The 72,089-nt window shown below is 36.3% G+C and overlaps 1 long non-coding RNA gene and 1 other non-coding gene across 2 annotated transcripts; both read right to left on the bottom strand.

Moving 5' to 3' along the window:
• Positions 1-29,172: 29,172 nt before the first annotated feature.
• LOC126940988 (uncharacterized) lies at positions 29,173-61,809 on the bottom strand. Its single transcript, XR_007721029.1, has 3 exons — positions 55,552-61,809; positions 54,625-54,853; positions 29,173-30,695 (listed from the first exon to the last, which is right to left on the bottom strand). It is a non-coding gene; the product is annotated as an uncharacterized LOC126940988 (long non-coding RNA).
• LOC126941647 (U6 spliceosomal RNA) lies at positions 38,862-38,964 on the bottom strand. The gene has a single exon (XR_007721414.1). It is a non-coding gene; the product is annotated as a U6 spliceosomal RNA (small nuclear RNA).
• Positions 61,810-72,089: the final 10,280 nt, after the last annotated feature.

Here is a 72,089-nt window from a genome sequence, read left to right as displayed (position 1 = left end):
TTGATGAAATCCTGATGATATACAAATAAAACTGCATGAAGGGAAATGTAAAGCCTGCAATGCATATATTTGAAACGAAGAAAACTTCAAAATCAAGTGTCTAAGTATCTACCTCAAATAACACACAGAAATGCATGAAAAGCGCAAAGTATTGACGCTCAAGTTTATTAAAAGGTTTAGTTTACCTTGTAAAATCAATTAATATAATTCACATATTATCAGAAAATTAAGAGAAAACATACAATCATATTAATAGATGCATAGAAAGCATTAGAAAATATTCTACATCCATTTATAATCAAATACTCTTAGCAAAGTAGGAATATAGGGGACTCTTAATGCAATAAGTACTATTTATAAAAACCTATGCAAATAACAATTAGTGGTAAAATTTTTGGAAATGTTTAACTTGAGAATCAGAATAAGGCAAGGAAGACAATACTGATTAATACTGACAAAGCAGTACACAATATATATGTGCCTTAAAGAAAAAACTGATAAAGTGAGCAACATTCTCATTTAAAGCTTTTATTTATCAAAATACATCACTAAAAGAATGAAAATGAAAGTGTATGACACATAATGGGGTAAAACATTTGCTGTATGTGTGTATTTGCTATTTATTATAATTATATAGATATATTTATATATTTTCAAGTATAAAAATATATATTTATATTTGCTGTTATATATGAGTAAATTATTACATATAAGTAACTATATAATAGAAAATATATGTGTCTTTTTATATTTAGAAAAATTATATATATAACTATATATACACAATGTATACACACACACATAATTGACATCCAGAACATAATGACTTAAAAAGTATTTAAAAACAGATAATTCAATTGAAAAGTAAACAAAAGCGTTAAATTTACACTTCATTATCCAAAGGCTAATAACATATGCAAAATGTTTGATATCATGAGTAATGCAACTTAAAACCTCAATGACATACCACCACATATCTACCAAAATGACTAAAATAAAAAATGGATATCATATCAACAACACAATTCATGGTGGCCCAAAACTAAATCATCAACATTTATCAGCAGTAGAATGGAAGAATCATTTGTGTTAGAATTAGCAAAAACTATTACACACATAAGCATAGAAGAGTCTCAAGAATCTAACACTGCCAAAGAGCCAAATGCAAAAGACTACTTACTGAATGAGCCAGTCTACATAAAGGTAAAACTACTCTATACTATTACATGGCTATAAAGAACACTACCTGTGCCAGACCTGTAATCTCAGCACTTTGGGAGGCCAAGGCGGGCAGATCACGAGGTCAAGAGATTGCAACCATCCTGGCCAACATGGTGAAACCACGTCTCTACTGAAAAAATACAAAAATTAGCTGGTCATGGTGGGGCGAACCTGTAATCTCAGCTACTCAGGAGGCTGAGGCAGGAGAATCACTTGAACCAGGCAGTTGGAGGTTGCAGTGAGCCGAGATCATGCCGCTGCACTCCAGCCTGGTGACAGAGCAAGACTCCATCTAAAAAAAAAAAAAAAAAAAAAAAAAAAAAAAAAAGAAATGGGAAAGTTTAGTTAATCTTTCAGGAAGTACAGGTGACTAGCAGGACTCTAGTCTCGGAAATTAATTTTCAAGAGTGGAGCAGTTTAAACTGTAAAAGCACCAACTAAATGGGAGTGGGAATTACTGATGGAGTAAGGTACCAGAAAATATGTAAGAGTCTGATTTAAGAGCAAAGGTGAAAGTTGGCCATGAATAAGAGAAGTTGCACCTAAATTTCTAATACTGGAGGAAATGATCTGTGTGAGTGTGTGTGTGTGTGTGTGTGTGTGTGTGTAGAGAAAGGGAGAGAGTTTTTTGTAGATTTATGAGTGGTAGTTACTGAAAAGTTGAGGCAGAGTTTTTTGTAGATTTATGAGTGGTAGTTACTGAAAAGTTGAGGCAGATCACACGTAACAACTTCAGTTTTCTGGAATAAATAAAAGAAAACTTCTAATTACACAGAAAATAAGAAAATTGATTTGGGGCTAATTGAGTTATCAAAGATGCTATACTACACTTCTGCTGAAGTTCTCTTGATTAAATGAACTGGAATTTATTGTCTCTGCTTCTAATCTGCTGCCCCCAGGAGTCTAATTCTCATCTGGACTGCATCTACCCTTAATTCCAACTGGGTCTTCCTGCTAATATTATGTTACCTTCTGAATACCATCTCTACAAGGTGCTTTTGCTAACCTGTGTCCCCCTCAACTTTAATTTGCTCGTAAGATTCTTCCTCCTACAAACTTTACTAGCTTGCTTTTGATTAATTGTCTATTATTTACCTTTTAGGCAAATCATGTCCATGTGGATTTTAGATTACTTTTAGCATTATTATATCGTGTATCTGTAGACTAGATAATTAATTTAGTCTAGTTTTTTACTTGCTAGAAGTAGAAGCTGTATGTAGGTGAGGTGGTCTCATGTAACAACTTCAAATAAAAAAAAAACTTGAAGAGAATTTATAAGAACAATTATGTTCTTTAATTAAATACAAATAATGCAAACATTTCATTTAATTCAAAGAATGACAATCAGGTTCATTCATATCTCACTGTATATGAACCAGGTAATCATCCCTATGAACACTCCCTTGGGCTTCTAATGCACACAAAGAAGGTGGAAATTGCAAGAAATTAGCAAGAGTTTTGCTAGATTTGCAAGCATTTAGAAATTAAACTGACCTTAGGTACAATCAGAAAAAGTGCTTTGGGCTTTAAGCTAAAAAATGAAAGGAGCAGGGGTCACAAAAAGTTATTCTAGTTAATTTTAATAAATAAAACTTGCACGGGTCTAATTTAAAGTAGGTTAACTTTACTAAGAAAGTTAACAAGTTGCCACTGTATTATAATTCACAAAGAGAAACCTGTGCTCTTGTGAGCCAATTATCAAACTAAATAAATCCTGGCCCAGATTTAAACACCTATTATGAAGCCCTGCTTGGTTAGAATAATTCTTACTGTATACAAAATACTCATTTCACATCTAGTCATACTGTTCAAGAATTTGCAAAAGGTGATTTTTATTCATTATGCCAATCCATTTTTTTTTTTACTAGTTTTTGAGTTCATGAAAATCTGGCTTCAATTTTCCTATTGATTAATACACAAATAAGATAATCTTTCTCTCATATGCTATACCCATTTCTATGTCTGTAAATATATCTTTGGTTGTGTTTTTCCCACTCTCTAAACACTATGTTCATCTAAATCTTCCCAACCTGAAAAGGTAAAGTGAAAATTCATAACCTCATTGACAATTTTCTAAACTATCTCAAAAATCAATCTGCAAATTCTCTGAAGTGAACTACATTTGGAGATTGCACATCACAAATTTGTACTTACCAAATGCTTGATTTACAAATTATTTATTTAGCATTTTACATGTATTAAGGGGAGGACTAATCTCTTGGGAGATCAAAAATCTATTAGGTGTTCCTAATTTTATATTCTATATATTTCACTATTTTCTATCTCTATTGACCTTTTTCCAAATTTGATTTTTTAAAAAGTTAGAATTATTATGGTGCCCAGAAATTTAGAGTACCCCAGAACAATGTCGTACATTAAGTAAATGCTCTGCAGATGCTTCTTGGTTGGCTGATTGATTGCTTCATTAAGTTCAATGTCAGAGTTTGAATAAAAGAGCCATTTTTGTTTGCGTTTTTAGTGACAACAGGCAGCAAGTTAACCTAAATATCTATAGGAGCTTTTTGTGGCTACAGAGGTTTTGTTCACCTGAAACATAAGTACTGTCAGTGTTCACACTCATGCTTTTCACTTTATTGAGTGTTCTAAGATGAAATTATATCAATTAGAAGTGATATTATATGCAGCAACTTTTCTGAAATATAGAATATTTCTAGAAACATTTTAAAAATATTTTATCTGTCTTCTTTTATAGTCTTATGAGAATGTTCTCAACAGCAAGTTATTCATTTTAATTTCATGAGTATCAAAAAAAGTTTCTCACAAAGTATTAGACTTTAAAAGCATTATGTTGAAGATTGACTCATTTACTAGTTAGAATAGAAGAGAGAAGCACAAAGTGAACAAAGCAGGAAGTATAGGCCAGCAAAATCCAATTTCCTCCAGTAAATTACTGTGTGCAGATAACAGCAAACAGGTCATTTAAACAGACTAGATGTGTCATTTATCCATTGTTCAGAGTTAGCAAAATTCATTGCCCTGTAGGAACATCCTGGTTATTGACACAATTAGTGTGTATGTCATTTATCAAGAACTTACCAGTTTAAATGAACCAGTTTAGGAACTTCTTCCTAAATCAGAAATGAGAAGACATGTTAGCTTAGAGAATATAAAACTGAGGAAGTCACCTAAAAATCTTTTTAGATGGCCTCAATCAGACAATCTCCTTCAATGAGATATTTTCTAGGAATTGTGGGAAGGGTGCAGCATCATATATATATATAAGACTTTCAAAAAGATGCCTCACCTAAACTAAGTGCTCAATTTTATATTCCCATATTATTTTGTCTGTGCTGGTATTTTATTTTCCTAACTTTAACATACTTGTTTTATGAATAATCATGTATAATACATCTCAATTAAAAAATAGATTATGGGGTACATGTGCTAATTACATGAGAATTATGTGTATAATGGTGGGGAGTTGGCTTCTACTATACCCATCACTCAAATATTGGACACTGCATCCATTAGATAATTTTTCATCCCTCACTTTTCTCCTTCCCACTTCTGGAGTGCCAGAGTCTTTCTTCTCCATCTTTATGTCTACTATATATTGATTTTATCCCCAAGAACTCTGAAATCAGAATAGGGGCTCAATAAGCGCATGTTTAGTAACTGATGAAGATCACAAATTACCTGATTTTACTTTTCAACAGTTTTTGTAGGAATGATTAAGTTATCAACCTAGACAAGGGGTAATTTTTTCTGTGTAGACCAGATAGTAAATATATTAAGCTTTTTGGGCAAAAGTCTATGTGGCAACTAATCAACTCTGCCATGGTGCTTTAAAAGCAGTAGCAGACAGTAAGTAAACTACAATATTAACTTCTTTTAAGAAATGTCTATTCAAATCTTTTGACCATTCTTTTGTGGGGTTATTCGACTTTTTCCCAGTAGAGTTGTTTGAGCTCCTTGTATGTTCAAGTTATTAATTCCTTGACAGATGGGTAGTTTGTACATATTTTCTTCCATTCTCTGTGTTGTATCTTCACTTTGTTAATTGTTTTTTTTTTTTTTTTTTTTTTTTTTTTTTTTTTTTTTTTTTTTTTTTTTTCTGTGCAGAAGCTTTTTAACTTGATGTGGGGCCAATTTATACATTTGGCTTTGGTTGCCTGTGCTTGTGGTGTATTACTCAAGAAATTTGTGCTCACTCCAGTGACCTGGAGAGTTTCACCAATGTTTTCTTTTAGTAATTTCATAGTGTGAGGTCTTGGATTTGAGTCGTAAGTCATTTTGATTTGATTTTTGCATGTGGCAAGAGAAAGGAGTCTGGTTTCATTCTTTTGCATACGTATATCCAGTTTTCCCAGCATAATTTATTGAAGAGACTATCCTTCCTCCGGCGTGTATTCTTGGCAACTTTGTCAAAAATAAGTTCACTGCAGATGTATGGATTTATTTCTGGGTTCCTTATTATGTTCCACTGACCTATGTGTCTGTTTTTGTGCCAGTACCATGCCATTTTGGATTAAGGAAGTATTCCTTCCTCCTTTATTTTTGGAATAATTTCAGTAGAATTGGTATTAGTTCTTTACATGTTTGGGAAAATTCAGCAGAGAAGCCATAGGTTCCCAGGCTTTTCTTTCCTGGGAGAGGTTTTATTATGGCTTTAATCTCATTACTTTTTTTTTTTTTGGTCTGTTCAGATTTTTTTTTTTTTCCCCATAGGTAAATCTTGGTAGGTTGTGTGTGTCTAGGAATTTATCTATTTCTTCTAGATTTTTCTACTTATTTGCATATAGTTGCTCATAGCAGCCACTAATGATCCTTTGAATTCATGCAGTATCAGTTGCAATGTCTCCTTTTCCATCTCTGATTTTATTCATTTTGGTCTCTTTTTTCTTTCTCTTAGTCTGGCTAAAGGTTTGTCAATTTTGTTTATCTTTTCAAAAAACCACCTTTTTGTTTCATTAATTTTTGTATTATTTTCTTCATTTTAATTTCATTTAAATCTGCTCTGATCTTTGTTACTTTTTCTTCTTCTTCTTTTTTTGAGATGGAGTCTCGCTCTGTCCCCCAGGCTGGAGTGCAGTGGCGCGATCTTGACTCACTGCAAGCTCTGCCTCACGGGTTCACGCCATTTTCCTGCCTCAGCCTCCTGAGTATCTGGGACTACAGGCGCCCGCCACCACGCTCAGCTGATTTTTAATATTTTTAGTAGAGATGGGGTTTCACCGTGTTAGCATGGATGGTCTGGATTTCCTGACCTCGTGATCCACCCCCTGACCTCGTGATCCACCCGCCTGGGCCTCCCAAAGTGCTGGGATTACTGGCGTGAGTCACCATGTCTGGCCTACTTATTTTCTTTTAGTAATTTTAGGCTTGGTTTACTCTTGCTTTTCTAGTTATTTAAGATGCATCATTAGGTTGTTTATTTGAAATTTTTTCTTTCTTTTTTTGATGTGGGTACTTACAGCAATAAACTTCCCATTTATTACTGCTTTTGCTATATCCCCTAGGTTTTGGTATGTTGTGTTTCCATTATCACTTGTTTTAAGAAAATTTTAAATTTCCTTCTTAATTTCTTCATTGACCAACCAGTCATTCAGAAACAATTAATTTCCATGTATTTGTATAGTTTGCAAAATTTCTCTTACTTATTTCTAGTTTTATTCCACTGTGGTCAGAAAAAATGCTTGATATTATTTCAATATTTTGTATGTTGTCACACAACATATAAGAGACTTGTTTTGTGACCTAACATAGCTTATCTTTGAGAATGATCTCTGTGCTGGGGAAAAGAATGTGTATTCTGTAGCTGTTGGATGAAATGTTTGGTAAATATCTCTTAGATTCATTTGCTCTATAGTGCAGATAAAGTTCAATATTTCTTTGATTTCCTGTCTAAAAGATCTGTCCAATGCTGAAAATGGGGTGAAGTCTCCAGCTATTATTCTATTGAGGTATCTCTCTCTCTTTGACTCTGATAGTATTTGTTACATATATATCTGGGTACTCCAGTGTTGGGAGCAAATATGTTTACAATTGCTATATCTTCCTGCTGAATTGACTCCTTTATCATTGCATAATGACCTTCTTTGTTTCTTTTTTATAGTTTTATCTGATAGCTACTCTTGCTTTTTTTTGTTGTTTTTCTTTGTTTGTTTGTTTGTTTGTTTTGATTTCCATTGGCATGAAAGGTCTATTTTTGTCCTCTTATTTTTAATCTATATGTGTCTTTGTAAGTGAAGTGTATTTATTGTGGGCAACAGATCATTGTGTCTTTTTTTTTTTTTTTCCCCAGCCATTCTGTAATTTTATTGATGAATTCATTTCATTTGCATTCAGTATTATTATTCATACTTAAGGACTTACTCTTGTCATTGTTATTTGTTTTCTGGTAGTTTTGTACTCTTCTCTTTCTTCTTTCCTTTCTTCCTGTCTTCCTTTTAGTGAAAATGATTTTCTGATGGTATGATTTAATTTCTTGCTTTTTATTTTTTTGGTGTATCTATTGTATGTTTTTTGATTTGAGGTTATTATGAGGCTGCAAATACTGTCTTATAACCCACTATTTTAAGCTATAACAACTTAGCACTGCTTGCATAAATAAACTAACAAGCAAAAAGAAAATTAGTAAAAACTCTACACTTTAATTTTGTCACCCTGATTTTTAACTTTGTGTTGCTTCCATTTATATCTTATTTTACTGTTTATATCTTGAAAAGCTATTGTAGTTATTTTTGATTGGTTCATCTTTTAGTTTTTGTACTTAAGACTACACGACTATTATAGTAATATTCTGTGCTTTTTCTGTGTACTTACTATTACCAGTGAATTTTGTGTCTTCAGATGATTTCTCATTGCTCATTAACATCCTTTTCTTTCTGATTATGTACTCTATCTATAGCATTTTTTTTAAGACAGGTCTGATATTGACAAAAATCCCTCAGCTTTTGTTTGTTTGGTAAAGTCTTTATTTTTCCTTCATGTTTGAATGACATTTCCACTGGATATGATATTCTAGGGCACAAGGGTTTTGTTTGTTTGTTTGTTTTTTCTTCTGAACTTTAAACATGAGATACCACTCTCTCCTGTTCTTTAAAGTTTCTATTGAAAAGTCTGCTATCAGACATATTGGAGTTCCATTGTATGTCATTCTTTTGTTTTCTTTTCTCTGCTTTTCTTATCTTCTTTTCTTTTCTCTTGGGTTTTTAGAATCCTGTCTTTATCATTGACTTTGAAAGTTTGATTATTAAATGCCTTGAGGTAGTTTTCTTTAGGTTAAATTTGCTTGGTGTTTTATAACTTTCTTGTACATGGGTATTGATATCTTTCTCTAGATTTGGAGAGTTCGTGGTTATTATATCTTTGAATAAATTTACTACTTCTATCACTTCCTCCATCTCCTCTTTAAGGCCAATAACTCTTAGATTTGCCCTTTTAAGGCTATTTTCTATAACCTGAACACATGGCTCACTGTGTTTTATTCTTTTTACTTTAGTCTTTTCTGGCTGTATATTTTCAAATAGGCTGCCTTCAAGCTCATTCATTCCTTCTTCCACTTAATTAATTCTGCAATTAAGAGACTCTGGTGCATTGTTCAGTATGTCAGTTGCATTTTTCAACTCCAGAATTCCTGCTTTTTAATTATTTCCATCTCTCTGTTAAATTTATCTGATATTATTTTGAATTTTTTCTGTGTGTTATCTTGAATTTCTTTGAGTTTCCTCAAAACAGCTATTTTAAATTCTCTGTCTGAAAGGTCACATCTCTCTGCTTCTCCAGGATTGGTCCTTGAAGCTTTATTTAGTTTGTTTGATGAGATCGTATTTTCCTGGATGGTACTGATGCTTGTGAATGTTTGTTGGTGTTTGGGCATCAAAGAGTTAAGTATTTATTTAGTCTTCACATTCTGGGAGTCAAAAACTTTAGAAATCTACCTGGTTTTCAATTCTATTGTGGCTGAGTTACACTCACACCATGAGACACAGTACTTTCTACTCTTTCCTCCACTTTCAACAGGCAAAGGAGCCTCACCCATGACCACCACCACAACAGACACCTGGGAAGCACTGCTAGGCTACCACTGATTTTTATTTAAAGCCCAAGTGTTCTTTGGTTAGCTTGTGGTGAATGCTGCCAAGCCTGGGACTCATCATTCATGGCAGTTGGATATTTTCTGATCCAGGGCAAAAACGGAAATTCTATCCAAGATTCAAAGCCTAAAATTGGGTAACCCATGAACCCATTTGGTGCTGTACCCAAATAAAGTAGTACTTAGGGTACAAGACAAAGTCCCTCTTTTTTTCCCTCTGTTTTTCTCAAGCAGATGGAGTCTCTCACTGTAGCCACCACAACTTGGGATATTCTGGGACTCACCTGAAACCAGCACATCTCAGAGTCTCATCCGAGGCTTATGGTGTACCTGGGTATCACTAGAGATTATTCAGGGACCAAGGGCTCTTTAGTCAGCAGGTAATGGGTCCTTCCAGGACTGTGTCCTTCCCTTCAAGGTAGTGGGTTCCCTTCTGATACAACATGTGTCTAGAAATGTTTTCCGAGAGCTAGGATCTAGAACGTGGGACTCACAACTCTAACAGTGCCCTATCCAACTATTGTTTAACTGGTATCCAAATAGCAAGACAAAGTTCTCCTTACTCTTTACTCTCCTCATCTCAAGTGGATGGAAGGGGTCTCTTTTTGAGCCTTGAACTGTGCAAACTAGGGTTGGGGGAGGGGTGGCATAAGCACTCCTTTAGCAGCCTTAGCTGGTGTCAAATTCACTGGCTCTGAGCCCAGCTCAGCACTAGTACTTGCTAATAGTTGCAGTTCTTGTGGCCTAGACATCATTTTAAGTTTATTTATGACTCCAGAGCTCTTTGGCCTGCAGTGGCAAGGCTTGCTGGAACTCAAGTTCTGACTCCTGGGATGGGTGATTCCTCTCTGACTGGGGCTGATCTAAATGCTCCCTCTGTGGGTGGGCATCAGCTGAGTTCAACTAGGTTTTGCTTTCTGCTGTGCCAGGGCAGCACTGAATTCAATGCAATGTCTTTCAATAACTGTGCTGTCCTCCTCCCAAGTGCCCAGATTCTCTCTCTGTACTATGTAGCCTACTACTGGGCAATGGAGGAGAAGTGGCATTGGTAATTCAAGTCTGTCTTTTTGACTGTCTTCAGTGCCTTATTCAGTGATGTAAAGTTAAAAGCAGGTACTGTGAGTGCTCACCTGATTTTTAGTTCTTATGAGGGTGCTTTTTTGTGTAGATAGTTGCTAAATTTGGTGTTCCTGTTGGGGGGACAATTACTGCAGCCTTTTATTTGGCCATCTCACTCCACCTTTTCTCCCTGATGCCACTTTATATGAGAGATTTGAGCATCCATGGATTTTGGTATCTGCATGGGCCTTGAAATCATTTCCCCATGGACAACAAGGGATTTCTGCCTATATATCTGTGTATATTTTTAAAATTGTTCTTTATATTTTCTTAAAATCAAAATCTAGATAAAGAGTTATTTAAGAAATACATTTAAAATAATTATTTAAATAATTTATGCAATTCAAATATTGAGAGATTAAGCGGACAGGAACATGATATTGTAAGTCATATTTATTAATGATATTATTTTATGAGACAGTGAGTTAAAAAAGTTACTTAGCCTAAACATTTTATGTATTTAACACTGTATATTATTTATGCTTGAAATGTTTTGTCAGTGTATTTATTTACCCAAATGTCAATAAAAATTATCTCTGGGCCGGGTGCGGTGGCTCACGCCTGTAATCCCAGCACTTTGGGAGGCCGAGGTGGGCGGATCACGAGGTCAGGAGATCGAGACCACGGTGAAACCCCGTCTCTACTAAAAATACAAAAAATTAGCCAGGCGCGGTGCCGGGCGCCTGTAGTCCCAGTTACTCAGGAGGCTGAGGCAGGAGAATGGCGTGAACCCGAGAGGGGGAGCTTGCAGTGAGCTGGGATCGCGCCACTGCACTCCAGACTGGGTGACAGAGCGAGACTCCGTCTCAAAAAAAAAAAAAAAAGAAAAAAATTATCTCTGAATTATGGTGTTGTGGTAGTTTTTCTTTTTTTTTTTTTTCTTTCTTACTCTGTTTTCTTCTCTGAGTTTGTAAATTACGTCACTTCAGACACTTTTTTAGAAAATTAACATAAATGTTGCCTGTAGCTGTCTTTATTTAGTAGGGTCTATAGGAACAAAACACAGGGAACCAAGGAAGAGCCCGTTACATCCTATACTGTCCCTCAGCACCTTCCACTGGCAAAGCTTGCCTTTTTACCAGCTGGCAAGGGAGATAATGGAAAAGATAATACTATCTGGAGTCATCAGAGGAGAGAATGGAAAGTGAATGAGGGGAGCCTGATATTGTATCCAGTACCTTGATAGTTTTTTTATAACTGAGGTGTAGATTAAGGAAGATATAAGATCAAGAGAATTTTTTAAATAATGAAAGTAATTCACTATAGAAGGACAAATTAGCAATGCAGAAGAAAGAATAAATGTGAAAGCAAGTCATTAAGTAAGAGAAGGCATAGGAGCAAGTGCCCTAGTTGAATGACAGGCTAGCTTAGGAAGGTAGACATCACAGTAACCAGAGAATCGGTAAAGTACCTGAGTTTAGATGCAGGTTGGTTGTCCACTTGTGGGATAAAGAAAGGGAAAAGTAATGTATACCTCTAGTAATTGCTTCTAAGATTCCTGTTAACCCACCTGAAATCCGCACTAGAGATGATCTCAAAGAAAGCCAGGGAATTCTCCAAATAGATTTTTCAAAAGATCAGTTAAGATTGACCGTAAAATGCAGAATGTACAGTTGTATTTGAATATGACATAAACAATAAATTTTTAGTAATGTCCCAAATATTGCATGAACAAATTTGATATAAGTAAATTTGATATGATGCAATATAAAATTCAAATTTGACTGGGCATCTTGTATTTTTATTTTCTAAACCTGGTAATGTCTCTACAGTTTAAGTAGAAAGCATATAAGCAAACCCTGGTAAGCAGAAATATGTGCTTTTTAGAAGATTCTCAATTATTTTTATGATGCATATGATCTTTTTGTGAAAGTGGAAAAATGTTAAGAGTTTAAACCCACTCATGTAAGAAAGGTGATATGCAAAGGTAGAATAAGAGGTTGCCTATGAAATGTTATTTTATGTTTAATATCTCTGTGGTGTACTTTCTGGAGCAAGCAAGTATATAATATTAATTTAGTAATGGTAATATCATCATTTAGTACCTTAGGGTAAAAATATTTGCCATGCTTTTTTATGAGTAACATGAAGGAACTTAAATCAATTCAGTACATTTTATAGGTGCTTTACATTTTCCAGATGAGGAAACTGAGTCTCCACATCACACATAACTTTCCCAGAAAGTGAATGTGGTCTGCCCAACCAGTTCTCCATCAGAGTTTGGAGAAATCCTTCCCCTCAGCAGACAGCGATGTTTGTTACAAGACATCAGTCCCTAAATGGAACATGAGGCCTTGCTAAAGGGTTCAGGTGAGAAGAGTGACTTTTCATGAGTATTGTTTATCTGGCAGGCAGGGTGAGAGAGTGAAGAATGGAAAGAGGAGTAGGAAGAACACACACACAAATAATTGTACCAGTTTCATCGATTGCCAAGTCTATCTATTTATTTTCAGCTTCTCGTTTATCTTCTCTAGACAATTAAAGCTCTATTGAAGCTTTCTAGGTAGGAAATTATGTTACACGGACTATATGATGAATAAGACTTATACCAAAGAAAACTGTACTTTATTAGCTACACTACTAAGTAATACTTGGAAATGAAAGATATGCCAAAGGTAGTAAAAGATTTGATAGTGACAAATTAATTGGAGGGGGAGAAGATTTATAGAGAGATGGAAGATATTGGCTTACAGAAGAATTTAAGGTTTCATGGATGATATGGTGTGGCTGTGACCCCACCCAAATCTCATCTTGAACTGCAGCTCCCATAATCCTCATGTGTCATTGGAGGGATTCAGTGAGAGGTAATTGAATCATGAGGGTGGGTTTTTCTTGTGCTGTTCTCATGATACTGAATAAATCGCACAAGATCTTATGTTTTTATAAAGGGCCATTCCCCTGCACACGCTCTCTCACCTGCCACCACCTAAGACATGCCTTTGCTCATCCTTCACCTCTGCCATGATTGTGAGGCTTCCCCAGCCATGTAGAACAAAGAGTCCATTAAATTTTTTTTACTTTTTTTTTTTTTTTTTTGAGATGGAGTTTCGCTCTTGTTGCACAGTCTGGAGTGCAATGGCATGATCTCGGCTCACCACAAACTCTGCCTCCCGGGTTCAAGCGATTCTTCTGCCTCAGCCTCCCAAGTAGCTGGGATTACAGACATGCCCCACCACGCCTGGCTGATTTTGTATTTTTAGTAAAGACAGGCTTTTTCCATGTTGGTCAGGCTGGTCTCAAATTCCCGACCTCAGGTGATCCGCCCACCTCAGCTACCCAACGTGCTGGGATTACAGGTGTGAGTTACCATGCCTGGAGTTTTGTTTGTTTGCTTTTTTAGGACAGAGTATTGCTCTGTCACCCAGGCTGGAGTGCAGTGGTGTGATCTCGACTCACTGCAACTTCCACCTCCCAGGTTCAAGCGATTCTCCTGCCTCAGCCTGCATCCCAAGTAACTGGGACTACAGGGATGCACCACCACACCCAGTTAGTTTTTGTATTTTTAGTGGAGACAGGGTTTTGCCATATTGGCCAAGCTGGTCTTGAACACCTGACCTCAGGTGATCCACCTGCCTCGGCCTCCCTAAGCACTGGGATTACAGGCATGAGCCACTGCACCCGGTCAAACCTCTTTTCTTTATAAATTGCCCAGTCTCAAGTATTTATTTCTTCATAGTAGCATGAAAATGGATTAATACAATAGAGATTAGACATTCACTTATACTAGGAGTGAAAATTAAAAAATGAGTATTCACAATTTCTGGCAAATTCAGATGTGCCCCAAGTAAAAAGATATAGAAAGAGAAAAAACAAGCCATTTACACTATCTTTAAAAAACATTGAAATATTGAATATCTCTCAAAAATGTACAAGATTTCTTCAAAGAATAAATGGAGATGTACATTGTAAACGTTATGGAATGGAAGATTCAATGTAAAGATATTTCTCCACGAAGTGATCTATATATCCATTGTAAGTCCAATAAAAATCTCAGCCATTTTTCAAAAGAAATTGACAAGCTCATTAAAAAAATAATATACGGAAATGCAAGGGACAAGTACAGTCTAGGCATTCTTAAGAAGAAACAAACCCTAAAAGATTTGGAAATCTTAGATTATAATGGTCACCCTATTCTAATTAAAATTTTCTGGACTTGTTACAAGGATAAGCAGATATACAACTAAAATAGAATAGAAAGGGCAGAAACTCACATATATACAAGACTTGATGCGTAATTTATAATACAGTAGAAAAAAGATGGCTTTTTAAATAAGTCTGCATCAATTTAATATTCATAAGGGAAAAAATGAACCTTAAATTTCTACCTCATAAGCACACATAAGTCAATTTTAGATAGATGGCAAATGTAAATATACAATAAAAGGTAAGATAAAAAAATCAAAACTTCTACATGTCCATCAAATGATGAATGGATAGAGAAAAGGTGGTATACAGTTGATTCTTGAACAACTTGGGGGTTATAGGGTCTGACCCCGCAGGCAGTCGAAAATTCACATGTAAATTTCAACTCCCAAAAATCCTAACTTCTAGTAGTGTACTGTCTACCTTAGTGATAACATAAACTTTGATTAACACGTATTTTTTCATGTTATATGTGTTATATACTATATTCTTAAAGTAAATTGAGAAAATAAAATGTTAAAAAATCATAAGGAAGAGAAAATATATTATTTTTTAAGTGGAAGTGGATCATCATTAAAGTCTTAACCCTTGTGGTCATCTTCACATTGAGTAAGCTAAAGACAAGAAGGAAGAGGAGGGATTGGTCTTGTTGTATCAAGAGTGACAGAAGCAGAAGAAAATTCATGCATAAAATAGACCTGAGCAGTTCAAATCTATCTTTTTAAAGGGCCAACTGTATTTATAACATTGAATCTTATCCATATGAAGAAAAGAAATCTTGATACATGCTATAAAACATAGATGAATTTTGATAATATTATGTTGAGTGAGAGAAACAAGAAATTACATGTTATATATGTCCATTTGTAATAAATGTCTAGAATATGCAAACCTATAGAAACAGACAGTAACTTAGTGGTTACTTAGGGCTTGGAGGTGCAGAGAGTTAGGAGAATGATAGATAAAGGCTATGGGGTTTCTTTTGAAGATGATGAAAATGTTCTAAAATTGACCGTGGTGATGATTGTTTATATCTGTAAATACACTAAAAACTAGCAAGTTGAACCTTTAACTGTAAGGAAAAAAAAAAACACCTTAATTGTACCTCAAACTATTAAATAGGTAGATTTTATGGTATGTGAATCATATCTCAGTAAAGCCACCATTTTTTTTTTAAGTGAAAACTTCTAAAGAGCAATAAACAAAGAGAGAAAATATGGCCTTCAGGCTATATGCAAATATTTTATATACTGGACAGAAAACACACTAATCATAAGAAAGATGATAAGTTGGACTACTTTAAACCCTTCGTTAAATCAATATATGCTGTTAAGAGTTAGAAATTCAAACCACAAAGTGAGAAAAGATATTTGTAATACAGTTACCCATAAAAGAATCATATTCAATATACAAAGAACTCTCCGAATTGTAACCAAAATGCCAACAGGTGAACAGTAAAAGGAGCAAAGAGTAAAACTTTACAAAAAAAAAAGAAAAAAAAAAAAAACAATGGTTTTCCAAACAGTCAACAAAACTATGAAAAAAACCTTCATCATCTCTGGTCATTAAAAAGGGTAAATTAATAATATATGCAGTAACACTACACACTTACTAGAATGGACAAAATTTAAAAAAATCAAATGTTTGTGGGTGTATGAAACATTCAGAACTCTTATTTATTGCACCTGTGTGGTCATATCTACTAGAGTTGTTTATACACATACATATTGCCAAACAATTTCTCTCCGGATTATATATCTAACAAAAATACTTGCATATTTACCAAATAGCATTTAATAATATTCATAGCAGTGAGGCTGTCCTCACTGGGTTAGCAAGAGTTCTGAACAGAAATAGTTATAATTAAGCATTAATCAAGGTTGCACTTTGACCCATTTCCTTATAACTAAGAACCGTACAACACTAGATACTGACCATTTGCATCCCCATTGTCCTTTTAGACAAAATCTCTGAAATTAGGATTATAAGGTTTTCATTTAATAATAGATCAAGGCCAGTCACAGTGGCTCACGCCTGTAATCCCAGCACTTTGGGAGGCCGAGGCGGGCAGATCACAAGGTCAGATTGAGACCATCCTGGCTAACACGGTGAAACCCCGTCTCTACTAAAAATACAAAAAAATAGCGGGGCGTGGTGGTGGGCGCCTGAAGTCCCAGCCACTTTGGAGGCTGAGGCAGGTGAATGGCATGAATCGGGGAGGCAGAGCTTGCAGTGAGCTGAGATTGCGCCACTGCACTGCACTCCAGCCTGGGCGACAGAGTGAGACTCCATCTCAAAAAAAAAAAAAGCAAAGAATACATTAAGCAGATTCTGCATTTCATTGGAAATGCTAATGCCAGCTAGTTTAAAGAGCCCCACCAATGAACTGAATCAGCATGAGAAAATTTCCCTGTCCCATGACTTCACCCTGCATTCTTTGATTAATCAAGGATCTCCACACTTCAGTCCACTCCAATATCCTTAAAAACTTTAGCCCTGAACTCCTCAGAGAGATGGATTTGAGGTGTCCAAATCCAGAAAGATGGATTTGGATGGAGGTTCAGCAGTTCTAAACCTAAACCTCTTTCTCTGTTGCAACCCAGTGTCTCTGTGTATTAACTCACCATGTACACTGGGCGATGGACCTGTTTTGATTACAGTAGCACCATTTATGTTATTCCCAAACTGGAAACATCCAATATTTATTAATTGTAGAGTTGATCAACAGGTTGTGGCATTTTTATAAAAATAAACCACTATAAAGCCTTGAAAATACATAATCTACAACTATTAACCTGGATGAACATCACAGACAATATAATGCAACATTAAGAGAATATTTCAGGCACAAAAGCATATATATTTTATTTTTTCGTTTAAAATATATTTCAAAGGCAGTTTTTTCAAAAAACAAAAAACAACAAAAAAAAACAATGGTAATAGATGTCAAGCTAGTGATTACCCATTAGCGGGAAGCAGCTAGGGTGGTTCTAGTAAGTGGAAAGTGGGAAAGGGGATCAGAATATGCCAAGTTAGCAGAAACTTATTTTGAGCTTAAGGTAATTGAAAAACAGTAAACACAGGAAGAACACTCTGCCCTCTTCTTTTCTGCCTAAAATCAGGGCATAAATTTCCCCTTTCACATTCATAAAGCTGTTTCCTTCTCCTGTATAAAAAAGAGAACAGTTCATCGGCATAAAAATTGTACTCAACAAACCGTATTTTCCATGCATTCCCAAGTCACTTTCCTACAATCTTTCATCCCTAGAAGCCAATCCCCTTTTTTTTCTTTGTTTAGCCACTTTTTAATAATTTATTAACCTGTGTTAAGATATTTAAGCTCCAAAGTCTGATCACCTTATGAGTTACTCCTTGTGTTAATTTATTCAAGCTGCTATAACAAAATACCCTAGATTTATGAACAATAAAAATGTATTTATTGCTTACAGTTCTGGAGGCTGTGAAATCTAAGATTGAGGAGCGAGCAGATTTGGTGTCTGGTGAGGGTCTATTTCTCACAGATGGCACCCTCTGTGTGTCCTGTCATTGCAGAAAAGGCAAGGCAACTCCCTTCAACCTCTTTTTTAAGGGGACTAATCCTACTCATGAGGTTGGAGTTCTAATGACTTAATCACTTCTAAAAAGCCCCAATTATTAATGCTATCATTTTGGGTATTAAGGTCCAACACATAAATTTTAGGGGAACACCAACATTCAGACCACAGCACTCATCACTGAGTCTCCTCATGTGTATGCAAATTCCATATGTAAATAAACTTAAAGAAAAATTCTGTTAATGTCTTTTGTCAGTTTAATTTGCATTCCCCAGACAGAGAAGAGAAGTGTTCGACAAGAGCACTAAAGGGGTTTCTAGGGTATTTTAATGATCTGTTTATTGATCCAGAAGGCGGTTGCAAAGGTGTGCTCATTTAGTAAAAATGTATGGAGCTGTATACATTTGACATTTTGTATGGTTTACTTCACTAAAAGTATATTTGAATCATGAAAGACAGAAAAAAGTATTGAGGGCTATTCATGTAGAAAATAGCATTAGTAAAGATAAGAGGACAGAAAAGCACCAGCCCTATCCAGAAATAATGAGGATAGTTTGACTGAAGCCAAAGATTTAACTTCCATTATTACCACAGATGAAAAAATGGAAAAGGCTGTTTAGAAAAAATATTTCATTTTCCTGCTAAAAATTTTCCAGAGGAAGCTTTTTTGAGGAGGTTCTTAAACAAGTTGGGGTTTATTTTCTAAGTATCAAGTACAGTATGGAAACAGGGAAGTAGAAATATACTGAAAATTTGCATTTTTATATGCTTTATTCACAAACCTCAGTTGTGTGAATTCTTTCTTTGGGGCTTGAGATATAAATAAAGGGCAACATTTCTGTTTTCTCCTGCTAGAAACATTTATATAACAGAGGTGAAAATGTGTTATTGAATTTAAGATAAAGTAATAATTTTCTAAGGGTGAAATTTCAGGCTTCACTAAGCTAAAAATGGCAGACATGAAGGATGGGGTTTGGGAGAGAAGGTGGTAAAAGAACCTTCTTTTCCTAGAATGTGCCTAGGATCAGAAAACATTTTAATCACAGAACCAGATCTAGAAAGAGACCAACTCACCTTTGGGGCAGAACGCAATGGGGACATGCTGCACCATGTTTGACTTATAAAGGCAAGGGCGGGTGTATGCATCCCAAGGACTCAAAGCCTGTGGTTGTCCTTCAAATTGTATCTTTAAATGTTTCTGGCTGAATGGTTTGTAAATATGTGTATGGATGGTATGGTTTTCTATTTTTTTTAATATAACTCAGGTCTATGAAGTTGTTTATAAGTCATTGACATAATTCCCAAACTATTTTTCAATATTATGTAAAGACTCATGAGAATTAGCCTCAGCATAGAACAAGAGTATTATAATGGTTAATTTTGTGTGTGAACTTGACTGGGTCATGATGCCCAGATAGCTGATTAAACATCACTTTTAGGTATATTCATGTAGATGTTTCTGGAAGATATTAACAATTGAATTGGTGGGATGAGTAAAGTAGATAAACCTTCCCAATGTGAGTAGGCATTATATAATCTATTGAGGGCCTAAATAAAACAAAAATAAAGAGGAGAGTTTATTAATGCTGCCTCACTATGTCAAATGAAATGTCAAATTTTTGCCCTCATTGCTCCTAGTTCTCAGGCTTTTGAACACAGAATGAAATCTACACCATTGGTCCTCCAGTTCTCAGGCCTCTGAACTATGCCATTGGCTTTCTTGGGTATCCAGTTTGTAGATGAAAGATCTTGGGATTTTTCAGCCTCCATTATCACATGTGGCAATACCTTATAAAAATATTTTACTACATGTATGTATATATCTACATATTTATATCTCCAAGTCTATACCTATATATTTATATAGAGATGTCTATATAAACTATAAATTTATATATCCTGTTGGTTCTGTTTCTCTGCAGAACCCTGACTAATAAAAGCATTCAGGAGATTTTTATTTGGAGATTATGTTTAGGAGCCCTTGGCATATGCTATTTAGTGTCTTATATAAAACCTGTCTCGGCTGGGCACGGTGGCTCACACCTGTAATCCCAACACTTTGGGAGGCCGAGGCAGGTGAATCACGAGGTCAGGAGATTGAGACGATCCTGGCTTAACACGGTGAAACCCCGTCTCTACTAAAAATACAATTAGCCGGGTGTGGTGGTGGGCACCTGTAGTCCCAGCTACTCAGGAGGCTGAGGCAGGAGAATGGCGTGAACCCGGGAGGCAGAGCTGCAGTGAGCCAAGATCGCGCCACTGCACCCCAGCTTGGGCGACAGAGCCAGACTCCGTCTCAAAAAAAGAAAAAAAAAACCTGTCTGCCAGGAGCAGTGGCTCACGTCTGTAATCCCAGCACTTTGGGAGGCTGAGGTGGGCAGATCACCTGAGGTTAGGAGTTTGAGACTAGCCTAGACAAAATGGTAATCCCTGTCTCTACTAAAAACACAAAAAATTAGCCAGGCACGGTGGTGCACACTTGTAGTCCCAGCTACTTGGGAGGCTGAGGCATGAGAATCGCTTGAACCCAGGAGGCGGAGGTTGCAGTAAGCCAAGATCCCACCACTGCACTCCAGTGTGGGTGACAGAGTGAGACTCTGTTTCAAACAAATAAACAACAACAACAACAGCAACAAAAAACCTGTCTCCCCAGAAGAACTCCCTTTGAAAGTAAACACTTGTTCCACCTTCTCAAATCTAAATATTTATGTGCAGTGATTTTCTGTGCACTAATTCCATTCCTTTCTATGCCTAAGAAACTTGAGTACGTCTAACTTTAGGAACTTCGAGTACATCTAACTTTCCTCATAATGTGTTTCTGAAATTGCCTGTAAATTTAATGTATTTAAACTGAATTCTAGTTTAGGTGCACCAGGGAAGTTCACTATTTACAGAAAACATGAGGTGAACCCTTTGTAATTTGAACAAACATTTGGTAAGGAAATAATCATCTTTCATTACCTTGGCTTGTTATTACTCTATCCTTAAAGTGTGAGTATCACCAAATTGATTCTTTATGTATACCTGGTTAAAACTTCTTTCCTGATTTTTTTATGCTTCTCTTCAACAGAGTCATCTGTATTGTGTGCACCAGTTTCTACCAGAAGTTTTATTTTTTGAAGTACTTTGTCTACTGTTTGGCCTAGATATCTACCCAATTGAAGCATTCTTATGATGGTAATGATGAATGTCTCTGACATATTCTAACTACTGTACTCCTTGGATTCATTTTCTCCAGGTGCTTCATTCAAGGCTGTGGTACTCCAGGAATTTAACTGATGTCTTTAAAGATTTTTTAAACTTTACTTTTTTTTTTTTTTTTTCTAGTGAATCCCTCCAGTAGAGACTGTCAGTCCCCAGGATGTATTTTCCACTACCTACTTAGTAATAGAACCCCCAACTTTTAAGTGGACACTAGCTTCCCAAGGGAAAAGTAGTACATTTCCCAGCCTCCCTTGCAGCTAGGCCTGTCCTGTAACTACATATTGAAAATGGGATGTCAGCAGAATCATGGTGTTCAAATTCTAGAAAATATACTTAAAATAAAATGGCATATTCTAGTTCCTTTTCTGATCTTTTCTGATAGTTGAAATACAGACATTATGGATTCTGAGAAGAAAACCACATGCTAAATATTTCAGAAAAATAAATTAGAGTGAACTTGGGTCCCTCTAGACTTATTTGAAACAAAAAGGAAATAAATTACATTTATTTAATTTACTAGTATGTTGAATGATCTGTCCCTCACAGGAACCTAATAGTAATTGATGCATTTCCATTTCCTACTCGTTATCTATGTGACTTCTACAGTTTGAATGTCCCCACCAAAATTCATGTTGAAGCTTAATCCTATGTGGCAGTGTTAAAAGGCAGGGCCTTTAAGAGGTGATTGAGTCATGAGGGCGCTTTCTAATGACTAATGGGTAAATGGATTAGTGAGTTATCATGGGAGGGGAATTGGTGGCTTTATAAGAAGAGAAAAAAATGACCTGAGGACAGCATGTTAGCATGCTCAGCTCCCTTGCCATGTGATGCCCTGCACCACCTCAGGACTCTTCAGAGTCCTCACCAGCAAGAAGGCTCTCAGCAGATGCAACTCCTCAAACTTGGTCTTCTTAGCCTTCATAGTTGTAAGAAATAAAATTATTTACAACTTACCCGGTTTCAGGTATTTGGTTATAAGCAACAGAAAATGGACTAAGACAGTGACTTTGGGCAAGTTACTTAAGCTTTTAAAACATTTCCCTAATATGTGGAATGGAAACCGTATAGTATCTGCCTCAGGGGTTGTTTTGTGTAACTTGTGGGATTATTCATACAAATATATTAGTAAATGTCCTAGCCTATAGTAATCACCAGTAAATTTTGGTTTTATTATCTCAAACATTTTATGACTTAAGTATACTTAAATTCAGGATTACTATTTCTATTATTTCCAAATGCATGTTGAATAAGAATTCAACCCTTGACGTCTGTTTAGAGCTACCTGATATGAGAGCCCATAAATGCCTCAAGGTCATCATGTCTAAAAACTAACTTACTATATTGTTTTCAACTTGCTCTTTTCCTGAGTTTCTTATTTCAGTGAATATCCTTGTTGTCTACCTAGTTATGTAAGCAAAATATACCATTATATTATGCTATTTGTTATGCAATCTATTATCTCCAAATACCCTAAGTTATGTCTTTATAATATTTTCTATTCACACTCCTCCTTTGCTTCCACTGTCTCTAGTTCAAGTACTCATCTCATTTGCATTACTACAGGACTCTCATGATTCTTCTTCCTATGTACATAAACCATGAAGGAATCTTATTATAGATGTATGTTTAATCAGGCCAATATCCTGCTTAAGATCTTCTTCATGGCATGTTTTTGGATATAAATAACATTTAAACTTCATATCATGGTCTATAAAGTTTATGCTCTTTTCCTGCCTAACTAATATTTTTATTCCCTGTCTCTTTTCCACTCAAACCCTTAACATTAGCCATAAAAATAGCTAACATGTATGGAGTCATACTCTTTTCGAAGCACTTGACGTGAGCAGTCTTCATTAATCTGTTGTACAATCTTTTGAGGAAGATACCATTATTATTACCAGATAGTATTGCCAGATGAGGAAAGTGAGGTATTGAGAGGTCAAAGGCTTCTTCAAGTTCTCATAGCAAGCAAGTGACAGAACCAGAGTTCTAGCTTTCATGGAGCCTGCAATTGTTTTTTCAATAGCAACTCCTCTGAGATGGCTTCCTGACGCTTCCAGAAAGATAAGGCACTCCCCCACCAAGTGCTCCAGTAGCACATGGCCCATGCTTCTGTTACAGCCCTTACCCTCTATTGTTTGTGTATTTATCTCTCTGATCAGGTTGTAAGGACAGATGAGATTTGTGTCATTCAATTTGATAGCCCAGAGCATAAAATAGTGCATGGAACATAGTACTCTACAAAGTTCTGTTGAACATATGAATAAAAAGAATAAGTAAATGTATAAGTGAAAGAAAAACATCATAATGGCCTAGACATACATATGCACAGTAACACACACACATATGCACAGTAACACACAAACCCACACATGTGCACATGGGCACATACCAAACAAAAATTAAAATGTGCAGTGGGAAAAGCAGTTCACTGACAATCAGGCAATCTAATTTCTAGATTTAGTATTGGAACTACTGATCTGGATTGATTTTGTAAATTTATCTTCTGTTTTGTGGCTTCTACTTTTGTTTTTGAAGCAGTTTATTTATTAAAAAAAAAATCAGGTCCCATGAAGACATTAGGAACTCAGATCTGGCAAGTTATGCCAAGATAGAAACACCCCATGTGCCCTCTCAGCTGCATGGAGCAGATGCTCTTCTTGTTGGACACAGACCCTGAATGATGCTGGGTGTGGAAAAAAATGTAGTCTTTTTTTTTTTTTTTAGAATCAGCTTTTTTAAAAAGGACAACCTTTTTGTGAGGACATGAGCATAGGTCCATATCTTCACCACAGCAATGAGACAGCAGGGTGCTATCAATTATGCTGCTGTTAAAGGGTTCAGCTGGAACCTGCCTGCCCTCCTGAACTGTCTTTATTCCAGGCTTGGTCTATCACCAGAGCCCTCCCTCCAGATCTTTGATTGTCACTGCCCATCTGCACTCTGAATCATCATGCCTAAATAAAGCTCTACTCAGGAATTCTAATCCTCTAGATCGCTCCACAGTCGACTTTCCAAACAGAATATATGCAAGTAGAACTTTTCTAAAGGCCCTTACATATCTAAGTGATATGATTTATTTTGCCACCTTGGGATCTGGTCTCCAGGAATGCTTTGAATTCCATTAATAGATGAGTTCCAGAAAGATTCATTATTGCTCCTCATGGGACACATTTTTGCCTTTATTTTAACAAGAAAAGCAGCATTAGAATTACAGTATAATCTTCTCCAAAATAATATATAGGAATGGGAGTTTAGGAAGCTGAAAAATGAAACTCATGCACTTCTGGCCTCAGCTTACTGGTAACTACTAATGTTTGTGCTACTAACTGAATTGCTGCTGACTTTTAATCAAAGAAGAAAAAGACCAAATATATATAAATTGAACTAAACAAGGGAAATGATCAGGCATGTTTAGAAGGCATCTGGGAGATGAGAAAACAGATAACAATCTGCAAGTAGCCACATCAAAACAAAAGGAGGATGGGAAGGATATAGAAGAAGCACAACTTCATGGATAATAACCACAGACCCAAGTACGATAGCAACTACTTGCTATATTTTGCAGGTTCCTAAAATGATTTTTTTATGGCACACCTGAAGAATATTTGACAGAAATTTAGGAGATGAAGATAAAAACAGAGTAGCTCACTATATAATTCCCTAGCTCAGTGGATCTCCTTTTGGTCAATACCGTATTAATTTTTTATTGTCTTCATAAAAAATGATCACCAGTAGTTGAAGAATGAAAAATGGAAGTGGAATTCTCAGCCCTTTGGTTTAGTTTCAAATGTTCTGCCTGTTATCTTCTAGAATTTTTATGGTTTCAGGTCTTACATTTAAGTCCTTGATCCATCTTGAGTTGATTTTTGTATAAGGTGAGAGATGAGGTTCCAGTTTCATTCTGCTACATTGTGGCTTGCCAGTTATCCCAGCACTACTTGTTGAAAAGGGTGTCTGTTCCCTCCGTTATGTTTTTGTTTGCTTTGTTGAAGATTGTTGGCTGTAAGTATTTGGATTTATTTCTAAGTTCTCTCCAAAAGCAAATGCAACAAAAACAAAGGTAAATATGTGGGACTTAATTAAACTGAAGAGCTTCTGGACAGCAAAAGGAACAGTCAGCAGAGTAAACAGGCAACCCACAGAGTGGGAAAAAACCTTCAAAATCTATACATTTGTCAAAGGACTAATTTCCAGAATCTACAAAAAACTCAAACAAATTAGCAAGAAAAAAACAATCCCATCAGAAAACAGGCAAAGGACATGAATAGACAACTCTCAAAAGAAGATACACTAATGGCCAACAAACATATGAAAAAATGTTCAACATCACTAATGATCAGGGAATTGCAAATGAAAACCACAATGCAGTACCACCTTAGTCCTGCAGGAATGCATAAACCAAAAATCAAGAAATAATAGATGTTGGTGTGTATGCAATGAAAAGGCAACACTTATACACTGCTGGTGGGAATGTAAACTAGTACAACCATTATGGAAAACAGTCTGGAGATTCCTTAAAAAATTAAAAGTAGAACTACCATTTGATCCAGCAATCTAACTAATGGGTATCTACCCAGAGGAAAAGAAGTCATTATACAAAAAAGATAATTGTACACGCATGTTTATAGCAACACAATTTGCAATTGCAGAACCAGCCCAAATGCCCATCAGTCAACGAGTAGATAAACAAATTTTGGTGTGTGTATATGAGTAGTATTCCATTGTGTGTGTCTATATATTTATATCGACAACCAGATACATATATATATACACACACACACACACACACACCCCCTTATACATATAGACAACCAGAATGTGTGTGTGTGTGTGTGTATGTGTGTGTATATATATATGAACACACAATGGAATACTACTCAACCATAAAAAGGAACAAACTAATGGCACTCACAGCAACTTGGATGGAATTGGAGACTATCATTCTAAGTGAAGTACCTAAGGAATGGGAAACCAAACATCATATGTTCTCACTCAAAAGTGGGAGCTAAGTGTTGAGGATGCAAAGGCATACGAATGATACAATGGACTTTGGGCACTCAGTGGACAGGGTGGGATGGGGGTGAGGGGCAAAAGACTACAAACTGAGTTCAGTGTATACTGCTCAGATGATGGGCACACCATAATCTCACAAATCACCATTAAAGAACCTACCTGTGTAACCAAATATCACCGGTTTCCCAAAAATCGATGGAAATAAAAAGTTTTTAAAAATGCTCTCCCTATCTGTTATTCTGTATCTCCTAATGGGACTTCATGACTAGTCAGGTGGAATTAGAGAAGGAAGTGCTCATAGAAGCTGCAGTTAAGCATAGACTTGGAAGATCTCCAGTCTGATTCTGTAGTGCATTGATTCAAAAGAACAAAACCAAAGATCTCATGAAGCAGGTAAACCTTTATTATTCTAAAGAATTAGACATGGTGGTCCTTGCTGGAGTGAAGACTCAAGGTCTCATCAAGAGGAAAGCATGTCTAGTGTGTCTTCATAAATGCTATATACTGGTGTATTAATATCCTAATATTTCTTCTGCTTAGTTTTTAGCTGTTGGGAACTGTTTAGATGGCATTAAGCTTTATCCTCTTTCATTACATTAGGATTCTGGTTAACCATTTCCGTGTACCAAGCCACCCTAAAACTTAATAGCTTAAAATAACAATTTATTATATAGTTGGTGCAAAAGTAATTGTTGTTTCTGCCATTACTTGTAATGGTGCATTTGAAACTGCAATGAATTTTGCACCAACCAATAATACCTTCACAGTTCTGAGCGCTGACTGAACTTACCTAGACAGTTTTTGCTCAAAGCTTCTCATGTGTTTGCATTCAGACAATAGCTAGAGCTGGTATCATCAGAAGGATGGATTGGTCTAGATATCCAAGATAGCTCTCTAACAAGGCTAGAAGTTGATGCTGGCTGTCAGCTGGGATCTGAGGCTGTCTACAGGAACACCTATACATGGCTACTACATGAACCTTGGGCTTCTCATCATGGACATTAGATTCACAGTGTCACTTCTGCCACACTATATTGCACAACATAGTCGCTGGCCCTGGATCACCCAGATTCAAAGGGGTAAAGAAATAGACTTGATGGTGGAGCAGCAACATTACACTATAGAAGAGTGTGTATTGCTTTGCTCATCTTTTGAAAATGTAGTCTTCCACAATTATTGGCATACAATCTTTGGGTTGCTAAACTTTTAGATAACATATGCCAAGAAATGGCCAAGTCCTCCATATTTTACACCTCTCTACTCGTCTTTTAGAGCCCTTTCTGATTATATGCTCTGCTTCTTAAATATTCTGGACTCTCATGTTCCCTTAATTCTCATTTTCAGCCTTTCCCCTATCAAAACTCTCCTATTTTGTGCTCCACTTTTTCAGGATCAGTTTTTCTGCTGGGTAAGTATGGGTAATGTGAGATGTTTAGCTTTGATTTTCTGTATTAGCATCTCTGTGCAGGTGTCTGATGATAAAATTAGGTTCCCAGAATATGTGGTACAATATGAATACATAATTTTCATTACTGGCTAATATTTTGGCTATAGAGAGTTATAGAGAACTTGGTTTTATAGTGTGAAAATGTCAAGAAAATGCCCTTAGCCATTCAGTTTTAATGCCTTTATGCCATTCAGGCACAAGAAGCCAGACTATTTTATTTCTCTTGATTTAGGCTGTGACTTTGCTGGCCTTACATAGCCTTTCAGAAGTGTAGCTGCCCTTTCCAGGCAACTCCTATCCCCAGAGAGGACACACATGTATACAACCAAAGACATTCACTATAGATACATCAGATCTACCTTAATTTCTTTAATGTCTCACAAAAAGCTACCATCATTAGTCTTGGAGAAGGAAGTAGGTAACCATTTCAAAGGCCAAGACAGTTTGTATAATGGTTAAGGACCAGACTTGGAGGCAGAGGTCCTGAGTTTAAATCCAAGACCTATAACTTATTATATGAAAGTTAGGCAGCTCACTGTACTTCAGTTTCCTCAACTGTAAAATGAGGGCAGTCATAGCACCTACCTCGAAAAACTGTTGTGAGAATTGTATATACCTGGCATGCAGCAAGTACAATAAGTATTTGCTATTATTCCTATTTTGTCATTGGCTACTTTTGAAGAATCTCCATACTATTGGAGAAGAGTAATAGACTATGTGATCAGTAAGAGATGAAATGATACACATCCTTTTGGTGTGTTCACTGGTTAATGTGTTGCCCCTCCCAGGGAATATAATGCTGTAAAAACCATCATTGTATCAATATGCTCCCGCTGGGTCCATGGCTCCTTAAGGAGGAGAGCATATGCTAGAATTTCAGGCACCATAGGAGGTCAATGAGGGGAATATTTTTGTTGAAGGAGAAAACTCTTTTAAAGTTGCTGATTACGTCTACCCATTGAGTCAGCTATACTCCTTAAGGATAAAAACAAAATTATTTGTATGTTTCTTTCTATTTTTTATTGTAAAGTTTTATATTATGTTTTCTTTTTAATTTTTAAAAATGCCACAATGTCAAACCATTCCAAAAGGTTATAACTCCCAAAATGTTAAAAATCACTGACTAGAGATAAATTGTAATTCAAAGCCCATGATCCCATAATCAGGGAAAATTTGTAGGCTCCAAAAACTAGTAGGATGATGACACTAGGTTCAAAAAGATGTATTATTCTAAGGCATATTCTGACCTGGATAATTACTGAGAAGCTCGGAAGAAAAACAATTACATATCAACATAATTGCTATCCAAAACCAAACAAAAACCATAACTAATACTAAAAAAGAATAGCAAAATATATTTTTAGCACCTACTCCATTAAAAGACCTTATCTCATAGGAGACCTATATTATTTTATTAATTCAATTTTATATTGGAAGAAGTGAAGGCTTGACGAAATAAAGCAACTTGCCCAAGTCCTGCAGGTGGTAGCTTTTTATGCCAAGAGTCAAATTCAGATATCTCTAGCTCTGTGCTCAAACTCTGAAACTGCAACCTCTGTTCACACATTCAGTGCTCACAACACAAGTCTTGACTTTTCATCTTGGCAGGAGAGGAGCTCCATAGTTAATCCTAAAATGCTTTTCTGCCTCATCTTTCTTCATCACCCCAGACCAATCCTCTGTTACAGCTGTGGCAGTCTTCTCACTGACCTTGTTATCTGTTGTGCCTAACTGTGTCCTCTGGACCTTCAGGTTTCACATCCATAATAATCTCCTGTTCTCCACTCTGCTGATTTAAACCTTGATATTCCTCAGAACATTCTTAATGTAATCAGCTTCACACATCTTCCCCTGGGCTCCCAAATTTGGTGCAATTACCTGTCTGCTGGACTTCCTGTGTCATTGCTGGAGTTTTGTTTGACTGACATCATAGGTTCCTTTTGTTTCTGTGCAGCATACAGCTTGCCTCCCTGAATAGGGCAGGGTCTTATGCCTCCTCTTACATCTTTTATCTAACACATGGTAAGCCCTCAGTAAACACTAGGTAATTGACTAATGATCTGTTTTGTGACAAAAAAATAAAAATAAAAAAGCCTTTGGATGAGTCTGTTGTTTATTACAGAATTTCATAAGAGAGAATAAGTTCTTGAAAATGAAAGTGATTGAGAAGAGTTCATAGAAAAGTCTTCCTCATTGGAGACCAGGCTGCTCAACATGGTGAAATCCTGTCTCTACTAAAAATAAAAAATTAGCTGGATGTGGTGGCACACGCCTATAGTCCCAGCTACTTGGGAGGCTGAGGCAGGAGAATCACTTGAACCTGGGAAGAGAAGGTTGCAGTGAGCCGAGATCGCACCACCATACTCCAACCTGGGCAACAGGATGAGACTCCATCTCAAAACAAAAACAAACAAACAAAGGTCTTCCTCATAAGAGAAAATTTATCCTTCTCCTTTGCAGAAAATGCCTCTGTAGTACAAAAACTTTAAAAATGCAAATATTTTTAAAGAAAACAAAAACTTTATAAAAGCAAAGTTCAGCATAAATACATGTGACCTACACATGTTGTTGCTGTTATATAGTTAATATATATAATAGTTATATAGTTAATTCAGATTAGGCAAAGAAGTTGAATCAATACTGGGGAGAAAATAAGTACATTGACAGATCTTTTCCAGATAATCTTCAAGATTCCCATGGTGAGAATAAAAACTATGGCCAAGGAAATCAATAAAGAAAAAAAGTTACCCAAAGTTAGGTCTAATAATTTGAAGAATTTTACATGCTTCAACTAGATTCTCAGAGACATCAAACAACTTGTCCAAGTTCTGCAGGTGGTAGTTTTATATGCCAAGAGTCACACAGATGAGTGTGTTACTCTTCACGTGGTGAGACATGGACTTGCGCTTACTCTGTGACAAAATTTCATTATCTAGAAAATAAAGAAAGTGAACTGAACTGAACAATCACAAATGTTAGTTTGAGCTATTTTAAAATATTTGGCTTCAAACAGCGTTAATCCTAAAGAAATAAAGTAGGGAAATTTTGTAACTGGTGACCTCTTATTTTTCTAGAATTCACCTTCCCCACCCCGCCCTACTTCTAACCTTCCCAAGGCAGAAAATAATGTCATGTTGCCCTCTGGTTTATCACCAACAAATCTATACCTTTATATTACAGTTTGCAACCACTTTCTTGGGTATTATCTTATATGGCCTTCACAAGTTCATGTTATACAGAAACAAACCCCTTTTGCAGATGTTCAGTTTCATGGAGGTTAAGAAACGTACCATAAAGTTTGATGTGTTGGGGAAGGTAGTTGTACCTCCAGTGCTTTTTTCTTTCCCTGGGCCATGCTGTCTCTCAGGGGCCAACAATGCAGGTGATTCTCCAAACTGATCTAATGTTACTGAGCCTATGTCCCACAGCTTTGCTATCTCTTCTTCTTCACTACTCAAATAAGAACTCTACTCAAGTTCCTCATTTAAATGGGATGCCTAGCTCTACTAAAATCTCAGCATAAAACAATAACATCTGTCTTAATCGATGACTGAAAGTTTCTCCCATAAATATCAAATAGAATGTCAAAGTCAACCCATTAGGCCTAGGGAGGGTAACAGTGAAAATTTTAAGTTTCAAGGCCTGATTAAGAAGAAAGATAGGTAAGACTGAAAGACATATAGGTTTATATTTTCTTTAAAATCGTCCACATATTGCTTTGTCTTCAATGCACACACAGTGGCAGGAGTTGAGGGTAGGTAGGAGTGGAAATTCAACAGATGTAAAAGGTAAAGGTCCTATCTTTAGGAAGATAGACATATAGAGTGGTAGATATATATATATATATATATACACACACACATACATACACACACACACACATACACATGTAGATTTCTTTCATTTTAGGCAAGTTATAAATTGAATGTACAATTTATAATTCAGCAGCATGTAGTCAAATTCCAAACTGCAGGGATGAAGTGCTCAGTGAGGAGCCGAAAGAAGGGGTAAGGATCACTAATAGAATGCAGGCTTAGGAAGGGGATTTGAGCCCAGCTCTGAAGGATGTCTAGGCTTTATATATGGGAAAGTGGAGGCGATGCTAGCTCTGGAGCTGACAGTTAAAGTGCACGCAAAATTTTGGTTGAAAACTACACACATGATCTTCACCTAATTTTCTTCCTCTTACTCAAAGATGGAAGAGTGAATCAAGGTGTGGAAAAAGGAAGGGAATAATATGACTCTGATATCATGAAGACTTTGTCTTAAAGCAATAAGGAAGACATCTTAGAAAACAGGAAGAGACTGCCTGTCACATGTGTTAAACTACAATTTCCCAAGTAATACTGCTTTTCTATTTGTGTTTTATCTCTTCCCTTGAGTCCCACCACAGTGCCAGGCCCTGGGATGCACTAGTCTTGAAACACTTCAGAACAACACTTTTACTGCACCCCAGGGAGGCAGCTAAATGCTAGCACATCTGTGCATTTTATAGAAACCGAAGCATAGGCAAATTGGTTTTTTTGGGGGAGAGGAGGAGGGATGTCCAACTGTCTGTTACTTCACAAGACTCTTTGAATTCAATCCACTTCATAGCCCATATGGCTGGTGTATATGGATGGACATAACCATTCAAACATTTTCAGAAACTGGTAGAAGTATCACTAAGGACTTGGAAGAGTCCAATTGCCTTACCTTCAATCACTGACACTCTTCAGTTTTCATTTCTCTTTGCCAGTATTTGGGCATATATATTTTTTCTTCTCTCTTTTAACACTAATTAATAGACTGTATTTTTCAGAACAGTTTTACAGAAAAATTGAGCAGAAAGTACAATTCCACATGCCCCAACACCTTCCATCATAATTTTTTCTATAGTTAATACCTTGCATTATTACTGTATATTTGATGAACAAACACTGAGAAATTATATAAGTTAAAGTTTTTAGTTTACATTGGGGTCCCTCTTGTGTTATATAGTTCTTTGGGCTTTGACAGATGTATAATGCCAGGTATCAACCCATATAGTGTCATACAAAAGAGTTTCAGTGCCTGAAAATCCCCTGTGCTCCATCTCTTCATCCCTCAATACCCTCATACTTCTTTCTTTCTTCTTCTTCTTCTTTTTTTTTTTTTGTGACACAGAGTCTTGCTCTGTCACCTAGGCTGGAGTGCTGTGGCATGAGCTCAGCTCACTGCAACCTCCGCCTCCCAGGTTCAAGCGATTCTTCTGCCCCAGCCTCCTGAGTAGCTGGGACTACAGGTGCCCACTGCCATGTCTGGCTAATTTTTTTTGTATTTTTAGTAGAGACGGGGTTTCACCATATTGGCCAGGCTGGTCTCGAACTCCTAACCTTGTGATCTACCCACCTTGGCCTCCCAAAGTGCTGGGATTACAGGCATGAGCCACTGCTCTTTCTTAAAATGTAAAAATCTTTAGAACTATTAAGTGAGAAAGAGCTTATAATCTGCTATAGTCAAATCTTTATAGAAGAGACTGAACGTGAAATATTGTTAAATTTAATGATGAATAGTGGTGGCATGCTAGTCCTGAATTCTTTCCTCCTGCCCTGCCATTACATGGTGTTTTTCAGGATAGAACATAAAGCTCAAATGAAGATCAACCACCACCCTTAAATTAAGTTTTTCAAATAAATAGGATTATAATGCTATTAGGATGGGAAGACATGTTTGGAGGTGTATTTAATTGGGGGAGGGCATAACTGAAATTCCCTAAGCAGATCTAGAGACATATGGTGGGGATAAAAAGGGACAGTTCAGAGACTGACTGTTTATGGCCAGCTTTTGGTTCCATCTTCTAAAGGGAAAAGGTAAATTAATCTTTGAAGTTTTCTTCTAAGATTCTCAGACTGGCTTAATCAGGAAAAGCAGGGAAACAAGTTCCATAGCTCAAGAACAAAGCGTTCTTGCTAAAACATCTTTCAGTGTCATGATTAAGAACACAACCTCTGTAGTGAGACTGACATGAATTCAAATTGTGACTCCTGGATCTGTGTGATATCTGTACATCCCAGTTTCTCCAGCCCATGCATGACCAACAGTACCTATATTTTAACTGGGACTTGTAAAGAAGAAGATGAGATGGCAGTTGCCAAGAGGCTCACTCAGCCACTGACCAACATGATGTTATTCACAAACAATAGTTCATAATGTAGTGTCGTAATAATGAGCTGCTGAATGGTATGTTAGTGAAAAGAAGACTAACCTCCCTAAGGAGTTAGAAAAGAAATCAGAAAAAAGCTGGAGTGTGTGTGTGTGTTTGCATGTATGTATGAATAGATGATGTTTGAACAATTACAAAAGAAAAGGAGGACCCTAGGGATTGACAGACAGGATGGTAAATGATAGATGAAGTTTCCAGAAACGGAAGTAGGAGATCAGTGGGTACAAACCAAGTTTGTGAGTGGGCAGCATGCTGGGAATCCCAGTTAAGGCATCTTTCTTTGACCTTATGAAAGAAAAAATTCTGTTTTAAATTGAAAAACTACACTTTGTTTTATTAACTATTATTATTATCATTATTATTATTACTGTTTAATTTCCAGGTTCTTTATCAAGAAGATACTTTTTGTTTTTGCCACCTTACGAAGTTAAATCAAAATAAATACCTGCCTCCAACCAATGAAATGCTAATTCATGTACTTAGCAGAGAAATCACTTTAATGTTGGCCTAAACTCTTTGCCCTAGCATCACCGGACCCCATCACTGGAGAACACGAGTTAATAAGCTACGCAAAACTCTGCAACATTGTATTCTCAGTGTGCGCTTATGAGACAACTACCCAAGTAAAAGGTTAAAACAAGAAAATATTTAGCAGGAAGTTTAATTCTCTCTGAGGGATTAAAAATTGGCTTCCTGCATTTCTGTGTTAAGGCTCAACTGTTCTGTAGAGCCACACACCTGGGGACCCTGAGACCTGAGAACAAGGGTAAGTAAAGCCCTTTGACTGGTGGCGAAAAGAACGAACAAGCAAGATTCTACTAGTTTTCAAGAACTGTTATGAAATCCGAAGAAGTAGTTCTTGGAATTTCAGGCTGATGGCCCTTCTGTTCTCTACTGAAAGATTTCCCATTGCAGCTAGGCAGTCCACTTTCTTCCTGTATGTTTTGGTACCAAGTAATGGTCTCTAATTTGTGCACACTATTGGCCATAAATAGCAGATGGTTTGTACACACCATTTCAATTTCATTATAATGCTTTTCAAATTTTAATTCTTTGAAATGTTTAAGTTTTCATTCTTAAGTGAGCCATCAAAGCCTTACAGTACAGAAAAGTAAGGGGAAAAGACTTGGTGGTTTTAATTTTAGACAGCAGTTGTCAGATTGGAGAGAAAAACATTTGAGGAGGTAGGTGAGAGAGACAGGGAAAGACAGCCAGGGAATGTGTTGGGCCACTTAAACCAGACCAACCACAAATACATTCACCATGGAGAAGTAAATCTGACCCTCAATTCCATCCATCTACATGACAACTGTTCTCCTTCAAATGGTGGTTCATGTTCATAAAAAATTTAAGAAAGGGAGATGAATGTGTCTTACTTCAGTGTTTATGAGAGTGTTCTGGAAGGATTTTTTTCTCCGATATATAAAAATTCAGCATGCCTAGCAGAGAGGATTTGGTAAGGGACAGAGAGAAGCATTTTTTGTCATTATGTTAATGTACCATCCCAACTTCACTATTGATGCCAACAGCCCTCGGGGTGCGAGGCTTTCTCTCACTCTCAGGTCAATTCCTCTGCGTGTGTTGCACAGAGAGCCCCCTTCAACAGGGAGCCTTGACTCGTGAACATAGACATACCTACTGGGCCATTCCCACACACATAAACGATAATCTCAGGACTGTTTCCTATTTTTTTATATTTCAAATCCAGGCTGTGGGTTTTTCAGTTGGAGCTCTTTGATTTCATTCAGGGACAGCAGTGTAAGGGAAGCTGGAAAACTATTCCACCAGGCTTCAAGCATATGCCTGGATTTGTTTACCATAAACAAAATCTTCTCAGCGACTGTTACTGTCACCATAGCAACAAGATTGAGGTTACATCTATCAACAAAGCACCACATAAGGCGAAGGCGAGCAGTTAATAAAGAAGAGCAATGATAATTACACAGCAGTCGGCCGCCAGCTCAAATACAGAGGCCTTTTTTTCCCCCCTAAATTCTAGTTCCATTTTCGATGTAGAAATGGAAAGTATAACTCAAAAGGCATTTGGATGCCCATTTCTGGAGTTGTCTGGGAGATGGAAAAATAAACAGCTGGAACTTCTCCACAGATCTTAGCTCTATGGCATAACCCTGTTAGTAGGTTTACTTACCTTGGTCTGGTAAAACTGCCTCATTAATGATTAAGAAAAAGAAATCAGAAATGTCTGTGGAAAAATCAATTTCTGATTTAAAATACAAATATTGAAACAAAATCCCAGAGATCAAGAATGGGCTTACAGAGGAAAGTGAAATTAAATGGACACAATTTCCTGTGCTCTTCATTGAGACGAGTAGGTTTAGGTGAATTGAATTTGTAGTTCCTAAGTTTTATTTAATATTGATCAAGCATCTTATACCCTATTTAGGTCATAGTTTCATACTTTAATTTCAAATGAACAGAACCATATCAAAGAGATACAGGCAAGATACAAAAATGTAAAATGGATTCATTCACTAAACTTTAATTGGATATTGAGATGAGTATAATGAATCAGGCATTATACTAATCCTAAAAGATGCTAAGGAAAAAACCCATAGACTTCCCATTCTCAGAGATGTTGATAATTTTCACTATTTTGTAAATCTGCATAATACATATAAAACAAAGTTCTGGGAGTGATATTGACAAAATACAGAAAAGGCAGTGCTGTATTTTATGAGGTGATTTTTACCTAATTAGAAGTGAACTGTATTATGTCTGGCCTAGAAAATTCAGAATATCTACAGGTGGAGAATGCAATCTCAAAAGTAAAATGGACAAAGTATCCTCATAAATCTCAGCACCAACTTTTATATCTTCATCTTTGCCTTCAGCGTAATTTTCATGGCTAACCACATGACCTTTCCACGTGAACTGAGGCATTAATCTAGACACAGCAAGATGTGTTACCAATTGACCTGTATATTAGTTTCGTAGAGCTGCTGTAACAAATTGCCAAAAACTGGGGTAACTTAAAACAACAGAAATGTATACTCTCACAGTTCTAGAAGTTAGATATCAATATCAAGGTATACACAGGTTCATGCTCCCTATGAAAGCTCTAATCCCTATGAAAGCTCTAGGGAAGAAGCCTTCCTTTGCCTCTTCCACCTTCTGGTAGTTGCCCTGCAGTCTCATAACTCCAGTCTTCACCTCCATTCTCCCATAGTCTTCTCCATGTCTCTTAACTTCTTGCCTTTCCCTGTCCATCCTCCCTGCCCCTCAACCTCTGGTAACTGCCATTCTACTCTCTACTTCTATGAGCTCGACTTTTTAAGATTCCATGTATAAGTGAAATAATACAGTATGTGTTTGTGTGCCTGACTTATTTCACTTAACATAATGTCCTGCAGGTTCATCCATGTTGTCATAAATGTCAAGATGAATTTTTTTCTTTTTTTAATGTTGAATAGTATCCCACAGTGTATATATACATCAAATTTTAAAAATCCATTTGTTTGCTGATACATTTGATGATTGTTTTTATATCTTGGCTATTAGGAATAAGGCATATCGTCATTTGGTATACAGACATATCTTCAACTTACTGATTTAAATTCCCTTTGGTATGTACCCAGAAGTGGAATTGCTGAATATGATAATCTTATTTTTAGTTTTTTGAGGAACTTCATATTGGTTTCCAAAATGGTTGTGCTAATTTACAATACCAACAACAGGATTCCTTTTTCTCCACATCCTTGCCAGCACTTGTTATCTTTTATTCTTTAAATAATAACCTATGTAATAGGTGTGAGGTAAGGTGATATCTCACTATGGTTTTAATTTGCATTTCTTTGATGATTAGAGATGTTTGACTTTTTTATGTATCTATTGGCCTTTTGTATATCCTCTTTTGACAAATGTCTATTCAAGTCCTTTGCCTATTTTTTAGTAGGGTTATTTGTTTCCTTGTTATTGAGTAGTCTGAGTTTCTCATATATTTTGGAGATTAGCCCCTAATCAAAGTATGATTGACAAATAGTTTCTCACAATCCATGGGCTGTCTCATCACTATATTGTTTCCTTTGCTGTGTAGAAACTTTTTAGTCTGATGTAATGCCATTAATATACTTTTGCTTCTATTGCTTGGACTTTAGGAGTGCTATCCAAGAAATCACTTTCCAGATCAATGTCATAGAGCTTTTCCCCTATGTTATCTTCTAGCAGTTTCATAGTTTTAGGTCTAGAACATAGATATGTGGATTTATTTCTGGGCTCTCTATCCTATTCCATTGGTCAGTATATCTGTTTTTATGCCATTACCATGCTGCCTTGATTACTATAGTTTTGTAATATATTTTGAAACCTAGTAGTGGGATGCCTCCACCTATGCACATTTTGGACAAGATTTCATTGGTTATTTGGGATCTTTTGTGGTTCCATGAAAATTTTAGGATTAAAATTTTCATTTTATTCCACATTCAAGGGGTACATGTGCAGAGTTCTTCCATGGGTGGGGGGGGAGGTACGTGTGCAGAGTTCATCCATGGGTATATTACCTGATGCTGAGGTTTGGACTTCTAATGATCCTAACATCCAAGCAGTGAACATAGTATCTGATAGGTAGTTTTCCAATCTTTCCCCCTTCTCTCTCTCTCCACTGTTAGAATCCTCAGTGTTTATTGCTCCCACCTTTTTGTCTGTGTGTACCCAATGTCTAGCTCCCACTCAGAAGTAAAAACATGCAGTTTTTGGTTTGCTGTTTCTGTGTTAATTCACTTAAGATAATGGCCTGCAGCTGTATTCATGTTACTGCAAAGGATATGATGGTGTTCTTTTTTTTAGCTGCATAGTATTCCATGGAGTGTATTTACTACATTTTTAAAAATCCAATCCACTGTTGATGGAAACCTGGGTAGATTCCATGTCTTTGCTATTGTGAATAGTATTACTATAAAAAGTGTGCAATGCTTTATGAATTTGCATATCATCCTTGCACAGGAGCCATGCTAATCTTTTCTATATTGTTCCAATTTTAGTAGATGTGGTGCCCAAGCAAGCAAAATTTTAGGATATTTTTCCCCTATATCTATGAAGAATGACATTAGAATTTTAAGAAGGATTGCACTGAATCTCTGGATCCCTTTGGGCAGTATGGACATTTAAATATTAATTGAATCCATGAAAACAAGATGTCTTTCCATTTATTAATATATTTGTGTAATCTTTAATTTATTTCCTCAATGTTTATTGTTTCTGGTATAAAGCTCTTTCACTTCCTTGGTCACATTTACTCCCAGTTGCTTATTGGTTTATTTATTTTTGACGGAATTGTAAATGGAATAGTTCCCCTAATTTTTTTCACTAGTTCAATTTTGTGGCTAAATCATCCTTTTAGCTTAATATAATCCATTGATGCTAACACAAAGTAATTGCTTATACTCCAAAATATCTAGGGTATCTTCATAGACCCTCTGCATACTGCTATGCACTCATCTATACTCAAATGTCTGGGAAATCTTGGTCAACCTTATTCCCTAACCCTAATGATCATATTGTAAAAATACATAGGCCAGGGACCTATATAAAACATAAAGGCCAGGGACCCAACTGGACAAAAGATGGTTTTTAGAGTTGCCTCAAGAACCTTTTACCTTATCTATCTTCCAGTGGTGCCTCTTCCCAGCTGCAGACTTATCTGAACACTCTCGCTTACCAAAGATGAAGCCTTGAATATGCCTTTCAGATACACAATAGCCATACTTTCCAGCTTCCCAGAACACTTCTCCAGACTAGGCCATGAACAGGCAATCATGACAGTCATGAAAGAGATTGAGAATAATTCTGGGTCTGAGATAAGGAGCACTTGGGAAATTTTTAACATTCTGATTCCTAATCATATATATATGTGTGTGTGTGTGTGTGTGTGTGTGTGTGTGTATATATATATATATATATATATAGAGAGAGAGAGAGAGAGAGATTTCCAAGGGCAGCAGCTACTCCTAGCTGAAAAGTAACCTTGGTGTATTTTAAGAATGTTAGTAACCTGAGCCATATGAAAGGGAGCATGATGTATAACAAGATTCTAGCTTAGATAAATGAATGGTAAAGGCCTACATTAGAATTGCTAAGGGCACAGAACTAGAGATTTCCAGATAAAAGTAATATACGATGATGTCAGTGGGTGCAGACCTGAAACTGGAAGGGGTGGGAGATGTTGAGACAGTTAAAGTATCTCTACCACCAGAGGCTGAAAATTAGAGAAGCCCCTAAAATGCCCATTGCAGCAATAACTTAAGTAACATGTGGTCAATCCCCAGAGCTTGTTTAGGGCAAGGAGTAAAGAAATAGTCTCACATACCAAAAAATATTTCTACAGAATGATTTTTCTAGATAGGCTGTACCAGGACCCAACTCGTCAGGAGTCAAATATGAACAGATATGTCTCTCTATATATATATGTAGAGAGAGAGAGAGAGAGAGAGGGAGAGAGAGAAACATAAACAGCCATCTTAGTTATTCCTAGGACTGCCTTTGATGTGGGGAACTCATCCCACTCACAGCCTCGGTTCTGTCACTCTCCCATTTCTCCAACTGGCATGACTTTGCTGCGTCTCCAGGGTGCTGTACCTACTGTAGCTCTTCTGAAAAAATGTAGGCAGATTTTTTTCTTCTCCCCCAAATCCTCACATTAATTATCAATTTTGATAAAATATTTCTTTTTCCTTTTCTTTTTGTTTTTAAGCAAAAGCATTTAAAATAAAACTTGCTAAGATGCTATGGAAAAATAAATAATAAAGGAAAACATCAAAGCGAATTGCAGTTTTCTGATTCTGTGATGACAAGTGACATAAATTGTGAGGTATTCAGACTCCTGGTTCATATTTGACTCCTGACGAGTTGGGTCCTGGTACAGCCTATCTAGAAAAATCATTCTGTAGAAATATTTTTTGGTATGTGAGACTATTTCTTTACTCCTTGTCCTAAACAAGCTCTGGGGATTGACCACATGTTACTTAAGTTATTGCTGCAATGGGCATTTTAGGGGCTTCTCTAATTTTCAGCCTCTGGTGGTAGAGATACTTTAACTGTCTCAACATCTCCCACCCCTTCCAGTTTCAGGTCTGCACCCACTGACATCATCGTATATTACTTTTATCTGGAAATCTCTAGTTCTGTGCCCTTAGAAATTCTAATGTAGGCCTTTACCATTCATTTATCTAAGCTAGAGTCTTGTTATATATCATGCTCCCTTTCATATGGCTCAGGTTACTAACATTCTTAAAATACACCAAGGTTACTTTTCAGCTAGGAGTAGCTGCTACACTTGGATAATTCCTTCAGAATTGTAGGTTAAAAGCATTATTAATATTTTCCCTTTTTGTGGCTTCTCTTGTCCATCATTAAATCTTCTCTGATGAACATATGTATAAATATTATTTATTCTGATAAAGTTAATTTTATTAGTTTTTCCTCTGTGATTATTTTAGTGCCCTGTATTCTGCCATATTATCTTCTAGAAATTTCATCATTTTTTCTTTTTCATTTAGATTGACAATAAACCTATATTTGATATTTGTGAATGTATGAGTAGGGGTCAGTTTTATTATTTTTTCATAGGAATAGTTGATTATCCAATCATATTCATTGAAAGACTGTTCATTTTACACTTCTCTAGTGTCATGACTGTCACTGTAGGTCCATATTGTCGTGGGCCTGTTTCTAGACTCCATTCATTTGGCCTTTTGTCTATTCTTAGCTTAACTCTATGATGATCTAATTTCTATAGATTTATAAGTATTGATATCTAATATAACATGCATTCACTCAATTTTTCCTTCTTAAAGGCTTCTTCAAATCTTGTTGGCTCTTTCCATTATCACATACATTTTAGAATCAGTTCATTAAGTTGTAAGACACACATACACACACACATCTCAGAAGAAAAAGCAAATTTTCACAATTTTGATTGATACTGAATCAAATTCATAGATTGATTCAGATATAATTCACATTTTTCATCCTATTACTATGATTTGTCTCCTATTTATTAAGGTTTTTGTGTCAATACTATTTTTATAGTTTTCTGTTTAGAAGTCTTGCATGTATTCTGTTAAATTTATTTTTAAGCATTTGATTTTTTTATTATAAATGACATTTAAAAGATCACACCTTCTTATTTTTCATTGCTTGAATATAAAAATACAAATTTTAAAAAAATATTGACTTTGTAACTACCAATCTTGCTATAGTAATGTGTCAGTTCTGATAACTTATCTGTAGATTCTGGTGGATTTTCTTGTGGATTATATCTTCTGCAAATAATGACTTTGTTTTGAGACAAAGTCTCGCCATGTTGCCCAGGCTGGGGTGCTGTGGCATGATCTTGGCTCACTGCAGCCTTGATCTTTTGGACTCAAGCAATCCTCCCACCTAAGTCCCTCGAGTAGCTAGGACTATAAGTGTGCATCACTATGCCTGGCTACCTTTTTCTTCTTTTTGTTGAAATGAGGTCTCCCTATATTGCCCAGGCAGGTCTCAAACTCCTTGGCTTTTATTTATGTTTTCTCATCCTGACAAAGTTATTTATTGTTTTATTTTTGTACTAAGATTTCCAGAACAATATTGAGTGAAAGCATCTGTACTGGGAATTCTTGTCATTCAACATTTTATTATTATACATGATGGTTGTTGTAAATGTTTTTTCTGCTTACATTTTATCAGATTAATGTAATTTTCTTCTGAATTTAGGATGCTAGTAGCATTTTTAAAATCATTACTGTGAGATGAAATTATTTTAAAAATACTTTAGGGGTGTTCCAAGATGGCCAAATAGGAACAGCTCCAGTCTGCAGCTCTCAGTGCGATCACCGCGGAAGATGGGTGATTTCTGCATTTCCAACTGAGGTACCTCAGATGAACAAGGGTTCATCTCACTGGGACTGATTGGACAGTGGGTGCAGCCCAGAGAGGGTGAGCTGAAGCAGGGTGGGGCGTCGCCTCACCCAGGAAGAACAAGGGGTCTGGGGATTTCCCTTTCCTAGCCAAGGGAAGCTGTGACAGACTACCTGGAAAAACGGAACACCTCCGCCAAAATACTGCACTTTTCCCAGGGTCTTAGCAACTGACAGACAAGGTGATTCTCTCCTGTGCCTGGCTTGGCGGGTCCCACCCCCACAGAGCCTTGTTCACTGCTAGCGCAGCAGTCTGAGATTGATCTGCCAGGCTGCAAGGTGGCATACTGGCTGGAGGAGTGGCGTCCACCATTGCTGAGGCTTGAGTAGGCAAACAAAGAGTACAGGAAGCTTGAACTGGGCAGAGCCCACCACAGCTCAACAAGGCCTACTGCCTCTAGACTCCACCTCTGTGGGCAGGGCATAGCTGAACAAAACGCAGCAGAAAACTTCTGCAGACTTAAATGTCCCTGTCTGACAGCTCTGAAGAGAGGAATGGTTCTCCCAGCATGGCGTTTGAGCTCTGAGAACCGACAGACTGCCTCCTCAAGTGGGTCCCTGACACCCCCGTGTAACCTCACTGGGAGATAACTCCCAGTAGGGGGCGACAGACACCTTATATAGGCATCTGCCCCTCTGGAACAAGCTTCCAGAGGAAGGATTAGGCAGCAGTTCTGCAGCCTCCACTGGTGATACCCAGGCAAACAGGGTCTGGAGTGGACTTCAGCAAACTCCAACAGACTTGCAGCTGATGGACCTGACTGTTAGAAGGAAAACTAACAAACAGAAAGGGATAGCATCAACATCAACGAAAAGGTCATCTACACCAAAACCCTATCTGTAGGTCACCACCATCAAAGACCAAAGGTAGATAAAACCACAAAGATGCAGAGAAACGAGAACAGAAAAGCTGCAAATTCTAAAAATCAGGGCACCTCTTCTCCTCCAAAGGATTGCAGCTCCTTGCCAGCAATGGAACAAAGCTGGACGGAGAGTGACTTTGACAAATTGACAGAAGTAGGCTTCAGAAGGTCAGTAATAACAAACTTCTCCGAGCTAAAGGAGGATGTTCGAACCCATCACAAGGAAGCTAAAAACCTTGAAAAAAGATTAGACAAATGGCTAACTAGAATAAACAGTGTAGAGAAGACCTTAAATGACCTGATGGAGCTGAAAACTACGGCACGAGAACTTCGTGATGCATGCACAAGCATCAGTAGCCGATTCAATCAAGTGGAAGAAAGGTATCAGTGATTGAAGATCAAACTAATGAAATAAAGTGATAAGGGAAGTTTAGAGAAAACAGAGTAAACAGAAATGAACAAAGCCTCCAAGAAATATGGGAATACATGAAAAGACCAAATCTATGTTTGATTGGTGTACCTGAAAGTGATGGAGAGAATGGAACCAAATTAGAAAACACTCTTCAGGATATTATCCAGGAGAACTTCCCCAACCTAGCAAGGCAGGTGAACATTCAAATTCAGGAAATACAGAGAACACCACAAAGATTCTGCTCGAGAAGAGCAACCCCAAGACACGTAACTGTCATATTCACCAAGGTTGAAATGAAGGAAAAAATGTTAAGGGCAGCCAGAGAGAAACGTCGAGTTACCCACAAAGGGAAGCTCATCAGACTAACAGTGAATCTTTCAGCAGAAACCCTACAAGCCAGAAGAGAGTGGGTGCCAATATTCAATATTCTTAAAGAAAAGAATTTTCAACTCTGAATTTATGAAGAAACTAAGCTTATGAAGAAACTAAGCTTCATAAGTGAAGGAGAAATAAAATCCTTTACAGACAAGCAAATGCTGAGAGGTTGCGTCACTACCAGGCCTGCCTTACAAGAGTTCCTGAAGGAAACAATGAACATGGAAAGAAATGACCACTAACAGCCACTACAAAAACATGCCAGATTGTAAAGACCATCGATACTATGAAGAAACTACATCAATTAATGGGCAAAATAACTAATGAACAACATAATGATGGGATCAAATTCACACATAACAATATTAACTTTAAGTGTAAATGGGCTAAGTGCCCCAATTAAAAGACACAGAATGACAAATTGGATAGAGTCAAGACCCACCAGTGTGCTGTACTCAGGAGACCCATCTCACATGCAAAAACACACAGGCTCAAAATAAAGGGATGGAGGAAAATCTGCAAAGCACATGGAAAGCAAAAACAAACAAACAAACAAAAAAGCAGGGATTGCAATCCTAGTCTCTGATAAAACAGTTTAAGCCAACAAAGATCAAAAGAGACAAAGAAGGCCATTACATAATGGTAAAGGGATCAATTCAACAAGAAGAACTAAGTATCCTAAATATATATGCACCCAATAAAGTAGCACCCAGATTCATAAAGCAAGTCCTTAGGTCCTACAAAGAGAATTAGACTCCCACACAATAATAATGGGAGACTTTAACATCCCACTGTCAATATTAGACAGAGTAACAAGACAGAAGGTTAACAAAGATATCCAGGACCTGAACTCAGCTCTGCAACAAGCAGATCTGATAGACATCTACAGAACTCTCCATCCCAAATCAACAGAATCTACATTCTTCTCAGCACCACATCACACTTGTTCTAAAATTGGAAGTAAAGCACTCCTCAACAAATGTAAAAGAACAGAAATCACAGAAATCACAACAAACTGTCTCTCAGACCACAGTGCAATCAAATTAGAATTCAAGACTAAGCAACTCACTCAAAACAGCACAAGTACATGGAAACTGAACAACTACTCCTGAATGACTACTGGGTAAATAACAAAATGAAGGCAGACATAAAGATGTTCTTTGAAACCAATGAGAGCAAAGACTCAATGTACCAGAATCTCTGGGACACATTTAAAGCAGTGTGTAGAGGGAAATTTATAGCACTAAATGCCCACAAGTGAAAACACGAAAGATCTAAAATCGACATCCTAACACCACTATTAAAAGAACTAGAGAAGCAAGAGCAAACAAATTCAAAAGCTAGCAGAAGGCAAGAAATAACTAAGATCAGAGCAGAACTGAAAGAGATTGAGACACAAAAAACCCTTCAAAAAATCGATGAATCCAGGAGCTGGTTTTTTGAAAAGATCAACAAAATTGATAGACCGCTAGTAAGACTAACAAAGAAGAAAAGAGAGAAGAATCAAATTGACGCAATAAAAAATGAAAAAGGGGATATCACCACTGATCCCACAGAAATACAAACTACCATCAGAGAACACTGTAAACACCTCTATGCAAATAAGCTAGAAAATCTAGAAGAAATGCATAAATTCCTGTACACAAATAGGCTCCCAAGACTAAACCAGGAAGAAGGTGTATCTCTGAATAGACCAATAACAGGCTCTGAAATTGAGACAATAATTAATAGCCTACCAACCAAAAAAAAAAAAAAAAAAAAAAAAATCCAAGACCAGACAAATTCACAGCTAAATTCTACCAGAGGTACAAAGAGGAGATGGTACCATTCTTTCTGAAACTATTCCAATCAATAGAAAAAGAGGGAATCCTTCCTAACTCATTTTATGAAGCCAGCATCTCCTGATACCAAAGCCTGGCAGAGACACAACAAAAAAAGAGAATTTTAGGCCAATATCCCTGCTGAACATTGATGCAAAAATCCTCAATAAAATAATGGCAAACCGAGTCCAGCAGCACATCAAAAAAAACTTATCCACCACGATCGAGTCGACTTCATCCCTGGGATGCAAGGCTGGTTCAACAAATGCAAATCAATAAACATAATCTATCTCATAAACAGAACCAACAACAAAAACCACATAATTATCTCAATAGATGCAGAAAAGCCCTTCGACAAAATTCAACCACCCTTCATGCTAAAAACTCTCAAAAAACTAGGTATTGATGGAGCGTATCTCAAAATAATAAGAGCTATTTATGACAAATCCACAGCCAATATCATACTGAATGAGCAAAAAGTGGAAGCATTCCCTTTGAAAACCAGCACAAGACAGGAATGCACTATCTCACAACTCCTATTCAACATAATGTTGGAAGTTCTAGCCAGGGCAATCAGGCAAGAGAAGAAATAAAGGGTATTCAGTTTGGAAATGAAGAAGTCAAAATGTCCCTGTTTGCAGATGACATGATTGTATATTTAGAAAACCCCATTGTCTCAGCCCCAAATCTCCTTAAGCTGAAAAGCAACTTCAGCAGTCTCAAGATACAAAATCAATGTGCAAAAATCACAAGCATTCCTATACACTATTAACAGACAAACAGAGAGCCAAATCATGAGTGAACTCCCATTCACAATTGCTACAAAGAGAATAAAATACCTAGGAATCCAACTTATAAGGGATGTGAAGGACCTCTTCAAGGAGAACTACAAGTCACTGCTCAATGAAATAAAAGAGGACACAAACAAATGGAAGAATATTCCATGCTTATGGATAGGAAGAATCAATATTGTGAAAATGGCCATACTGCCCAAAGTAATTTATAGATTCAATGCCATCCCCATCAAGCTACCAATGACTTTCTTCACAGAATTGAAAAAAAAAAAAAAAAACTACATTAAAGTTCATATGGAACAAAAACTGCATTGCCAAGACAATCCTAATCAAAAAGAACAAAGCTGGTGGCATCACACTACCTGACTTCAAACTATACTACAAGGCTACACAACCAAAACAGCATGGTACTGTTACCGAACAGATATATAGACCAATGGAACAGAACAGAGGCCTCACAAATAATGCCACACATCTACAACCATCTGATCTTTGACAAACCTGCCAAAAATAAGAAATGGGGAAGAATTCCCAATTTATTAAATGGTGCTGGGAAAACTGGTTAGCCATATGTAGAAAGCTGAATCTGGATCCCTTCCTTACACCTTATACAAAAATTAATTCAAGATGGATTAAAGACTTAGATGTTAGACCTAAAACCATAAAAACCCTGGAAGAAAATCTAGGCAATATCATTCAGGACATAGGCATGGGCAAGAACTTCATGACTAAAACACCAAAAGCAGTGGCAACAAAAGCCAAAATAGACAAATGAGTTCTAATTAAACTAAAGAGCTTCTGCATGGCAAAAGACACTACCATCAGAGTGAACAGGCAACCTACAGAATGGGAGAAAATTTTTGCAACCTACCCATCTGACAAAGCCCTTATATCCAGAATCTACAAAGAACTCAAACAAATATATGAGAAAAAAACAAACAACCCTATCAAAAAGTGGGCAAAAGATATGAACAGACACTTCTCAAAAGAAGGCATCTATGCAGCCAACAGACCCATGAAAAAATGCTCATCATCACTGGTCATCAGAGAAATGCAAATCAAAATCACAATGAGATACCATCTCACGCCAGTTAGAATGGCAATCATTAAAAAGTCAGGAAACAACAGATGCTGGAGAGGATGTGAAGAAATTTTAAAGCTTTTACACTCTTGGCAGGAGCGTAAATTGGTTCAACCATTGTGGAAGACCGTGTGGTGATTCCTCAAGGATCTAGAACTAGAATTACCATTTGAGCCAGCAATCCCGTTACTGAGTGTATACCCAAATGATCATAAATCATGCTACTATAAAGACACATGCACACGTATGTTTATCGCGGCACTATTCACAATAGCAAAGACTTGGAACCAACCCAAATGTCCGTTGATGATATGCTGGATTAAGAAAATGTGGCACAAATACACTATGGAATACTATGCAGCCATAAAAAAGGATGAGTTCATGTCCTCTGCAGGGACATGGATGAAGCTAGAAACCATCATTCTCAGCAAACTATCGCAAGAACAGAAAACCAAACACTGCATTTTCTCACTCATAGATGGGAATTGAACAATGAGATCACTTGGACATGGGGCAGGGAACATCACACACTGGGGCCTGTCGTGGGGTGGGGACCTGGGGGAGGGATAGCATTAGGAGAAATACCTCATGTAAATGATGAGTTGATGGGTGCGGCAAACCAATAAGGCACGTGTATACCTATGTATCAAACCTGCACTTTGTGCACATGTACCCTAGAACTTAAACTATAATAATAATAATAATAGTAATAGTAATAGTAATAGTAATAAAAAGGTTAGACTGGGCACAGTGGCTCACACCTGTAATTCCAGCATTTTGGGAGGCAGAGGTGGGTGGATCACTTGGAGTCTGGAGTTCGAGACCAGCCTGACCAACATGGTGAAACCCTGTCTCTACTAAAAATACAAAAACTAGCCAGATGTGGTGTGGTGGCAGGCGCCTTTATTCTCAGCTACATGGGAGGCTGAGGCAGGAGAATTGCTTGAGCCAGGGAAGCGAAGGTTGCAGTGAGTTGAGATCATGCCACTTCACTCCAGCCTGGGTGACAGAGGGACACTCTGTCTCAAAAACAAAGAAAGGTTAAAAAAAAGAAAAAAGTATGTTTGAGATGATCAACATGTAAAAATTGAAGCACCTAATAATAATTAAAATGAGAGCTACTGATTGAAAAAAATAAAAATGAAAGAGATACTGTAAGATGATCATAGGATTTTCATCAATTTTTATATTAATACAGTGAATTACATTGATTAATATTTTGAAATAGTCAAATGTACAGACTAATTTTGAATTAGTCATGCTACCTTATACACACAAACATATACACTTATTTTTCTGTAGATTTTTATTAATCTTTTCTATATTTGCTAAAATTTCTCTCTTTGCTACTATGCTTATGTTTATATATAAAGGATACTTCATAAAGTAGTTTGAAGTTGTTTCTTTTTTAAAGTTTTCTGAAAGTATTTGTGGCATATTAGCATTGTTTCTTTCCTAAATGTTTAATAGAATTCACCAGTGGTACCTATAGAACTATTTTGATTTTCTATTCCTTTTGGGATTTGATTTGAAATTTATATTTTTCTATAAACTTGATTATTTCAAATTTAATCATCAAATATTTCTAATTACTTTGCATAAAATTTTCCATATTATCATCATATTATCTATTAACTGTTTATAAAATTTATGCTAAGGACCACTTTATTATTTCTAACTTTAATTTTTTTGGTCATGGTTATTCTTGTATGAGGGTATGAATTTAAAGTGTCTTTCCAGTTTTAAACTTTGAAGATAATTTATCTAGTATGTATGTATTTTATTTTATTAATGTTTGCCATTATTTTAATCATTTCCTTCTTCACACTATTAGGATTCTTTTTTGTTCTATTTCTAATTTCTTTATGTTCAGTTGTTCTTTTAAAAAATACATTGTTTAATTCTACACATTTTTCTCTAAATATGAATTTATTAATGTTTTAATATAATTAACTCAAAAATTATTTTTCCTCCTATTTATTTTTTGATCAATGATTTATTTTTGAAGCTCATTTTTTAATTTTTTAAACAGTATATTCTGATTAATTTTTGCTACATATTGCCAGCTGAATTGCATTGTGGTTAGAGTACATACTCAATATTCTTTTAGCACTTTGACATTTGCTGAGACTAATGTATGGCACAATGTAAGGTGAAATTATTTCAAATCTTTCTGTGTATTTTCGATCATTGTGCATTTTGATGTTGTTGGTTATATACCATTTAGGTCAAGTTTTCCAATCATAGTACTTGAATTTTGTATTAATATATGCTTACTCTTTACTCATTTATTGATATTTACAAAGGTATCAATTCATTTATTAATATTTATTGATGCTATTTATTAATTTGTTGACATTTATATCAGACCATCTTACACTATTCATTATGTCCCTTTTTCTATCTTCTGCATATTTAATCTATTTCTTTTTCATAGTCTTCATAATGCATATTTTCTTTGGTCTTCTCTTTCAGTTTATTAATTCAAGCTTCAGCTATGTCATGTCTGCTATAAACTCAGCCACTAAATTCTAAATTATTTTTACATTTTTTATTTTTAGAGTTTTCAATAGACTTTTTGGAGTGTCCAATTTTGTGCCAATATTTTCACTTTTGTCTCTTATTTACTTGCACATATTATGCATAATTATTTTAAAGTATGAATCTGATAACTTCAATATTTAAAGTCCTTTTTTCCCCCCCTACTTTTTGTTATTTCTTCTGTATGCATCTCTCCCCCAACTACCATGTTTTCTGTCTTTTAGTGGTCATGGTTTATTTTGGATTGTGTACTTGACGTTTCATTTGAAAAATTGTTTTAAGATCTAATTTGAGGCCTAGAATGCTGTACTCTTACTCAAAATAGTGTATTTCTTTGCGTCTTCCAGGTACTTGAGTGTACTAGCATTCCTGGACCCCTTCAATCCTAATTTCAGAGAGTGAGATTATTCAACATTGAACTAAAATTCCCATGAAGTTCTGTCTAATTCTAGTGCACCCTTACTCCTATGATAAATCAGATCCAGACTTACAACCTACAGGTTCACCATTGTCGTCTCATTTTGGAGAGACCTGGACTGAGACACCTGCACATCTAGGCCACTGAAAGTATTGAAAGCATATCCTAACCTCTTAGTTTCTTAGCTTTCCTCTTTCACCTAAGGGAAAAGTGTCCATAAATATTAGATTTATTTTCCTGGTTATCTTTCTTCCCCTGAAATCTCATGTATTAATAGTTTGCTGACATATTAACTTGATGATACTCTCAATAATTTTCTTTCTTACATTTTGTGCAGTTTTCCTAGCTATCCATTGTGTATGGACTAGTCTTAATTATTGAGTCCAGTATACATGAAACAGCACCTGCACAATTTATTTACCTACTTATTTACTTTTTTTCTGTCTCCTCCATTAGACTATAAGTCCATGAACATAGAAACTGCCTCAATCCTTTTCATTACTCGAATACTAATATCGAGCTAGCATAATTCTCCTAATATAAAATGGTGTCCAATAAGTATTTTGGGATGAATAAGTCATAAGTATATGACAATAAAAATCGGAAAATCAGGATTGGCCTTATTTCAAATTGCTTTACTTTTAATTTAGCATTTTTGGTTTCAACAAATGTATTGACTATTATATGCAAACTTTAGTTGATATAAAATCAGAAATCTTTGGTTTATATTCTTGATTATCTATTTTGAAAAATCATTTAATTTTTCAAGTTGTCAGTTCCTTTTTCCATATTAATACTCATTTCATAGGATTTTACTGAATATCAAAAGAAAATTTGGAGAAGCCCTTCACATGGTCACAGGAAGTGGTCATTCATTTATTTCACTGATGAGTCTATGCTATGTGTAAAATATTGTGAAAGAACTAAGGTAAGTACCAGGATAGACAAGGTTTCTGCCCTCTTGTAGTTTATGTGTTACCAATAGAGACAAACAGTAAATAATTAATCACATGAGATATTACTTATTTAGATTTGTTTTGGCAGATATAAAGCAGATAAACACAGTACCATAGGAATAAATAACAAATAAACCTGACCAAATCTAGGGGGTCTACCAAAATTTTCTCAAAGCAGTGAGTTGCCTATCGCATATATAGCAAACATTTGTTAGGGGCTCATTATGTCCTAGACACTATACTATTGACCTGCTCTTTTTTGTTGTTTTGTGTTTTTTTTTTTCTTTTTTGAGATGAAGTCTCACTCTGTCACCAGGCTAGAAAGCAGTGGTGTGATCTCAGCTCACTGCAACCTCAGCCTCCCTGGCTCAAGCAATTCTCCTGCCTCAGCCTCCCAATAGCTGAGACTACAGGCATGCGTTACCATGCCCAGCTAATTTTGGTATTTTTAGCAGATACGGGATTTCACCATTTTGGCCAGGATGATCTCGATCTCTTGACCTTGTGATCCGCCCACTTTGGCTTCCCCAAGTATTGGGATTATAGACGTGAGCCACTGTGCCCAGCCTATTGACCTATTAATAATTCATTTCAGTTAATCTTCACAACGACCCAATTAACAAATAACATAAGCCAATACGTTTGGTGCTGCTGATACCTGTGCCTATTAATTTTGACATGAGGAAACTAAGGATTAGATAATTCAATTTGCCCAATTGAGAGTCTGTGGGTATTAAAGCATGTCATTAAGCTCCTGCAGATTGACTCCAAAGCCTGAGTTCATAAACAGTATACAATATCATTCAGTCTTAGAAGAGGTGAAAGAGGAATACAATAGGCAACAAGATGTATGACATGGAAGAGGACTTATAGTTAAGATGTAGACAGACAGAACAACCTCTATTTCATGGTAGAAAGTAGAATGATATAAGAATGGACAGGGAGCCATCCCAGTTGAAGCACAAACACAGAAGTCTGTGTTAGTGCACACAAGTCAGGAGAAATAGCACTCAAGTCTTTAGGGCTTGAACTCAGACTTTCTCTTATTAATGGCTTTTGAATGATTGTGAACTTCAGCCATGCCATTTTTGCTGCTATGTAGATCTTGAGTAATGAGGCCAGCCTGCAAGAGAAAACCTAGATGGTATCAGGGGAGATGGAATATTCCAGTGGGAGAATTTGAAAGTATTTAGGGAGTAAATTCAATGGAACATGGTGATTGAATAAATGTGGAGGATGACAGATAAAAACAACAGTTGTTTTTCCTTAAATATTTTCTATAAACATACATATGTTTTTTGAGCCAACTTTGATTTTACTTTTATTATTATTATTATTTTGGTCATCTGTTCAAGCTTTTTCAAGTTGATTGTTTTGCTGTTGATTTTTCAGCATCCTCTTCTCCTTCTGTTTCTTCCCAGTATTACTTTGGAACATTACTACCCCTTTTATTTATTAATTTAATGAAACCCCTCCCATGGTCCAGACTCCATCACAACATCCTGCCAGTTTTCTCATTTATTTTTATTTTCTTAATCCTAAAACCCAGATATTCTCATGTCATCCTTCTTTTCCCTACTTCCCACTTCTGGCATCCCTTAAAACTGCAAATGCTCCCAAGACTTTGAAGCTCTAGCCAGCTAATACCTCAAAGAAAAGTTGTCAAAGAGCTTTATTCTTCTGACATTTTAGATCCCATTCACTGACTCTGAATGGCTGCCATTTTCCCCTCCTCTCTAAACCAGAGATTTACTCAAATACTATTTTAACCAGCACCATAAGCCACAGGTTTAGAATAACCACTCCAGTGAATCAGAAGAAAGTGATCAGGCATTCTTATTTATATCACAGTGATCCGGAAATTTACCTTTAAATAAATATTTGCATTTGGAAAGAGAAAGTCTAGAAAGACAAGAGATGAAATGCTATTACCAGGTTTTCCAGTAACATGACAGATTTTTTGGAGGTGATAGTTCGGGAATACGTTCATCAACTTAACCCAGGTGATGATCCACTCAACCTAGAAATGGACAGTGATGAAATGATTGGCCCTCATTTTCTACACTGCTGGGTCATAGATAGGTTAAAATCAAATTCTGAAAGTTAATTTCCTCAACTCAATGAACCTGAGATTCTACAAAGTAGTTTAGAGCAGTCATTCTTTAAACATTTTTTTTAAATCTCAATAATCAGACTCAGTTAAATCAGAATCTCTACTGGTGGGACTCAGGTATGTGTATTTTAGAACTTGCTTCTCAAACATTACTTTAGACATAAATCTTGGGATCTTTTTGAAACTGAAGATTCAGATTCAGTACTTTTGGAGTGGGGATTGAGATTTTACACTGAGTACCAAGAGAACCAGAGACTAATTCTTAAACTTGGCTGCACATTGTAATCACTTTGGAAAATGAAAAATAAATACATAAATTTAGAAAAAATATGCCCAGATTCCATCCCCAGAGAATGACAGCAAATTACACTAATTTTGCTCATATTTACCTCTCTGAGGTAGCTTGATTGACCATCCCAGAGAAGAGAGAAGAAAACGTCTGATGGTTGCAATAAAATAGGGTTCAATCAGAAAGCATGCTCTCTCTTTTTCAGATATGCAGCCTCTCCTGGTGGTGAAGAGGATTTCCCTAACAACCTCTCAAACATTTGTGGGCTCAGAAACATCGGCTTTACTCAAAACAAAAGCTCTCCCTCCATAGATTTGACAGTCAGCTCTCTGGGAACAGGGAAAAGAAAACAACCCAGCTGAGTGTTCACAGTGTAATTTTCCACAACTAAAATTGAACAAATAAAGGGTTGGGAGACATGTTTTTTCAAGTCAAATCCTGTGCTTCTTCTTTAACCTCCGCATTTCAAATGGAATTTGAATCTTTGGAGGTTAGAGTTCATTCACTTTTTGGCAGAACAGCACTTCCTGTTTCTAAGAAAAAGGCCCCAGAATACTTCTTTAATGTCAAAGGCTGTTACAAAACAGCACTTGATTAATTGGATGCAAGTGAATGAGAAACACATGGATTAAGTTTCCATTAACATCCATATGGGTTTCATAATTAAGAGAAAATGCCTGACCAAAGGAAGTGTTTTGAGTTTTACTTAACTGAAATTTTGTTTTAAAAAAAGTGCTTAAAGCTACTTATTCCGAACATGATAAGTGCCAGAGATTACTCATCCCTAACCAAAACCACCTAAGCTGTATCAGACTCATAAACTGAGACCCAAGCTTATAAACTCCGTTCTCTCAAAAAACCAACAACACTCATCAGTTTCGGGAATTGTAGAGGGATGAGCCATCCTCTGATCATTGAACCATCTTAAAGAATTTATTTACTTTGTTCAATCAGGTAATTCACAGTTTCTGACTTTTTTAATGGATTTTACTTCTCTTCATTAAGCAGATTTTACTAGTTCACTCACCTGAAATCAAAGTAAAAATTGCCTCCACAATTATGTGATTGTAGAACCACCACTGCCTTAGAAGTCAGTTAAACCTCATTCAGACCTCTCCTTGGTAGGGGAGTAAAAGGCAACATTCTGCTTCATTTTTCTCATATTAATAAATGAGAAGATAAGACTAGATTAGCGTTTTACCAACTTAAATACCTTGGATTATTCAAATAGTAAAATTATTTATTTTGTATCCCAATAATAAAAGAGGGAAAAAGAAAAGAGACGGAGTAAAATGGACCAACAATTATTGCCAATAAGTTAAAGGTTAGGGAAGTAGCTTTGATAGAGTACTATTTTATCTCATTTCTACATATAACAACGTCTGAGAAACACTGAACTTAATGGTCAAAGAAAAGCAGTCTTGCTTCAATTTTCTATTATACTTTCCACCTATTATTTAGAAAGTTCTACCTCTAGATACAAGTATCTCCAATCAGAGACATTCAAAATTGTCTCCTCATCTATTCACCAAATTGACTTGTTCTACGCCCTTAAAAAAAAACAAAACAAAACAAAACAAAAAAACACTATCAATTGCCCTGCAAATTACCAAACTCAAAGTAGAAACACGAGCTTTTTCTTGAAAGTTTCTTTACTGCTTTCTCCACTCCCCACATCCATTCATTTATCAAATACTAAAATGTGGTCCTCAAATATTTTTTAATCCTTTCACTTTTCCCTATGCTTATCCTTTCTTAATTTGCACCTTTGCAAATCGTATGCTGGATTATTTCAAAAAATTTCTAATGAGTTCTTTTTTTCTGTTCCTCTCCTATTTATTCTCATCATTAAACCTGAAATTCTTCTCTTTAATTTAGGATATAGTTATTAAAATATTCTAAAATATATCTAACTGAAAATAGAAAAGGGTATAGAATATTAGTAAGGTTTTATAGTCTACATTATTAGTCAGCTTTCTTTCTCATTGGCATTAGGGTCAAAACTTCATACATATGTTTTCAGATTTTTTTTCCATACACAAGTGTGCATACACATGTGTGCATACACATGTGACTACATGTGTGAGTAGGTATTTCCAATATTTTTGCAGGAATATAATCATAATCGTATACATTGTCAGTCTTTTTATTTTCTTTTTTTAAAATTTTACTTGAAGTTCTGGGATACATGTGCTGAACGAGCAGGTTTGTTATATAGGTATACATGTGCCATGATAGTTTGCTGCACCTATCAACCCATCATCTAGGTTTTAAGCCCCACATGCATTAGGTACTTGTATTAATACTCTCCCTTCCCTTTTCCCCCACCCTACTACAGGCCCTGTTGTGTGATATTCCCCTCCCTGTGTCCATATGTTCTCATTGTTCAACTCCTACTTATGAGTGAGAATATGCGTTGTTTGGTTTTCTGTTCCTTTGTTAGTTCACTGAGGATTATGGTTTCCAGCTTCATCCATATCGCTGCACAGGATAGGAATGCATTCTTTTTTATGGCTGCATAGTATTCCATAGTGCATATGTGCCACATTTTCTTTATCCAGTCTATCATGTATGGGCATTTGGGTTGGTTCCAAGTCTTTGCTATTGTAAATTGTGCTGCAATAAACATATGTGTACATATGACTTTATGGTAGAATGATTTATAATCCTTTGGGTATATACCCAGTAATGGGATTCCTGGCTCAAATGGTATTTCTGGTTCTAGATCCTTGAGGAATCATCACACTGTCTTCCACAATGGTTGAATTAATTTATACTCCCACCAACAGTTTAAAAACATTCCTATTTCTCCGCGTCCTCACCAGCATCTGTTCTTTCCACACTTTTTAGTGATTGCTATTCTAACTGGTGTGAGATGGTATTTCATTGTGGTTTTGAATTACACTTCTCGGATGACCAGTGGTGATGACCTTTTTTCCATATGTCTGTTTGCTGCATAAATGTCTTCTTTTGAGAAATGTCTGTTCATATCCTTCACCCACTTTTTGATGGGGCTGTTTGGTTTTTTTCCTGTAAATTTGTTTAAGTAGATTCTGGATACTAGATCTTTCTCAGATGTATAGATTGCAAAAATTTTCTCCCATTCTGTAGGTTTTCTGTTCACTATGATGATAGTTTCTTCTGTGTAAAACAAACCAGATCTTGGAAATTTGCTATATTATTATCTAAATCATTTTTTTCACAGCTTTACAATATTTCATTTTGTGAATATCCAATAGTATTTATTAATGGGCAACATTTCCAATGCTATCTTTCCGCCTAACATATGCAACGTAAATTTTTAAGCACAGTGTACCAGGACCACTCTAAAGTATCCCTGCCTTTTCTCTTTCGACATTATACTCTCTCAAGAATCCTTTTCTCTGGTCACTTTGAACTGCTTCCTAATATTACACTGCTTCCTAAATCTCACAGTTTATAACCTAGACAATCTGTTAATGCCTATCCTGTAAGAATGAATACATGATTATGTGAGTTTTCATGCAAAACAATGTTTTACTTTTGAACAAAATAAGAACCCATAGAATGGCTAGTTAGTATTAATTTTCTAATAGCCACATAACTGTTATTTGCCCAATAAATATTTGTTAAATAATATATGAAATGGATTATTATACTCTGACCTTTCACCTTGAGTGCATATGTAGTTTAAACAAGAGAATATCTATGAATTTTAGATTACCTACATATATATTAAGCATTTACATATATTTTTTCCTAATGAATTAAAACTAAAGGAATGGTATTTCTGTCATAGTCATAAAGCTCACTACCTAAAGGTATCGTTTTTTTCCTGCTGTTTTTTTTTTTCTTAATACAGGTACAGAAAGACTTGTTAAATCTTAGCCAAAACCCAAAAGTCTTCATGCTTTCTGAATCTTTGGTGTAAAAGACAACATTAAAAAGTGTCAGACAAGCCAAAATACTTCTGATTATTCTATTACTGTCTTCATTTAGTGGCATACTGGCATCTTCCTCTTCTTCCAGGAAATGTTCTCTCATATGATGGTTGGTACAACTAAAAAGAAAAAAATATATAATGAAAGACTTAGGGTAACCAATATCTTAGTGAAATACGTGTAGTGGGTTTAATGATAGTTTCTAAAAAGCCATGTCCACACCCTGTTCCTCAGAAGCTGTAAATGTGGTGTTATTTGGAAAATGAACCTTTGCAGATATAAATAAAGACTTTGAGATGAGGAGATGATTCTGCATTATCCAGATTAGCCCCAAATCCAATGAAAACTAGCCTTATAAAACAAAGGCAAAGGAAGGTTTGACACAGAAGAGGAGGAGACATACAGAGGGTAAGGCCATATGAAGATGAAAACAGATTATAATTGTTATAGGCTGAATTGGGACCCCCACAAATTCATACATGAAATTTCGAATCCCTAGTATCTCAGAATAGAACTGGTCCTGAAGTTTGGGCTTTGAAATGGACAATTGAAGTTAACTGAAGTTATTAAGGCAAGTCCTAACCTAATAGGATTGGAATCCTTATATTCATAAGAAAAGAAAATTAGTACACAGACAAATTCATTGGAAAGACCCTACAAGGAGAGGGAGAAAACAGCCATCTACAAGCCAAAGAGAGAGACCTCAGCATAAAACCAACCCTGCCAATGCACTTCTAGCCCCCAGACTGTGAGGAAATACATTTATGTTTTTAAAGCCACCTATTCTATGGTCCTTTGTGATAGCAGCCCCATCAAACATCTGGAGCCATCAGATACCAGAAGAGGTAAGGAAGGATGTTCCCCCAGGGTCATCAGAAAGAGAGTGACCCTGATGATGCCTTCATTTTGGACCTTTGGTCTGGACTCCAGAAACATGAGAGAATAAATGTTTTTCTTAAGTCATCAAGTTGTGTGTGTGTGTAATTTCTTACTGTAGGCCTAAGAAACTTATATAATAATTTTACCTTTACCAGGAGAATCCAAGCTGCCTTCACATGCCTATGTTTATTGTCTTGAGCCATGGTCCATGGAGTATGGTGAATGAAGGCCTCTGTGCTAAGTCAAGGCTAGAGAGGAATATTAGAAGTCTTGCTTAGGGCTCTTCGTCCTCAGCTTTTTACCACCAGCTTCATGATGATTGAAGAAAAATAAAGAATAGCATTAAGTATCAATGTATTTCCCTTTGGGAACTTTTAATATTGCATTGAAAATGTCCTCAGGGGCAGTTTCTTATTAGGTTTTACATTATGTCCCATTCATTCTTTGCTAATGTTTACATTTTAAGTTTTCTTTTGTAGGAAAGACTTTACTGAATGGGAGAAAATGGATTACATAGGAATGATAGTGTGTGTCTGTGTGTGTGTGTGTGTGTATGTGTGTGTAGAAGAGAGTATTGAAAAAATTAAGACTATCAACTTATATCATCATACTTATCTTTTGGTTTTCACCACCCACTGTAATTTTCAAAGCAATTTGATTTCCTAAATAGTCTTGAGAAGGAAGGAGAGAAAGAGCTGCAAACCCTATTTACCCTCAATAAGACTGAAAAGAGGTAACAGAGTTGTTCATGACGTTGACCTCAGTTTTCTGATTCCCTTTCCATTTCCAAAGACAGTGTTTGAGTTTTTTATATGTTTTGTTTACATTACATGTTTAGCTATACAAAACCCTTTCAGAAATATTGTATTTGGTCCCCTTTTCATTCCCTTCAACACATCATTTTCAGAGCAGTTTTCTCAAAACAGTGTTTTGACACAGTCATCTCTAGGTGTGATACAGTCTACCTCATGTGGTTCTAGTCCTAGTTCAAATGACACTTTCCCCATTAAGTCTTCCATGGAGATCCCCTCCTCCCTTTAAATAGATTTTGCTCCACTACTTTCATTATTTGCACATTTATGTCTACATTTTATTTTCTCCAGAGCACAAGATATTTGAGAGCAGGAATCATATCTTACTCATCAAAGTTCTAGCAATAGTGTTTTCTTGATTGATTGTTTGAGGAGTAGGAGTTCAGAATATATTTTTGAGTGAATCAATTAATGGATACATTTATTTTTCATAATATTTTCTTAAATTAGATGAGACAGAGATTTATATTTTCAAAAATAAGCCAGAAAAATTATAGGAGTAGCCCAGCGTAATTTAGTGTAATAGTTGGACTGATACCATTGATTGCTCTATTACTTTTTTTTTTTTTACAGACTGCTTATATATGAGTCATACGTAGACCAGATGGATTTCACTGCAAAGAGGTAATAGGAGGTAATAGCTTTACAAGCATTTAAGCTATTGGCATGGTATGTTAGTGGCAGCCTCTGCTTTATGGCATCATGGAACTTCAAAAATGTTAAAGGAAAAGGCAAATTATAAGCAGATATAATATATATAACAGATGACAAGATAAATGAAGACAGCCTATGAAAGGTGAAAGGGGATATTTCTGGAGATAATAAAGTGCGATTCTGATCTTCATTTTAAGAGCAATTCGTAATTAGAAACTTTTGCTGAATATAGCAATGGCAAGAAGAACTAATATAAACCGATATACTTTATTCAATCCAAAATACTCCTGTTGTTTTATTATTTTGTCAGTGAAGAAATTATACTACTAGCAATTTCATTCTCAAGTAAATTCATATGATTTCAGCATACAAAGATGAACCACACTCACTTATAAATTTTCAAATGTGCAACACAGGAACATTTAGGATCATAATCTGTAGACTGATGCAATAGTAGATTAGCTCAGAGGAGCTTAGCCTCTCATGCTTCAGGTAAGAAGAATGAAGGCAAGGTAGTGAAGGCATGGGCTGTAGAATTAAACTTCGTCTACACATCATGGTTTTCTGGACAGTGATTTTACAAGATAAGCCATAAGGCAGAAAGAGTTGAGAACAATTTAAAAATCAGACAAAAACACTGGGATGGAAAGGGATTAGAAATAAGAGATTGGCCGGATGTGGTGGCTCACGCCTGTAATCCCAGCACTTTGGGAGGCAGAGGTGTGTGGATCAAGAGGTCAAAAGATTGAGACCATCCTAGCCAACATGGTGAAACCCCATCTCTACTAAAAATACACAAATTAGCTTTTAAATTTGTGTTGTGGCGTGCTCCTGTAGTCCCAGCTACTCGAGAGGTTGAGGCAGGAGAATTGCTTGAACCAGGGAGGAAGAGGCTGCAGTGAGCCCAGATCATGCCACTGTACTCTAGCCTGGAGACAGAGCAAGACTCTGCCTAAAAAAAAAAAAGAAAAGAAAAGAAAAAATAAGAGATCAAGCATCAAGCAGGTTTGAGCCCCAGGAGTTCCAGACCAGCCTGGGCAACATGGTTAAAATATAGGTCTCTACCAAAAATAAATAAATAAATAAATAAATAAATAAATAAATAAATAAAATTTATCTGGGTGTGGTTGCTCCTGCCTGTAGTCCCAGCTACTTGGGAGCTGAGGTGGGAGGATTGCTTAAACCTCAGAGACCAACACTGCAGTGATCTATGATCACGCCACTGCACTCCAACCTGTAAGACAGAGCAAGACTCTGTCACTGTCACAGAATTAAAAGGAAGAAGAGATTGGTGAACCACTATTTGCATAGCAGTAGCCTAAGGCAAGAGTAGGTCACAGGTGACAGTTTGTTTGCTATCTAACCTTTCTCCTCTTCAACCAGGTTGTCACTTAACTATTTGGAGTATCAGTTTCTGCTGTAAGTCAAAGATGTTCAGCCTATCTGCCTCATTGAGCTTTCAGGGTGTTTGAATTTTCGATGAAAAGGCAAATATGGTTGTAAGCATAAAGAGTAAGTATGTTTTATGCAGATGCCTCTCTCTTGCTTTCTCATTTGCAAACCTCCAGAGCAGCCTAGGGAGTCTGCAGACAAGATGTAATGGTGCAAGCTCATTAACAAAGATCTAATAATGAAATCACACACAAAAAATCTAATTAGCAAGGTTACCTCTGGAGCAGTAGTCCAAGGGAAATAAACACAGGCTTGCGTTTGTTTTTTGTGTAGAACCATACTTTTTTCATTTCCCTTAAAATAAAAAAAAGTAATTTTCCTTCCAAATTGTGTTCTCCCCTACATCATTGTTATTGGTGTTGCCTACACTCTGGGTTTCTTCTAGTGCTTGCAGGGAGTGACCAGAGTCATTTTCATTGATAAGAAGTCTTTGATTTCAAAGCCACTCCCACTGAAGTGTCCTCCTGGAATCCTTGTGCTGGGGCCCCACACAGGGGCCATCTCCCTGGCTGGCCTGGCAGTTGTTTCATGACACACATCAATAGATCCCAAAGGCTGAGGAAGGCAGGCAGTTAGGGTGTGAGAACCCCAAGCACTCCATCCCTACTAAAACCCTAGGAGAGATTGTGGGGGTTGCAGAAGGTAATTATATAATTGGAATTTAGCCAACACACCAGGGTGAAATGACACAACAAAGTCTGCATCCCTTTGTTCGCAAGGGCGGAAGGCGTTTACACATCACTTACAATATACACGAGAAGCTTCCAGAGGCAGTTGCGACTGGCCAACAGGAGCCCACATTAAGAGAGACTGGGCTTTGCTTACTTATAAAATTAGAGCTGCAACAAATGGAGGTTTTCCATTCTAACCCCTCATTTAACAAGTGAGAAAACCAGACCCTAGAGGGTAAAGTTACTTATACAAGGTCACTCAACTCAGATACAGAAGCTTTGGAGTTAGATTTCAGGAATTTTAATTCTAAATCCTATTTTGTTGCCACTGTTTTTACCCTGACTGTAATGCATTAGAAATTCAGATAGCCTACCTGGCTTTAATGTGCACTTTTATCACCTTTATCTTAAAATGTCTTTTTCTGTAATTCTGAAATGGGGATAATAATGCCTATCTCACTAGATGTTTGATTAAACAATTACACTTCTAAGAGAAAATACAAAGAAAATCAGGACAATTTTGAGGTAAGCGAAGATGTCTCAGGCCACAGAAAGAACAAACCATAAAGGAAAAACAATAAATTGTACTTCATCAAAATTAAAATGCTTTGTTCTTAAAAAGACACTTTTAAGAAAATGAAAAAGCAAGTCACAGTCCGGGAGAAAATATTTGCAAGGCATATATCTGACAAAGGACTTGCATTCATAATTTATAAATAACTCTTACAACTCAATTATAAGAAAACAAAGATCCTTTTAAAAATAAATGAACACAGGACTTTGTTAACAGATACTTCAGAAAAGAAAGTGTACTTCTGTCCAATAAGCACATGAAAAGATGCTTAACATGATTAGTGGTGAGCAAATGAAAATTATAAACACAGCAAGATACTTATTTTATATCAATAAGGATGCCTGAAATTAAAAATACCCAATGTTAGCAAGCATATAGCATTACTCTCATATATTTCAGGTGGGAGTGAAATATATAAAAACAAAGCCCCCCCCCCCCCACAAAACACACACACACACACACACACACACACACACACACACAGAAAAATCAACAAAACAAAACAAAAATTTTGGAAAACGTGTTAGATTCTTAAAAAGTTGAATATGTATCTATTGTATATCCAGAACATTGACTCCTAAGTATTAGCCTGAAATGAAACAAACCCACCATCTTATACTTAAGTGTTTATTGCAGTTTTACTCATAATAGCTCTAACTAGAAGCAAGTCAAGTGTCATTTGTTGTGTGGTGTATTCTGCATGGCACAGTCTACTCAGCAATAAAAGTAAAGAAACTGTTGTCCTACATAATAATGGATGAACTTAAACATTGGGTTGAGTGACAGAAGAGAGGCACAAAAATGATTACATTTGCATGAAGTTCTAAGCTGGGTGAAATGAATGTTTGGAAATAGGTCAAATCAGGGGTTGCCTGGGATACACTGGGGTAACTGGGATGACTATAAATGAGCATGAAGAATCTTCTTAGGGTGATAGAATTAATTTATATATTTGTTAGGGTTGTGGTTACACACTTGTCATCCTTGGTATTGTCATGGTATATGTATTTATCAAAACTCATGGAAATACACACTTAAGATGGTTGCATTTTGTTGCATGCAAATTAAGGCTCAATAATTTTAAGTCAATGTAATGGTAGTAGTGTAGAAGCTCACAGGGGACTTCAAGGACACAAGATCTGTTTTAGCTTTGAAGTTAGATGGTCAGTTCACAAGTGCTTGGTTTATTAACCTACTTCATAAAACATATGGAGCACACATAATTTGCCGTGTATCAAATATTACATAATACAATTTTGAAAGGAGCCAAACAAATGTGATGAGTTACCATAGGTAAAGTGTTGATCAAAATGTCCAGCTTTTACGAAGTGATTACTGTGTCCTAAGCTTTAGTTCATTTACTCTTTGTACAAATTTATGGGGTAGTTTTCATGATCTAATTTTAAATATGAAGGCACTGATGATCAAAAAAGTTAAACTAACTCATCAACGTTGCAGTTAGTACAGAATGGAGCCAGATGTAACATGTTCTTGCTCTTACTCCCACGTTCCACCTGCCTCTAGCACATTGCTCAACATATGTTAGTTCAGCCCTCTCTGTCATTCACTGCTGATATGGGAACATCAGATTTGGATGTCCCCTCCAAATCTCATGTTGATATGTAATCCCCAGTGTTGGAGATGGGGCTTGATAGGAGGTGTTTGTGTCATGGGGAAGATCCCTCATGTCTTGGTGCTGTCCTCATGATAGTGAGTGAGTTCTTAAATCTGGTGGTTTTAAAGTGTGGCACCTCCCGCCTCTCTCACTTGCTTCTTCTTTTGGCCATGTGAAGTGCCTGATCCTGCTTTGCCTTCTGCCATGAGTTAAAGCTTCCTGAGGCCTCCTCAGAAGCAAATACCAGCCCTATGCTTCCTGTACTGCCTCTAAACATCTTTTCTTATAACCTACTACCCAGTCTAGGTATGACTTTATAACATGCAAGGATGGCCAAATATACCTGCTTTCTCAGGCGCAGGAGTATACAGCACTTCTTCTCTTACTCTTTGGGCAGGGCCCATTCTAATGTGATTCTGCTCATTTACATCCATGTATTCCCTCTAACCCTGCCACCCCTTGTACTGGTCACTTCCCTGTCATGCCCAGACTATTTCCATTGCTAATCACTCTATTTTCAACTTTTCCTTCCTCAAATTTCTTCTGATTCTACAAATTAGAAACATTTTCTTCATGTGAGTAGCAAGCTGATCATAAATATAAATTGACTTTCAAATTCCTGAAATATAAAACACTCTTCTTGTCAAGCTTTAAAGGACCTGGCAGTTAGTTGAGCTCAAGCTAATATTGTCGTATAGGATTTGCACAACACATTCCAATTCAAATGTCTGCAAGGATACTCCGAACAGATCTTGTGCTCTTTCTCCTGTGTTGCCTTTCTGGGGAACACTGGCTTTCCCTTCTTTTCTCTGAATCCAAACATCTTTCAATGTTCAATTTAAGCACCTTCTCAGTGAAACTTCTCTGACCACCTCCAAGTAAACTTAAGCCACTTTATCCTTTTTAGTTGTGTGTGTGTTTTACTACATCGAAAACACTTTCATTCATTCATCTTTTACACCATGTTTGTTGAGTTTCCACTAGGGGCCATTCTCAATGTGTGGTACATTCATATAACAGTGAATGAGGAACAAAATCCTTGCTATCAAGAAGGTTGGTTATATTCTTGCATTCTTGTTGCTCTTATTCCTCAAAATCACTTTAAAGCTTCTTGAAGTCTGGGATCTTGTTTTATGCCTGCATCACATAGCAGGTATAATTAACTTTTCCATAGCATATAGTTGAAGAAGAAGGCAATCTAAAACTAGTTATCATGCCATTATCTAATAGTCAAGTTTTGCATCTCTCTTTCTGGTCTGCTATAGATGAAGAGAAGAACTTCTTGAAAGCTATATGTAAAACTTTAAATAATGGTTTTTCCTGGATGTTGGCATCATAAGTAACTTAATCTACAGTCTACATTTATTACCCATGTAATTTAAAAGAATGCAATAACAAAGAAGAATATTATGATAGTTGGAATTCTTATATTGTGCTTTTGAGTTCTCCTTAACTTAGAAAATATCTCCTTCTCTAAAGAAAAATGTAATCTACCAAATAGCATAGGACTTGTCACTGGCTCTGTTATTCAGTTTTCCTTATTGTGATTTCATGAGGCTAAGATAATACCTTACTTATCCTACCCTTTGAAGCTACAGTTAGTGATTAATAATATACCATGACTGAATACAATATGAAATGACATTGGGCAGGGAACATGACAATAAAGGATATATGATAAATCTTATTGTCATTCATGAGCAAAGTCATTTTGATATAATGTCATATGATGTATAAAATGATACATATTGATCATCTTTTTAAAAATTGTTTCTATATGCCCCAGTTGTCATTTTTTTTTTTTGATGGAGGATAAAATAGTCCTCAGGCTTTATTCTACATGTAATGTGACAAATAGCTGGTGACAAAGAATCATTATTATCTGGATCAATAATGAAGTCTATGGTGAAGTAATATTGCTGCAGAAATGATAATGTTCTGTTATAATGACATGATATTATATTCATTTAAAGTATAAAATAAATTATGGTATCATTACTATTCATCGTAGGCAATGTTAATTAATAATTTATTATTATTAAATACAATTACATGGAGAAAACTCATGGAGAGTTTTCTGATGGCCCTGGGGCATTCTGATCCATTGGTAGCATCAGGGCCCTAGCCATATCGCCCCCCTGGCCTGGTGGTGGTTTGCTCTACTGACAGTTGTAGCATGGGTAGCAACAGCAGCAACAGAGTCCCTGGCCTTTCCAGCTCCCATTTCATAGAACACCTTCATTTGGTCCCATCTTGCCACAGTAGTGTCAGCATCAAAGCCCCAGGCCTTCCAAGACACTGGACCACAAACAGGGCACTGTCAGGTGGTCCCATCTACCTGTAGCAATAACAAGAGCCAAGATGATAAAGATCATGTGTTGTGTTAAATATTTACCCATATTTTTTACTGATTCTGTTATTCTTCTTTCTTTCCTCCTGATGATTCAAGGTTGCTTCTTTTATCATTTCCTTTTTATTTAGAGCAATTTCTCAAGTCATTTATTTTATGATAGGCCGACTGATGACAAATTCTCTTTTCTTTCACAAAAAAAGTCTTGATTTCTGCTTTATTCAAAAAGAATACTTTCACTGGATTTGGAGTTCAGGGTTTGCATTTTTTTTTTTTTTTTTCATTTTAGCATTGAGAAATGTGCCACTTCTTCCCAGGGTCTGTGGCTTCTGATGAAAAATCTACTATCATTTAAATTGTTTTTCTCCTATAAGTAAGGTGTCGTTTTTCTCTCTCTGCTTTCCAGATTTTCCTTTGTCTTTAGTTTTAAAGTTTGTCTATGATGTGTCTTGTCATGGGTTTGAGTTTATCTTGTTTGAAGTCACTCAGCCTCTTGCATCTGTAGGCTTATATATTTTTGCCAAATTTAACAACTTTTCTCTTGTTATTTCCTTAAGTAATTTTTGTAGTCCTGTTCTTTTTCCTCTCTCCTGAGACTCTGATAACATGAGTGGTTGATATTTTGAGTCATATAAGCACATTTCTGTTCCTTTTATATTTTCTGAGTCTATTTACTCTCTTTTGCTCACATTGAGTATTTTCTATCACTTTGCCTTCAAATTCATCGATTCTTTTCTCTGTCATAGCTATTCTACTATGGAGTTTACATATCGAGTATTTTTAAGTTCTAAAATTACTATTTTGTTTTTCTTCATATATTTTATTTTTTTGGTGAAACTTTCTGCTTTTCATTATTTGTCTCAAGTATGACAAAAGGATTGGAAGTATTGTGTCAATACTGCCAGGAGGAAGATAAGGAGGAGGAGCCTCCTAGTTGGTGATGGATAGGAGTCCCCACTCAGCCTCCACTGACATCTCTCTGGCTTGGAGGAGCAGTGGTGTCTTGTTTTTTCCCTCTGTGTGATTTCCAGATAGTAGACGGGTACCGTGGTGGGGGGCGCATCACCACCTTAGAGGGATGGAAATTCTGCCTCTCTGCTTCCCTACTGGCCCTGAGACCATTCCAGTACAGTGGAAGGTTGAGCTACCTTTTTACAGCCTGGAGAGTGTGGAATTCTGGGTTTCTCACTAGGCTTTTGCTGGAGTGCATGAGCAGGGGCCAGAGTTTTCTATGATACTTGACTGAAATAGAGTGATTATTGTCTATGTCTATTAGATTGGTGCAAAAGTTATTGAGGTTTCTGCTATTACTTTTACTGGCAAAACCCGGAATTACTTTTGCACCAATGTAAGAGCAGGTAACAACATTTTCTCTGCACTTTTTCTGGTCTCTGGGCTGAGTGTGCAGGCTCTTGTCAAGGCTTTTTGTTTTGGTTTGGTTTCGGTCAACATTTCTTAGTGTTTCTGAGCTGCTGCCTTGTTCAGCTCCTATTTTGAGAGATATGAAGCCAAAAAAGAATAATAAATAAACCCCAGGAATTCACCATTATATTGATCCTTGGGTCCTGAGCTCCCTACCTGGTGTTTTTTTCTTCTCTACCATTTAGTCTTCTTATATTTGTTTTATATATAATGTCCAAGTGCAATTAAGATATTTAGTTGTACTTAGTGAGAAATAGGGAAAAGTACATCCACTCCATCTTCCCTGAAAGCTGTTCACCCACACATAGTTTTAAATGCACCATCCATTCAGTGATCTGCAAGAATTTAAATAAAACAAAATTTCTGTAAAAATATTTTAAACAACCATCTACTTAAAAATACATTACCATTTTATTAGATTAAAACCCACAAAATTGTTAATATTCAAGTTTTTAACATATAAATATGATGTTTAAAAATGCAATTTGTTAGGATGTCACTGGTAATGTCATAGCAACTCAAATCAGAGGAAAAAGGAGTAGGGAAGATAATTTCAAATGACTTCAATGATAGAGCATAGTAATCTTGCTAGCAACTCACACATTAAGAGATCCTTGGCTATTTTTGTGTTTTAATGAATTACAACTACTTAAGAGGTTTGTGTTGCAAATGTCAGATATAGCTGTCAAGAATAGTTATGCAGAGTGTGTTTTGCACACATCTAGGGAGCATTCTTACAACGTAGACATCATAGCATTTTTTATTATTAATTTTTTTTGGTAAATAACAGTAATATACCCTGCCCTAATAAAGTTATTATAATAGGTTTCCAAAACATGAAAATAAAGTGTCTTGAAAAGGAAGCACATTTTTCTCACACATATATAGAGATTTTCTTAAATAACCTAGGCTCTTGAGGCACCAAGATAACTAAACACTAAAGATATTTTAATTTGGTACAAGGGAAGCTTTAGGTAATGTTTAAAAGCAGCAACTATATAACAGCAGGGGGAAGGGCACTCATTCTGTTTTCTCCTCTACGTAGACTGTGTCTCTAAGCCAGGGGATAGCCCAGGAGCCAGGGATAAACCAGAGGGCAACCTTCTCCCTCATGGAAGGGGTTACAATCTTCTCACAAGGAGAAGCATTATTTGTTTCTAATAATCCATATCCATCAGGCTCATTATACAAGTTAATACTTTCCAGATTTTGGAAATAAATTTTCAGTCTTTAGGGAATACTTTTACTCATTTTCGAGTTTCTAACCTTTCTATATTTTCACAGATATTTTAAATAAAACTGTACAAGGCTGCATCAGTGGCCAGTTGCCATTTTAAACAAATAGTTGCATACTCACACATTTTGTTTTCAAAATAAATACATAAATTATCTAGCCAGTATTTCAAAGGTCAATCAGTACTTTCTGAATTTTTGGTTGAACAAAGCTCACTTAAGAAAACTGCCAGGGTCAAGAGCTAAATGTTATTGGAGTCAGGGAGGAGGTTAGTGGATGGATTCTGGACACATTCGCACTTTAGATTGGCACTCTTCCTAGAGTAGGACAAATTGTTCCTAACTCTTGCCTGGTGGTTGCTGTTAGCAATACAAAGCCATTAAATTCAATAGTGACCTCAGCATCAAACCTCACCCAAATAGCTTCCAGTTTCACAGCTTGAATCTCCAATTGCGTTGATTCATCTCCATTCCCTGTCTAGATAGTCTTCATGATGAGAGCTTTTTCCCCATGGGCTGTACTTGATTTTGACAGTCCCACTCTTGGTAATCACAGTGCTTTGAACTCATTCCCAGACATGAATTTCCACTGACTATTGTCAGTTAAACTGTTCATTTCCAGCTGTTAAAGTTCAGAATCATTGGACACAATTAAGAACTCGAGAAAAATATCTTCTTCCATCATATAAATGGTGATGATGTAATTGGAAAAAATCACTCATCTGATTATATACAGCTCTCCAGTTTCATTTTTAAAACTCTGTCTCTCCAACTACTTTATAAAAACTAAAAGAGGCACAGTCTGTGTTTTTTCTTCTATATTACTCTTTGAAACTATGCATGAGGTTGAGCGTGGTGTTAACAATTAATTAATGTTTCTTGGATTGACTCAATGAGCCTTAGGATGTCAGTTATTTTCCTGAGATTATTTAAAAAGGAAATTATGATCACCCACATGTGGATTATTTTTATTGTGTGCCTACTATGAGAAAAATTGTGCAAGGCACAAGCATACTAACAAAGAGTAAGAAAGAGAAACTTATCCTCAAGCATCTTACAGACTGGTAGAAGATCATAGGTGCAAAAAATAAAGGGAGACATCATGAGAGAGATAAACCCAGAGCTACAATAATTATTTTTTTTTTCAACTGCATGTTCTTGGTAAGATTCCTGGAGGAGATGACCTTTGAACTGAAGTTTGTGAAAGCTAGGTAGAAATTGGATATGCAAAAATGAAAGAGAAGCATTTTAAGAAAGAATATTGACTTAATAATTTATTTACGTCATGCACTTGTTCAATGTATACATTATCATTTGTTTGTTACCTTCATCAGATAACATCTGACATGGCAGAAATAGTGTGGGGCAGAGTTCAGACATCATAGCAGTATGTCCTAGGGGCCTAGATTAGCTGTTGACACCAGTGAGAGATACACAATGATCACAGGGAATTCTAAAATTGTTATTTTTAAAACATAATTTGAGAGGTATTCGTTTATTTTTCTCACTCAAGAAATGACTCCTGAGGTCATACTATGTGCAAAGTATATTGATTTCTACCCTGTGCAAACAGGAAATCATAAAGTAATATGCTTTACCATATATTTATTGAAAAAGATATTTTGTGGCAAGCAAAACAACTTCAATGGTATGTGTTAAGTATTATAATGGAGCTATAATCATTAAATTTGTTATGCCATACAGATGTTGGAGAAATTAATTTTGCATGTGAAAGTCAGGGGAAGCTAGAAACAAGAAAATACATTCGAGTTAGATAGACCTTTAAAAATGAGGAATCATTTACTTTACCTTGTGGGCCACATATACAGATTAGGGCATTCTGTAGCAAAGCAGGACCAAGGCAGGGAGTTGTGAACATCAGATTACCAACATGATTTGACCAGACCTTTGTATGGCCAAAGATGAGTTCAGAAAGTCTGATGGGACTCAAGATCTATGAGGCATGTAGAAACACAGATGTAG

Source organism: Macaca thibetana, chromosome 18, assembly GCF_024542745.1.
Source record: "Macaca thibetana thibetana isolate TM-01 chromosome 18, ASM2454274v1, whole genome shotgun sequence".
NCBI classification, from domain to species: Eukaryota; Metazoa; Chordata; class Mammalia; order Primates; family Cercopithecidae; genus Macaca; species Macaca thibetana.
Note: the sequence above shows the minus strand (reverse complement) of the source record. Positions and strands in the feature narration are given on the sequence as shown.